The sequence below is a fragment of the Carassius auratus genome, unplaced genomic scaffold (assembly GCF_003368295.1).
Source record: "Carassius auratus strain Wakin unplaced genomic scaffold, ASM336829v1 scaf_tig00216838, whole genome shotgun sequence".
NCBI lineage: Eukaryota > Metazoa > Chordata > Actinopteri > Cypriniformes > Cyprinidae > Carassius > Carassius auratus.
In genome coordinates this window covers 158,328-230,416 of record NW_020528759.1, presented here as the reverse complement: position 1 = coordinate 230,416, position 72,089 = coordinate 158,328, and the positions used below count along the sequence as shown (strand labels likewise).

The 72,089-nt window shown below is 40.8% G+C and overlaps 2 protein-coding genes across 3 annotated transcripts; one reads left to right on the top strand and one right to left on the bottom strand.

Moving 5' to 3' along the window:
• Positions 1 to 22,925: 22,925 nt before the first annotated feature.
• LOC113099029 (GTPase IMAP family member 7-like) lies at positions 22,926 to 71,445 on the bottom strand. Its single transcript, XM_026264080.1, has 5 exons — positions 71,104 to 71,445; positions 34,165 to 34,756; positions 29,056 to 30,313; positions 24,964 to 25,023; positions 22,926 to 23,730 (listed from the first exon to the last, which is right to left on the bottom strand). Exons 2-3 carry the CDS (start codon positions 34,733 to 34,735, stop codon positions 29,325 to 29,327), a joined length of 1,560 nt encoding a protein of 519 aa, XP_026119865.1. The 5' UTR covers positions 34,736 to 34,756; positions 71,104 to 71,445; the 3' UTR covers positions 22,926 to 23,730; positions 24,964 to 25,023; positions 29,056 to 29,324.
• LOC113099028 (uncharacterized) lies at positions 40,181 to 58,445 on the top strand. 2 transcript variants are annotated; one of them, XM_026264078.1, is made up of 7 exons: positions 40,181 to 40,889; positions 41,619 to 41,825; positions 46,784 to 48,719; positions 48,827 to 49,372; positions 54,767 to 54,841; positions 56,710 to 56,802; positions 57,360 to 58,445. In XM_026264078.1, exons 1-4 carry the CDS (start codon positions 40,629 to 40,631, stop codon positions 48,904 to 48,906), a joined length of 2,484 nt encoding a protein of 827 aa, XP_026119863.1. In that variant the 5' UTR covers positions 40,181 to 40,628; the 3' UTR covers positions 48,907 to 49,372; positions 54,767 to 54,841; positions 56,710 to 56,802; positions 57,360 to 58,445. The 2 variants fall into 2 exon arrangements, with proteins under 2 accessions (XP_026119863.1, XP_026119864.1); XM_026264079.1 differs by lacking the exon at positions 57,360 to 58,445 and having other exon boundaries at positions 56,710 to 56,803.
• Positions 71,446 to 72,089: the final 644 nt, after the last annotated feature.

Genomic DNA, 72,089 nt, shown 5'->3' with positions numbered 1-72,089 from the left:
GGATCGTCAACCAGAGACTGTCAAAGCGTACTACCAGCAACTGCTACAGACTTTGATTCTTGAATTCTCTGATCCAAACTCAGATCATGGGCTCCTTATTGCTATGGACCTCAAACAGGGCCGATTTGAAAACCCACAGACTTTCTGTAGTCAGCTACGAAACACCTACTTCGGAGCATGCAACGAACCAGGTATGGAACAGGATTTCAACTTAAAAACTCTGTTCCTCCCAAACCTACATTACAGTTGGAGTTTTCATCTCAGAGTCCCAGCGTGTCCCCGTAACAGGACTACACAAGAGTTACGGAACTTAGCCCACAAAGCTTGCACCAAGCAAAAGACTATTTGTGAAAAGACTGTGAAATACCCCAAAGTCTCTGTCTCTGAGCACTGCTTGGAGTTAACCCTAGATGGCGCCCTACAACACCACAGTCACAGACATTTTTACAGAGAGTCAATACCGTTCCAAGCCAGCAGAGGGCAACACAGTGCAGCCACGTCTGAGACAGCAGAGATCCTGAGGGTGCTGAAAGTGCTTCTTCACATGAAAACTCACAAGGAAGATGAGCCAAGCACCCAGAACACTGCCCGTCATCTACAGACCACAGAGCTAACTGTCACAGCACAAGGTGACAGCAACACCCAAGCTCCACAGTCAACAGCTGCACACCCTGAACGAGACAGCACAGGTCCTCACACCAGGTACCACAAACACAAGGTACCAGAAAATGCTGTTTTGACTACCTGCCTTCGCAGCGAGCTACACAAGACCGGTCCTCACCACCCACCGATCGTCCCACCTGCCCTGATGCCAACATTCCTGGGCAGCCCTGTCAAAAAGGGGGTGGGCCGAAAAGGAGTCAACAGGGAAGACCTGATCGACACAGGATTAAACCCGACGGGGATCTCATCTCACCTTTTCAAAAGACTCCAATTTGAAGCTAAGAGACAAGATCGAACTCTTACACCTCAAACTTATGAACTGAATGTACAGGTGTACAGACAGGATGACATCCAGTTTGAACAGGTTGTTTCCATTCACCTGACATTCGTTCCGATGAGTCTAATACATCCCATGTATGTCCCACCAATGAACACTCATACATTGCTCATCGACAAAGACCTGCTAGAACACTTTGACCCTTTTCTGAACTTCAAACAGCTAAAAGACTTTGCTCAAGTGCGAGAACCTCTGTCTCTCCAGCCACACAGGTTGCTAGAGCCAGACTGTCAGGTCGCAGAGGTCATGGGAACTCCCACAGAGCCAGACGGTCAGGTCACAGAGGTCACGGGAACCCCAGCAGCCAGCCATGAGTACAACGCCCTAACAACAGGCCCAAGTTCAAGCCTCTGTACCTTAGTCAACAAACAGGGTACGGTGGTACCAGCTTACACCAAAGGGGTCGCTGTTCGGCTCAACCTGCAAGGTGGTCAAACCTTACACCACACGCTGGGTTTCTTCCAATCCTCACCTGAATGTGTGGAACTCGGACTCACACTTGCAAACAACAAGCATGTCAAACACCAACACCTGTTCCAGCAATGTGATAACATCACAAAAACACACAATGTGATCGTGTACTGGAAGAAGGTAAAAGGACACTCGAAGTTACCAAGTCTAGACGAGGACTTTAAAGATCACACTGACACCCTTGCCAAAACTGGCACACTAAACAACATTCTGTGGTCACTCCCAACCCACCCACCCACATTCAAGGTTGAAGTGATTATACACAGCATAAGAACTTGACTAGTTTATGGATTGCATAAAATGGTTAATCCTTGTTATGTGAAGAGTATAAGTTGCAAGCTCATACTTTAGGAAATGTCTCTCCTCACTTTAACCTCCACAAAGAGAGCCACGTTTCTGCAACCCCCATCTTTGCAGGTCATAAAACTTTACGACCACACTGGAGAGGAGAGAAGCCAAATCTTCTCCCCAATGCATTCTATGGAATGAATTCGTTACCTGTTAGTTTTTATGTTGTATAAATGTATTACGTATTCCCTTTTGGTACATTTAGATGTTTCCCAACATCTGCAGTGTTATCATGTTTTAAGCAAATCTTTAAATGTTTATTTCTACATTTGAATGTAACTTCATGTTTTGATCACATATATCTATTATGTTTAGTCTTGTTCTAATCGTCATGCTCTGACAGACCCATTTATCTAGAGCAAAGTAATGAAATATGTATGTTACCTGAATTACAAACTTGCTAGAATAATCCCTGGAATTTGGACAAGCCCTAGATCTCCAGGGGGGGGGGGCTGTCTTCACAGAGACAAAGGAACTTTTCCCTCCGTTTCAGATCGCGGACTTTCATTGGCTGTTTACGCGAAAAAGGGGCGTGAACCATTTCAAGCCATAAGAACGACCGAACAAGGTCCGCCTCTCTCTTCTTCCTCTTCTTCCTCTTCTTGGTTCTCGGACACGCTGCTCTCCTGTGCGACCCTCCGCGCGGCCTCGTGCCGCGCTCATAGCGCAAACCCCCTCAGCACAGGGGCAGAGAGAAAAAGCCATTTTAATGGCTCCTTTAGAAGCTTTCATTTCGTTCGTTTTCTTTTCTTTTCTTTACTAAGTTATTCAACTATTCGCCTCTCCACGCAAGGAAGACGAATTCTGGAACAATGTTTGTTGAACCTTTCAAATACCGCGCGAGGACAGAACAAAGGACCACGTGCTCCACGCTCACGCCAAGAGCCAGCGCAGCGTGCACGCGCGTCACATGGCCTCCGGCACACGCCTGCTGTTTTCAAAAGGACAAGCGCACAAAGCTTCACAAAAAGACCACGCTCACGCGCTGGGCCATGCAAGTGTCACTTTTCTATGGAGATTTAAATGCTGGTTTAAAGTGTTGTTATGATCTGATTTGTTGTTGGCTTCCAAAAGTTACTGACTATGATTTTCATACCTGAGCTCCTTATGTGATCTCATTCCATTTTCTCTCTCTCTCTCTCTCTCTCTCTCTCTCTTTTATTCGGATTCGTTATGTATTGTATAAAGCTTACTGTTTGTATTGTCGTACGCATATTTACTCTGTGTGATTTGTAGTTTGATGTATTACTAGTTTAATTATTAAAAACCCATATACTGACGATTGGCTTGGACTCCACCCCACTCACATTACGAGTCACTGAGATGTTTGACCTATAGCTACAAGCTCTAAATTTAGAAACTAAATTTATCATAAGGATAGGATAATATTTTCATGGCCAGAGAATACTTTTCCTTGAATTATAAGGCGTGATAACTTTATTGAAAATTGATAGGTCTACAGTGGTTTGCTGGACATACCACGGTTTGATTTGCAGTAATTTACAGTAAGAGATATCACAATAATTGATATGAAGAATGTAATATTGACATATTAATGAGTAAGTTACAGTGCCCTGTGATTATTTATTGTTATAGGCAATTGAGCTATTTTTCATAATCAATCAAATTTAATGTAACTGTCATCTGAGATTTAAATTAATCATATTCCTGATTAATTATTCAAATTCCCTATATATCATTTGAGTTAATTACTATGTAAAACTCATTGTTGTTACATTATGGTGGAGGAAACGCGGGCATTTCAAACTTCGTTTTGTGAGCAATCAATCTATGTATATGGTTTTTAATAATTTCTGCACGTGCGCTATGAAATTATGTAATGTTACTTGTGAGATAAGTCGCAAGACACGAACTCACTCAACTGACTGAGGCAAAAAGCTGGTCAGTCAGCGCGCTAGATATTTGTAGAAACTTAACAGTATAGTCACTGTTATTTTTGATGAAAGTAAACTGCAGTATAATGTTAAAAGTATCCTGTTAAGAAAGACCAAAATCTTTTTACAGTGAAAACATTTTAATATGAATAATTAAAAGATAAAGAAATCTTTTATAGTTGCAAAATGTAAATCTGAACCTGAGCGATGTTCCTCTGATTCAGTTAAAAAGGCCTTATTAAATATCGTTATTGAATTCATGGTAAACCACATGATATTCAAAAAAAAATAAACGATAAAAATTCCTGGTCTAAAATTGGCTTAGCTACCCGATTTTTAAACCTAAAACATTTCAATCATAAGTGCTATTTTGATAAATGTTTATTGGAGTCAACAGTTGGAAAATTCCTGTTTTTATTACAGTTGTGTTTTGGAAGTGAACGGATCCTTCTTCAACCTATGTTAATATAGCACCTCAGAGATTAAAACCTTTGGTTTGTTACTTGTGATTTTTGATGCAGAAAATCAGCCTGACAAACGATCAGATAATTTCTAAGTCATATTGAAATTGTAGTTCCGCTATCTAAACACCAGAGGGAACGTGTGGGTTAGAAATTTCAGGGTACACCCTGCTTTCTGATTCCAGCTTGCATGAGTGCAAAGCTGCCAACCTGTGGCCATTTCAGATAATGCGCTCTGATTGCTAATTTATAATCCCCTGTGATGTATATTTGAATTGGATGTCTAAATTCTCGATAATTATTTGCATTTACAGCTTTGCTCGTGTGAATATTATTACAGGGAAACAAAAGAATGTTCCCTGCCTTTGACTGTTTACATTTACTTTGAGTTTGGTTCAAACATGATTTGAATTAAAATGTAATTGTTAATAGTGGAAATCTAGATGTGTCAGGTCAACAACCACTGATTGACCCACTTAGAAGGTAAGCCATCTAGTGGCAGTCTCCTGTTAAATCGACTAACAGACCTCTGTCTTTTCCATTCTGTTTTGAATTGAATGTCCACTTTTACCCTCTTTGATTAATCTCACACTGTTTGATTAATTTCATGATCATTAATGATAACTTACAAGCTATCAATGGTTATTATAGGATATTATTCAGATTTTCCTTTTAATTCTTACATGCTTACTTTAAATTTTGATTTAAACCAGTTTTGAATTTTTAATTTGAATTAAGTTTTCTGCTCAGCAGGTTAAAGACAGAGAAGCAGTACTCCCCCCCCCCCCCCCCCCTTGTGGTGAAAACCAGCTACTCCTTCTCTCTTGTTTCATTCCTGTTTTTTGTTTTGTTTTTTGACCTCTCCTCTCTACATATATAGTTACTCAATTGATGTTAAACAAACCAAACCTTAATTAACTTTAAGTTTCCTTTGTTCATCCTTTGTGTATTTGATTGTAGAACTCCCTCGGTGATTGGACAGTCATCTCAGGTTTCCAGTGAGCAAGGCTGCCCGACCGGTGTTCCTCTTGTCTCAAGAGACATCAGCAATTTTGGCACTCCAAAGGTTGTGCTAAAAGTCACAAGCCGTTCGAGACGGCGCCACGCCAGAGTAACGGAGGACCGGGGACACTGCGGTTCAGTGTTTGGGGAGCAATGGGGAGGTTGACCAAGCCACTGGTTCCCACCTGAATGACTTCAATTCAACCAGGTGAACCAAAAGTGATAAAACCTATCCACTTATTATAAGCCACAGAATATTAGATATTCCCCCGGATATATTTTAAGTGTTCTGACCCTTTTGCTTCTTTAAGCCACACCATATTTCTAGGTTTCCTACCCAGATAGCCCACTCACCTGTTGGCCCTATCTTAAAACCTAGCAGTAGGCTTAGGCCTCCTTATTCCCACTAACACATTGTGTTTCTATTGTTTTCATCTCATTTCAAGTGTTGTTTCACTTTGATCTTTTCTACCCTCTGTTCTGTTGTGATTTGTTTCTTTCATTTCACATAGAGACAGTAACCTGGGAGCCACCAACGAAGTTAAATAGTAGAGCGACAACCAGCAGCCGGTGTCATCACACGACCCGCTAGGCTACTGCCTGTCAAATCTCCATTTCAGGTCCTTCGTTGACCCAAGTTAATTGGCTACTTAACTGTCTGACTGTTTGCATCAGTCAGCCCCAAAATTCTCATAAACGGCACAGCCCGTATGAATATAGCTCGTTAAACGTAGAACGAACTTGCATTGGTCTTTTTGTGTGTGTGTGCTGTGCTTCTCTCGCCGACAGAGAATCAGGATGTTCCAGGCATCCAGTCCAGCAGTCCACGGGGGCCACCTCTCGACATGGTTGAAAGCAGTGACGACCCCCTTCCTGCCCAAGGACGCCAGTAACCTGCAGCACCCAGAGCAACTAGACACCGAGCTAGATGAACTGATGGCACGCGATCCAAACCAAAGCGACTACTACAGAGAACTCGCCAGGATCTTCGGAAGCCTAGTTCACATTCTCGTCGCCCAGGCACGGCTCAGTGAACGGAGCAACATCGCGGAGGAGGCCTGGAAGGACCAGGCCCCAACCCAGAGTCATCTTGATCAGCTTCTCCTCGAGACCCAGAACCAGCGCGAGAAAGAGGACGACACAGATCCAGAGCTACAGACAGGAGTTGAAAGACTTCACAATGCCCTGCAAGATCTTCGCCTCGACACGGATCAAAGAGAACAGCTGGAGAGAGAAGCCAGAAAAGACCTCACCAAAAAACTCCAGCAAGGTGACGCTCTCCTAAAAAGAGCAGAGACTGAATTGAAAGAAAGAGACTATAAAACCTGGGCCTGCAAAACACACTTGCAAGCGACCCGAGCTAAATTCAACAAGCTTACTCTGCAGAGAGACAAGCTCCAAGATGAACTTGACACTGTTCACACAGAACTGAGACAATCTCACAGATTACAGAGTGGCTGGATCGGAGAAACGCACACCACAAAGTTTCTCCCGGGCCGCCACTCCAACCCTTTCAGCCAAGAACCCAGAGCTGGAAAAGGAGATGTAAGCTCACTTCTAAGGAAATCACCAGCCAGCTTACAAGAACATCTGTCAACAACGGAGGGGACAGAACCCTTCCAGAGAACGCATGTCACTAAATCCTGTACTGCTCACAGAGAACTGCACAAGCTAGCCAGAAGCATCTCTACATTCAATCCAGATCCTGCAGGAGGACATGACATTCATGCTTCTTTACAAGCCATTGACTTTCATTTGCAAACTGTCGCTAACGTGACAGATGTGAACACATTGTACCTGTTAAAAATCACGTCCAGCCGTGATGTGCATTGCTTTCTGGATCGTCAACCAGAGACTGTCAAAGCGTACTACCAGCAACTGCTACAGACTTTGATTCTTGAATTCTCTGATCCAAACTCAGATCATGGGCTCCTTATTGCTATGGACCTCAAACAGGGCCGATTTGAAAACCCACAGACTTTCTGTAGTCAGCTACGAAACACCTACTTCGGAGCATGCAACGAACCAGGTATGGAACAGGATTTCAACTTAAAAACTCTGTTCCTCCCAAACCTACATTACAGTTGGAGTTTTCATCTCAGAGTCCCAGCGTGTCCCCGTAACAGGACTACACAAGAGTTACGGAACTTAGCCCACAAAGCTTGCACCAAGCAAAAGACTATTTGTGAAAAGACTGTGAAATACCCCAAAGTCTCTGTCTCTGAGCACTGCTTGGAGTTAACCCTAGATGGCGCCCTACAACACCACAGTCACAGACATTTTTACAGAGAGTCAATACCGTTCCAAGCCAGCAGAGGGCAACACAGTGCAGCCACGTCTGAGACAGCAGAGATCCTGAGGGTGCTGAAAGTGCTTCTTCACATGAAAACTCACAAGGAAGATGAGCCAAGCACCCAGAACACTGCCCGTCATCTACAGACCACAGAGCTAACTGTCACAGCACAAGGTGACAGCAACACCCAAGCTCCACAGTCAACAGCTGCACACCCTGAACGAGACAGCACAGGTCCTCACACCAGGTACCACAAACACAAGGTACCAGAAAATGCTGTTTTGACTACCTGCCTTCGCAGCGAGCTACACAAGACCGGTCCTCACCACCCACCGATCGTCCCACCTGCCCTGATGCCAACATTCCTGGGCAGCCCTGTCAAAAAGGGGGTGGGCCGAAAAGGAGTCAACAGGGAAGACCTGATCGACACAGGATTAAACCCGACGGGGATCTCATCTCACCTTTTCAAAAGACTCCAATTTGAAGCTAAGAGACAAGATCGAACTCTTACACCTCAAACTTATGAACTGAATGTACAGGTGTACAGACAGGATGACATCCAGTTTGAACAGGTTGTTTCCATTCACCTGACATTCGTTCCGATGAGTCTAATACATCCCATGTATGTCCCACCAATGAACACTCATACATTGCTCATCGACAAAGACCTGCTAGAACACTTTGACCCTTTTCTGAACTTCAAACAGCTAAAAGACTTTGCTCAAGTGCGAGAACCTCTGTCTCTCCAGCCACACAGGTTGCTAGAGCCAGACTGTCAGGTCGCAGAGGTCATGGGAACTCCCACAGAGCCAGACGGTCAGGTCACAGAGGTCACGGGAACCCCAGCAGCCAGCCATGAGTACAACGCCCTAACAACAGGCCCAAGTTCAAGCCTCTGTACCTTAGTCAACAAACAGGGTACGGTGGTACCAGCTTACACCAAAGGGGTCGCTGTTCGGCTCAACCTGCAAGGTGGTCAAACCTTACACCACACGCTGGGTTTCTTCCAATCCTCACCTGAATGTGTGGAACTCGGACTCACACTTGCAAACAACAAGCATGTCAAACACCAACACCTGTTCCAGCAATGTGATAACATCACAAAAACACACAATGTGATCGTGTACTGGAAGAAGGTAAAAGGACACTCGAAGTTACCAAGTCTAGATGAGGACTTTAAAGATCACACTGACACCCTTGCCAAAACTGGCACACTAAACAACATTCTGTGGTCACTCCCAACCCACCCACCCACATTCAAGGTTGAAGTGATTATACACAGCATAAGAACTTTACTAGCTAAACTGCCTACATCAGAATCGCTTACGCTGGCTCCGTTGTCTACACAGACCAACATAGCGGACATGCGGGCTTCTGAAACCTTGATAATGACTTTGTTTTACCACCTCTCAGACCCCTCCATCCACCCTGGCAACCAGTCTACAGTCACTGACAACCAAAGCCCCAGACCACTGCATGATACACAAACCATGCTGCGTGCACAGAACAATATTGTGGGTTGTGCACCGTCTGACATCACAATGCCAGGGCTTGTAATGCCACGGAGCAAAAGGGGGATAATGCCAATATATTTCCATGACGCAGCATGTGCTGCACCACGCAGCACCAGAGCCACTGACAAAACACTGAAGCAAGCATCATGCCAGCAGCAAGATGTGGCAAAACATGGGCGAGGGCGAGCTAAACCCAGCCGCCGCCCACGAAGCAAAGAGACTGTCCTGTCCAACCAAAGACAGGCCTTGTTTGTTTCTTTCTCCCCTTTCTCTCTCTCTCTCCCTATTATCTGTACCAGGATGATGCTGTGGTTTGCCGTGCCGTGCTGTCAGCCAAAGAGAGGACAGCTGCCACCGAGAAAACCGCTGAGACTCCGGACTACCGATGACAGGGGCACACTACCCCAGCACTGTAACCGAATACAGCTGTACAAGGTTCCGATGGAGAGAGGACTCCCTCACTCACACTGAGGCTGATGTCAAACACCTGTTCAGCCAACATGAGAAAGTGACGGTTACACAAATGGAGTTAGGTGGACACCACCACCGCTCCAAACAGTTCCCGGGAGCTTTGCTTAGAGCCGCTGCTGTCGCCAGAATGTTTAACATTGTTATGTCCAGTGTCAATGCAGCGAACCAGACTGTAAACTCCTTGAAACCACTGTTTACTGTCTTCCAGAAGAACTTTACCCAGACTCAGCTGCTTACAGCGTTAACAACAGACATGCTGTGGGAGGTTAGCTCCTCCAATGACAGCCTAACCACGAGTAAAACCCCACCATACATGATACCCTTAAGCCTTGTGTTAACTGTGTTGTCTTACACCATCACCATGCCAGCTGACCTGCTACGAATGCACCTGGCCAACTCTCTGGATAGCGCCTTCCTACGGCACGCAAACCCCAAACAGAGAGAAGTGAACGTGCTCCTGAACCAACCCATCAGCGAGTCAAGCCAAGCCTCGTACACAAGTCAGAGAAACGCAAGCAGAGATTGTGGGTAACAGAGGGCTCGTCAACACTCCTGTGCGCTCAGCTACGCTGACCTACGACCAGCATGACACTGCCACCCGTGCCAACCTGCTGGACCAAGTACTGAAAGGTACCACCCAACACATTGACAGTACTCCTGTCGACACAGCCCTCCAAGCACTGTCTCGACAGCCCATTCTGAACCAGTCATCTGCGGTCCGAGCCTGGACTGCTCCCGACACTGCACGGTGCATCTCCACCGTCATTGGTCCCGCCCTGACTCTTGGCGTGACCTTCATCCTATACAGGATACTCAACGGATGCAAACCTCTACAGCCAAACTCATGACAACTGTGGCTGGAGGTCTCCGATGGAATCCCCGGAAAAGGGACGCAAAGTCAAAGACAATACCGAACCTCACCAAGCTGAATCCTCAGCTTCAGGAACCACCTGTCATCATGACCCACCTGCTGCATGACCATCACAATTCACTTGTCATCTGCCCATCCTGATGATTGCCGTCCGATGATGTCCACACAGGGACTTCATCTGAGGGAAGGGGGATGTGTAACAGATATGCAGATCATCGATTCATGTGTTTAATTCAGATTTTCCAAATGAAACTCTTTTTGCACCAAGTGCCTGGCCTGGCGCCAGCCTGGCTGGACTTAAATTATTTACGATGCCCATGCGAGCTTCAAAGAAGAAATGAAAACCCCCCAACCACATTCCAACACTGGAGACAAAGGAACTTTTCGTATAAGTTCCTTACTTTCATTTTATTATTAATATGTATTTTAATTATGTTTATGGATTGCATAAAATGGTTAATCCTTGTTATGTGAAGAGTATAAGTTGCAAGCTCATACTTTAGGAAATGTCTCTCCTCACTTTAACCTCCTCAAAGAGAGCCACGTTTCTGCAACCCCCATCTTTGCAGGTCGTAAAACTTTACGACCACACTGGAGAGGAGAGAAGCCAAATCTTCTCCCCAATGCATTCTATGGAATGAATTCGTTACCTGTTAGTTTTTATGTTGTATAAATGTATTACGTATTCCCTTTTGGTACATTTAGATGTTTCCCAACATCTGCAGTGTTATCATGTTTTAAGCAAATCTTTAAATGTTTAATTCTACATTTGAATGTAACTTCATGTTTTGATCACATATATCTATTATGTTTAGTCTTGTTCTAATCGTCATGCTCTGACAGACCCATTTATCTAGAGCAAAGTAATGAAATATGTATGTTACCTGAATTACAAACTTGCTAGAATAATCCCTGGAATTTGGAAAAGCCCTAGATCTCCAGGGGGGGGGGGGGCTGTCTTCACAGAGACAAAGGAACTTTTCCCTCCGTTTCAGATCGCGGACTTTCATTGGCTGTTTACGCGAAAAAGGGGCGTGAACCATTTCAAGCCATAAGAACGACCGAACAAGGTCCGCCTCTCTCTTCTTCCTCTTCTTCCTCTTCTTGGTTCTCGGACACGCTGCTCTCCTGTGCGACCCTCCGCGCGGCCTCGTGCCGCGCTCATAGCGCAAACCCCCTCAGCACAGGGGCAGAGAGAAAAAGCCATTTTAATGGCTCCTTTAGAAGCTTTCATTTCGTTCGTTTTCTTTTCTTTTCTTTACTAAGTTTATTCAACTATTCGCCTCTCCACGCAAGGAAGACGAATTCTGGAACAATGTTTGTTGAACCTTTCAAATACCGCGCGAGGACAGAACAAAGGACCACGTGCTCCACGCTCACGCCAAGAGCCAGCGCAGCGTGCACGCGCGTCACATGGCCTCCGGCACACGCCTGCTGTTTTCAAAAGGACAAGCGCACAAAGCTTCACAAAAAGACCACGCTCACGCGCTGGGCCATGCAAGTATCACTTTTCTATGGAGATTTAAATGCTGGTTTAAAGTGTTGTTATGATCTGATTTGTTGTTGGCTTCCAAAAGTTACTGACTATGATTTTCATACCTGAGCTCCTTATGTGATCTCATTCTATTTTCTCTCTCTCTCTCTCTCTCTCTCTCTCTCTCTCTCTCTCTTTTATTCGGATTCGTTATGTATTGTATAAAGCTTACTGTTTGTATTGTCGTACGCATATTTACTCTGTGTGATTTGTAGTTTGATGTATTACTAGTTTAATTATTAAAAACCCATATACTGACGATTGGCTTGGACTCCACCCCACTCACATTACGAGTCACTGAGATGTTTGACCTATAGCTACAAGCTCTAAATTTAGAAACTAAATTTATCATAAGGATAGGATAATATTTTCATGGCCAGAGAATACTTTTCCTTGAATTATAAGGCGTGATAACTTTATTGAAAATTGATAGGTCTACAGTGGTTTGCTGGACATACCACGGTTTGATTTGCAGTAATTTACAGTAAGAGATATCACAATAATTGATATGAAGAATGTAATATTGACATATTAATGAGTAAGTTACAGTGCCCTGTGATTATTTATTGTTATAGGCAATTGAGCTATTTTTCATAATCAATCAAATTTAATGTAACTGTCATCTGAGATTTAAATTAATCATATTCCTGATTAATTATTCAAATTCCCTATATATCATGAGTTATATCATGAGTTAATTACTATGTAAAACTCATTGTTGTTACATTATGGTGGAGGAAACGCGGGCATTTCAAACTTCGTTTTGTGAGCAATCAATCTATGTATATGGTTTTTAATAATTTCTGCACGTGCGCTATGAAATTATGTAATGTTACTTGTGAGATAAGTCGCAAGACACGAACTCACTCAACTGACTGAGGCAAAAAGCTGGTCAGTCAGCGCGCTAGATATTTGTAGAAACTTAACAGTATAGTCACTGTTATTTTTGATGAAAGTAAACTGCAGTATAATGTTAAAAGTATCCTGTTAAGAAAGACCAAAATCTTTTTACAGTGAAAACATTTTAATATGAATAATTAAAAGATAAAGAAATCTTTTATAGTTGCAAAATGTAAATCTGAACCTGAGCGATGTTCCTCTGATTCAGTTAAAAAGGCCTTATTAAATATCGTTATTGAATTCATGGTAAACCACATGATATTCAAAAAAAAAATAAACGATAAAAATTCCTGGTCTAAAATTGGCTTAGCTACCCGATTTTTAAACCTAAAACATTTAAATCATAAGTGCTATTTTGATAAATGTTTATTGGAGTCAACAGTTGGAAAATTCCTGTTTTTATTACAGTTGTGTTTTGGAAGTGAACGGATCCTTCTTCAACCTATGTTAATATAGCACCTCAGAGATTAAAACCTTTGGTTTGTTACTTGTGATTTTTGATGCAGAAAATCAGCCTGACAAACGATCAGATAATTTCTAAGTCATATTGAAATTGTAGTTCCGCTATCTAAACACCAGAGGGAACGTGTGGGTTAGAAATTTCAGGGTACACCCTGCTTTCTGATTCCAGCTTGCATGAGTGCAAAGCTGCCAACCTGTGGCCATTTCAGATAATGCGCTCTGATTGCTAATTTATAATCCCCTGTGATGTATATTTGAATTGGATGTCTAAATTCTCGATAATTATTTGCATTTACAGCTTTGCTCGTGTGAATATTATTACAGGGAAACAAAAGAATGTTCCCTGCCTTTGACTGTTTACATTTACTTTGAGTTTGGTTCAAACATGATTTGAATTAAAATGTAATTGTTAATAGTGGAAATCTAGATGTGTCAGGTCAACCACTGATTGACCCACTTAGAAGGTAAGCCATCTAGTGGCAGTCTCCTGTTAAATCGACTAACAGACCTCTGTCTTTTCCATTCTGTTTTGAATTGAATGTCCACTTTTACCCTCTTTGATTAATCTCACACTGTTTGATTAATTTCATGATCATTAATGATAACTTACAAGCTATCAATGGTTATTATAGGATATTATTCAGATTTTCCTTTTAATTCTTACATGCTTATTTTAAATTTTGATTTAAACCAGTTTTGAATTTTTAATTTGAATTAAGTTTTCTGCTCAGCAGGTTAAAGACAGAGAAGCAGTACTTCCCCCCCCCTTGTGGTGAAAACCAGCTACTCCTTCTCTCTTGTTTCATTCCTGTTTTTTGTTTTGTTTTTTTTATTTGATGTTTATTATTTTGCTTCTCTCTTTTGACTTAGGTTATTTTGATAATTACCATTATTATCATAATTCCTTTGTTTTGTTTTATCATGATTAGGTAAAGCTGTTACCTCTCCTCTCTACATATATAGTTACTCAATTGATGTTAAACAAACCAAACCTTAATTAACTTTAAGTTTCCTTTGTTCATCCTTTGTGTATTTGATTGTAGAACTCCCTCGGTGATTGGACAGTCATCTCAGGTTTCCAGTGAGCAAGGCTGCCCGACCGGTGTTCCTCTTGTCTCAAGAGACATCAGCAATTTTGGCACTCCAAAGGTTGTGCTAAAAGTCACAAGCCGTTCGAGACGGCGCCACGCCAGAGTAACGGAGGACCGGGGACACTGCGGTTCAGTGTTTGGGGAGCAATGGGGAGGTTGACCAAGCCACTGGTTCCCACCTGAATGACTTCAATTCAACCAGGTGAACCAAAAGTGATAAAACCTATCCACTTATTATAAGCCACAGAATATTAGATATTCCCCCGGATATATTTTAAGTGTTCTGACCCTTTTGCTTCTTTAAGCCACACCATATTTCTAGGTTTCCTACCCAGATAGCCCACTCACCTGTTGGCCCTATCTTAAAACCTAGCAGTAGGCTTAGGCCTCCTTATTCCCACTAACACATTGTGTTTCTATTGTTTTCATCTCATTTCAAGTGTTGTTTCACTTTGATCTTTTCTACCCTCTGTTCTGTTGTGATTTGTTTCTTTCATTTCACATAGAGACAGTAACCTGGGAGCCACCAACGAAGTTAAATAGTAGAGCGACAACCAGCAGCCGGTGTCATCACACGACCCGCTAGGCTACTGCCTGTCAAATCTCCATTTCAGGTCCTTCGTTGACCCAAGTTAATTGGCTACTTAACTGTCTGACTGTTTGCATCAGTCAGCCCCAAAATTCTCATAAACGGCACAGCCCGTATGAATATAGCTCGTTAAACGTAGAACGAACTTGCATTGGTCTTTTTGTGTGTGTGTGCTGTGCTTCTCTCGCCGACAGAGAATCAGGATGTTCCAGGCATCCAGTCCAGCAGTCCACGGGGGCCACCTCTCGACATGGTTGAAAGCAGTGACGACCCCCTTCCTGCCCAAGGACGCCAGTAACCTGCAGCACCCAGAGCAACTAGACACCGAGCTAGATGAACTGATGGCACGCGATCCAAACCAAAGCGACTACTACAGAGAACTCGCCAGGATCTTCGGAAGCCTAGTTCACATTCTCGTCGCCCAGGCACGGCTCAGTGAACGGATCAACATCGCGGAGGAGGCCTGGAAGGACCAGGCCCCAACCCAGAGTCATCTTGATCAGCTTCTCCTCGAGACCCAGAACCAGCGCGAGAAAGAGGACGACACAGATCCAGAGCTACAGACAGGAGTTGAAAGACTTCACAATGCCCTGCAAGATCTTCGCCTCGACACGGATCAAAGAGAACAGCTGGAGAGAGAAGCCAGAAAAGACCTCACCAAAAAACTCCAGCAAGGTGACGCTCTCCTAAAAAGAGCAGAGACTGAATTGAAAGAAAGAGACTATAAAACCTGGGCCTGCAAAACACACTTGCAAGCGGCCCGAGCTAAATTCAACAAGCTTACTCTGCAGAGAGACAAGCTCCAAGATGAACTTGACACTGTTCACACAGAACTGAGACAATCTCACAGATTACAGAGTGGCTGGATCGGAGAAACGCACACCACAAAATTTCTCCCGGGCCGCCACTCCAACCCTTTCAGCCAAGAACCCAGAGCTGGAAAAGGAGATGTAAGCTCACTTCTAAGGAAATCACCAGCCAGCTTACAAGAACATCTGTCAACAACGGAGGGGACAGAACCCTTCCAGAGAACGCATGTCACTAAATCCTGTACTGCTCACAGAGAACTGCACAAGCTAGCCAGAAGCATCTCTACATTCAATCCAGATCCTGCAGGAGGACATGACATTCATGCTTCTTTACAAGCCATTGACTTTCATTTGCAAACTGTCGCTAACGTGACAGATGTGAACACATTGTACCTGTTAAAAATCACGTCCAGCCGTGATGTGCATTGCTTTCTGGATCGTCAACCAGAGACTGTCAAAGCGTACTACCAGCAACTGCTACAGACTTTGATTCTTGAATTCTCTGATCCAAACTCAGATCATGGGCTCCTTATTGCTATGGACCTCAAACAGGGCCGATTTGAAAACCCACAGACTTTCTGTAGTCAGCTACGAAACACCTACTTCGGAGCATGCAACGAACCAGGTATGGAACAGGATTTCAACTTAAAAACTCTGTTCCTCCCAAACCTACATGCCAGTTGGAGTTTTCATCTCAGAGTCCCAGCGTGTCCCCGTAACAGGACTACACAAGAGTTACGGAACTTAGCCCACAAAGCTTGCACCAAGCAAAAGACTATTTGTGAAAAGACTGTGAAATACCCCAAAGTCTCTGTCTCTGAGCACTGCTTGGAGTTAACCCTAGATGGCGCCCTACAACACCACAGTCACAGACATTTTTACAGAGAGTCAATACCGTTCCAAGCCAGCAGAGGGCAACACAGTGCAGCCACGTCTGAGACAGCAGAGATCCTGAGGGTGCTGAAAGTGCTTCTTCACATGAAAACTCACAAGGAAGATGAGCCAAGCACCCAGAACACTGCCCGTCATCTACAGACCACAGAGCTAACTGTCACAGCACAAGGTGACAGCAACACCCAAGCTCCACAGTCAACAGCTGCACACCCTGAACGAGACAGCACAGGTCCTCACACCAGGTACCACAAACACAAGGTACCAGAAAATGCTGTTTTGACTACCTGCCTTCGCAGCGAGCTACACAAGACCGGTCCTCACCACCCACCGATCGTCACACCTGCCCTGATGCCAACATTCTTGGGCAGTCTTGTCAAAAAGGGGGTGGGCCGAAAAGGAGTCAACAGGGAAGACCTGATCGACACAGGATTAAACCCGACGGGGATCTCATCTCACCTTTTCAAAAGACTCCAATTTGAAGCTAAGAGACAAGATCGAACTCTTACACCTCAAACTTATGAACTGAATGTACAGGTGTACAGACAGGATGACATCCAGTTTGAACAGGTTGTTTCCATTCACCTGACATTCGTTCCGATGAGTCTAATACATCCCATGTATGTCCCACCAATGAACACTCATACATTGCTCATCGACAAAGACCTGCTAGAACACTTTGACCCTTTTCTGAACTTCAAACAGCTAAAAGACTTTGCTCAAGTGCGAGAACCTCTGTCTCTCCAGCCACACAGGTTGCTAGAGCCAGACTGTCAGGTCGCAGAGGTCATGGGAACTCCCACAGAGCCAGACGGTCAGGTCACAGAGGTCACGGGAACCCCAGCAGCCAGCCATGAGTACAACGCCCTAACAACAGGCCCAAGTTCAAGCCTCTGTACCTTAGTCAACAAACAGGGTACGGTGGTACCAGCTTACACCAAAGGGGTCGCTGTTCGGCTCAACCTGCAAGGTGGTCAAACCTTACACCACACGCTGGGTTTCTTCCAATCCTCACCTGAATGTGTGGAACTCGGACTCACACTTGCAAACAACAAGCATGTCAAACACCAACACCTGTTCCAGCAATGTGATAACATCACAAAAACACACAATGTGATCGTGTACTGGAAGAAGGTAAAAGGACACTCGAAGTTACCAAGTCTAGACGAGGACTTTAAAGATCACACTGACACCCTTGCCAAAACTGGCACACTAAACAACATTCTGTGGTCACTCCCAACCCACCCACCCACATTCAAGGTTGAAGTGATTATACACAGCATAAGAACTTTACTAGCTAAACTGCCTACATCAGAATCGCTTACGCTGGCTCCGTTGTCTACACAGACCAACATAGCGGACATGCGGGCTTCTGAAACCTTGATAATGACTTTGCTTTACCACCTCTCAGACCCCTCCATCCACCCTGGCAACCAGTCTACAGTCACTGACAACCAAAGCCCCAGACCACTGCATGATACACAAACCATGCTGCGTGCACAGAACAATATTGTGGGTTGTGCACCGTCTGACATCACAATGCCAGGGCTTGTAATGCCACGGAGCAAAAGGGGGATAATGCCAATATATTTCCATGACGCAGCATGTGCTGCACCACGCAGCACCAGAGCCACTGACAAAACACTGAAGCAAGCATCATGCCAGCAGCAAGATGTGGCAAAACATGGGCGAGGGCGAGCTAAACCCAGCCGCCGCCCACGAAGCAAAGAGACTGTCCTGTCCAACCAAAGACAGGCCTTGTTTGTTTCTTTCTCCCCTTTCTCTCTCTCTCTCCCTATTATCTGTACCAGGATGATGCTGTGGTTTGCCGTGCCGTGCTGTCAGCCAAAGAGAGGACAGCTGCCACCGAGAAAACCGCTGAGACTCCGGACTACCGATGACAGGGGCACACTACCCCAGCACTGTAACCGAATACAGCTGTACAAGGTTCCGATGGAGAGAGGACTCCCTCACTCACACTGAGGCTGATGTCAAACACCTGTTCAGCCAACATGAGAAAGTGACGGTTACACAAATGGAGTTAGGTGGACACCACCACCGCTCCAAACAGTTCCCGGGAGCTTTGCTTAGAGCCGCTGCTGTCGCCAGAATGTTTAACATTGTTATGTCCAGTGTCAATGCAGCGAACCAGACTGTAAACTCCTTGAAACCACTGTTTACTGTCTTCCAGAAGAACTTTACCCAGACTCAGCTGCTTACAGCGTTAACAACAGACATGCTGTGGGAGGTTAGCTCCTCCAATGACAGCCTAACCACGAGTAAAACCCCACCATACATGATACCCTTAAGCCTTGTGTTAACTGTGTTGTCTTACACCATCACCATGCCAGCTGACCTGCTACGAATGCACCTGGCCAACTCTCTGGATAGCGCCTTCCTACGGCACGCAAACCCCAAACAGAGAGAAGTGAACGTGCTCCTGAACCAACCCATCAGCGAGTCAAGCCAAGCCTCGTACACAAGTCAGAGAAACGCAAGCAGAGATTGTGGGTAACAGAGGGCTCGTCAACACTCCTGTGCGCTCAGCTACGCTGACCTACGACCAGCATGACACTGCCACCCGTGCCAACCTGCTGGACCAAGTACTGAAAGGTACCACCCAACACATTGACAGTACTCCTGTCGACACAGCCCTCCAAGCACTGTCTCGACAGCCCATTCTGAACCAGTCATCTGCGGTCCGAGCCTGGACTGCTCCCGACACTGCACGGTGCATCTCCACCGTCATTGGTCCCGCCCTGACTCTTGGCGTGACCTTCATCCTATACAGGATACTCAACGGATGCAAACCTCTACAGCCAAACTCATGACAACTGTGGCTGGAGGTCTCCGATGGAATCCCCGGAAAAGGGACGCAAAGTCAAAGACAATACCGAACCTCACCAAGCTGAATCCTCAGCTTCAGGAACCACCTGTCATCATGACCCACCTGCTGCATGACCATCACAATTCACTTGTCATCTGCCCATCCTGATGATTGCCGTCCGATGATGTCCACACAGGGACTTCATCTGAGGGAAGGGGGATGTGTAACAGATATGCAGATCATCGAATCATGTGTTTAATTCAGATTTTCCAAATGAAACTCTTTTTGCACCAAGTGCCTGGCCTGGCGCCAGCCTGGCTGGACTTAAATTATTTACGATGCCCATGCGAGCTTCAAAGAAGAAATGAAAACCCCCCAACCACATTCCAACACTGGAGACAAAGGAACTTTTCGTATAAGTTCCTTACTTTCATTTTATTATTAATATGTATTTTAATTATGTTTATGGATTGCATAAAATGGTTAATCCTTGTTATGTGAAGAGTATAAGTTGCAAGCTCATACTTTAGGAAATGTCTCTCCTCACTTTAACCTCCTCAAAGAGAGCCACGTTTCTGCAACCCCCATCTTTGCAGGTCGTAAAACTTTACGACCACACTGGAGAGGAGAGAAGCCAAATCTTCTCCCCAATGCATTCTATGGAATGAATTCGTTACCTGTTAGTTTTTATGTTGTATAAATGTATTACGTATTCCCTTTTGGTACATTTAGATGTTTCCCAACATCTGCAGTGTTATCATGTTTTAAGCAAATCTTTAAATGTTTAATTCTACATTTGAATGTAACTTCATGTTTTGATCACATATATCTATTATGTTTAGTCTTGTTCTAATCGTCATGCTCTGACAGACCCATTTATCTAGAGCAAAGTAATGAAATATGTATGTTACCTGAATTACAAACTTGCTAGAATAATCCCTGGAATTTGGACAAGCCCTAGATCTCCAGGGGGGGGGGGGCTGTCTTCACAGAGACAAAGGAACTTTTCCCTCCATTTCAGATCGCGGACTTTCATTGGCTGTTTACGCGAAAAAGGGGCGTGAACCATTTCAAGCCATAAGAACGACCGAACAAGGTCCGCCTCTCTCTTCTTCCTCTTCTTCCTCTTCTTGGTTCTCGGACACGCTGCTCTCCTGTGCGACCCTCCGCGCGGCCTCGTGCCGCGCTCATAGCGCAAACCCCCTCAGCACAGGGGCAGAGAGAAAAAGCCATTTTAATGGCTCCTTTAGAAGCTTTCATTTCGTTCGTTTTCTTTTCTTTTCTTTACTAAGTTTATTCAACTATTCGCCTCTCCACGCAAGGAAGACGAATTCTGGAACAATGTTTGTTGAACCTTTCAAATACCGCGCGAGGACAGAACAAAGGACCACGTGCTCCACGCTCACGCCAAGAGCCAGCGCAGCGTGCACGCGCGTCACATGGCCTCCGGCACACGCCTGCTGTTTTCAAAAGGACAAGCGCACAAAGCTTCACAAAAAGACCACGCTCATGCGCTGGGCCATGCAAGTATCACTTTTCTATGGAGATTTAAATGCTGGTTTAAAGTGTTGTTATGATCTGATTTGTTGTTGGCTTCCAAAAGTTACTGACTATGATTTTCATACCTGAGCTCCTTATGTGATCTCATTCTATTTTCTCTCTCTCTCTCTCTCTCTCTCTCTCTCTTATTCGGATTCGTTATGTATTGTATAAAGCTTACTGTTTGTATTGTCGTACGCATATTTACTCTGTGTGATTTGTAGTTTGATGTATTACTAGTTTAATTATTAAAAACCCATATACTGACGATTGGCTTGGACTCCACCCCACTCACATTACCAGTCACTGAGATGTTTGACCTATAGCTACAAGCTCTAAATTTAGAAACTAAATTTATCATAAGGATAGGATAATATTTTCATGGCCAGAGAATACTTTTCCTTGAATTATAAGGCGTGATAACTTTATTGAAAATTGATAGGTCTACAGTGGTTTGCTGGACATACCACGGTTTGATTTGCAGTAATTTACAGTAAGAGATATCACAATAATTGATATGAAGAATGTAATATTGACATATTAATGAGTAAGTTACAGTGCCCTGTGATTATTTATTGTTATAGGCAATTGAGCTATTTTTCATAATCAATCAAATTTAATGTAACTGTCATCTGAGATTTAAATTAATCATATTCCTGATTAATTATTCAAATTCCCTATATATCATTTGAGTTAATTACTATGTAAAACTCATTGTTGTTACAACTAGGTGGAGGTAACACTAGGTGGAGGTAACACTATGTGGAGGTATACACCAGGTGGAGGTAACACTAGGTGGAGGTAACACTAGGTGGAGGTAACACTAGGTGGTAACACTAGGTGGAGGTAACACTAGGTGGAGGTATACACTAGGTGGAGGTAACACTATGTGGAGGTATACACCAGGTGGAGGTAACACTAGGTGGAGGTAACACTAGGTGGAGGTAACACTAGGTGGTAACACTAGGTGGAGGTAACACTAGGTGGAGGTATACACTAGGTGGAGGTAACACTAGGTGGAGGTATACACTAGGTGGAGGTAACACTAGGTGGAGGTAACACTAGGTGGAGGTAACACTAGGTGGAGGTATACACTAGGTGGAGGTAACATTATGTGGAGGTAACACTAGGTGGAGGTAACATTATGTGGAGGTAACACTAGGTGGAGGTGGTGTGCAAGAACAGAAGCTGTAGGACAAAGGAAAACAAAAACAGTTAACTCTTGCAGCAAGGCTTGCTAGATTAGTCGTATAGTATACATGCAAAATTGCAACAAAATCAAGGTAGTTGTGATGCTGTTATTGCACAATGAATATTTACCATGAAAACCGCATGAATGAACAGGTGATCAGAATTCATTATTGTTCAGACTGCAAGCTTATGACACTTTAAATAGGACTGCATACCAGAACAGAAAGTACTGGACGCAGAGAAGGGATTTAACTTTAATGCGTGTGCATACAAGGAATTTGTTTTCGTGACAGAATCTCCGCAGTGCAACAGAATGACAGAGACAGAACAAAAAACTAATAATAAAAGAATAAAATAAATAAAAAATACAAATAAGTAGGTAAGGAATGACAATATACAAATTGACAATTGTATGGCAGGTATATTACGATGAGCAGTTATGCATGTACAGGTATATTATATGCAAAGATTTAAGTGTTAGATAAATAAGTGTATGTGTATATAAATATAAAGGTGTAGTGTTCGCAGTTATTATCAGCTGTTCATAAGATGGATTGCCTGAGGGAAGAAACTGGTCCTGTGTCTGGTCGTTCTAGTGCTCAGTGCTCTGTAGCGTCGACCAGATGGCAACAGTTCAAAGAGGGAGTGTGCTGGATGTGAGGGGTCCAGAGTGATTTTAACAGCCCTTTTTCTCACTCTGGATAAGTACAGTTCTTGAATAGAAGGGAGAGTTGAACCGATGATTCGCTCAGCAGTCCGGACTACTCTCTGTAGTCTTCTGAGGTCAGATTTAGAAGCTGAGCTGAACCAGACAGTTACTGAAGTGCAGAGGATGGATTCAGTGATGGTGGAGTAGAACTGTTTCTGCAAGCAGCGCTGAGGTAAATAAATAACTGTAATATTGTATATAAGATTTCGATTACAGGGCAAATCAGAAAAACTGTGACTATTCATTCAGTGAGGCACTTTATTTCCAGACAGCCTTTCCCACAACATGTGCTGTGAATGATTACATCAGGCGATGCTCCAACCTCAGGAAATGATGGATTTATGATAAATCCACATTGCTCCACTTTTAAACTTGTGTGTTGAGGTGCTGCCAGTGTGACATAGGCTTTGCTGTTCCTTCATTGTCTATCCCCATCTGATAGCTGTTTTTAGCACACTGTTGACACCGTTGATGTGGCTGGTTTCTCAACACTAGCGGACTCAACGGCATGCATATTTGAAGCTGTTATTCTTCCTGCTCTTGATGTGTACCAGACAGATGATGGATGTTGCAGTCTCGTCTGAGCTTCAACTGCAGCTGCCTGTATCTCTGTTACTGCCACCTCTGCTTGGACCTTATCAACATTAGCGTGCATCATCCAGTAGGCTGGAACATCAGTGACAGTCTTGGTCACCCGTATCCGGACTGATACTTTGATTTTAAAAAGGAGAGCCCCAACATATGTGCAAGACTCTGCTATGCCAGCCATGCATGTGCAGTGTGCACGCTCTACTTGGCCACTGGAGCGGAGGATCACCCATGGGTTGAGCGGAGGTTCATTAAGGCATTGAGAGTGCAAAACCTATGATATATAGAAAACATTATGGTAAGTATGAGAAATTAATTATTAATAACACAAATATCTCTAATCATGTTATATGACACACACACCATGAACACACCCACCAGGGCTGTGCAATTAATCGCATGTGATTATCATGCACATCTCATCAGTAAAGCCGGTTTTGTGATTAGTAGTAAATCTCCATCGCCTGCTTTCAGAGGGAGCAGCATTTACTACACAGAGCCACAGTTCACTGACAATTTGTGCGAACAACCATTTTCTGCTCATTGATGAGGAAAATCTGAAGGCCCGGCACCCATCAATTTGTAAATTGCAGATGGGCCTCGAGAGATTAATAATTTTTTCATTGCTCAAATGTGTATGCACTGACACTACAAACAAGGTAAAAAAAACAGATCGGGGAAGGTTACGTGCAGCAGTTCGTTAAGATCATCTGACTGCTCTTTGTGTTTGTACGGATTGAGTTTATTGATTGTCTTAAATTTAAAATTAAAGTACCGTAACTTTGATTCCTTGTTGAGGTTTTTCTTTATATGTAATCTTACACTTGATTATTGTTTGGTCTATTGTTATTCCTGTTTATTACTGATGTATACTAATATGACGACTGACGAGCATGCCCCAAACATAGCTGCGACTACCCAGAATGCAATGCACAGTGACTTAGTTTCCCAAGCTCTATTCAGGATTTATTAAATAACCACACTCGAAGAATGAAATATATGTCTTAAATTATGACCCAATCAGGCAGTGACTGGCTAATTCTGAGGTTGTGTCCAGGCACTGACCTGTCTGTAGCCTAACATGTGATGTTATATTGCTAAAGTTATAATAAAGACCTAATATGAACACAACAATCATGCTTACCTTGCACAGAATTTTTTTTGAGAAAGCACTAAATAATTTCTTTTTGGTCCATATAGTTGTTGGCATTTAGAAAATGATTGCCCTTGCTGGTACTATTTGTCACAGTGTCTGGTCTGTGTTTCCCTAGGTGTCCACTAGTAGTCTCACTTCCCCTAAGGCACCTCACCGCAGACACTACATTTCTCACATAGCTTTGTCCCTTCATCACAGTTAATTGCACACCTGTTATTGCACTCAACTGTCTCCACTTCCTTCGTTATCCTGTCTATTTAAACCGGTCTGTTTTACTATGGGGCTCAATGGGGACCAGAAACTGTTGGGTGGCTGAACTCTCTAAGTAGATCATAAAGATCTATTACAAACCTGCATCTTTTTTCAGCTTGAGATCTGTTTCCTTTCACCTTCTGCACACTTGAGTTCTACCTGAAAATAAATGAGAGATGAAGGTCAAACAGACGTCTGAAGGCATGGAAGTTGATAAATATTGCTGGAGAACATTTTTACTGCTTAACAACAGCAGAAAATCAATGAGAACAGTAAGAATGCATCCAAAAAACACTGAGAATTGTGTTTAAATGTGTAAAATAGTTCTGATAGTGACTGGTAAAGACCTGCGGACACAGATTACAGTGAATGACTGTAAGGAACACGTTAAATAGAGCCAGACTGAAATTGGTTTTTTGATGCCAATACTGATATTAGGGAGTAAAAAAAAAAAGGCAGATATCTCTATACCGTTCAATATTCTTTGTGTATATTATAATACAGTACCAGTGAGTCCAAACATTTGACTGGTACTTCTTTTGCAATGATCAACATGGTTGTTTAAGAAATTAAATTCTACACACTGCTAATATACCTCTATATATAAATACAGTTTAAATTGCGCAATGTAATGTCCTTTGAATGTAATGTGTATATTGCCTTGGAACTGGAATCATGACGGAACTTCATGTGAAGTCCACTTCGCAGGGCACTTAAGGTTGAATAAGACAACGCTTGAATAGTGCCTGAACAAGAGACCTCCTTACTGAAGGGAAAGTGTTGACTGGTGTCACTATCTCGTGAACGTTGATGTGGATATATCGGCAACAGGCTCATATCAGCCAATAAAATCAGCAAAACGTTATATTGGCCGTGCTCTTATGTTAAATGAAGTATTAGTTTAACAGGGTTCGTACAGAAACTGCAAAATGAAATTCCAGGATTTTTTCATTTTCAAGGACTAATATCAGACATCACAATATCATTAATTTTCAAATTCTAATAAATACTAATAAAACTAAATGTTACAAATAAAGTGCAGCACATTCAAAGCCACGAGGATGTGGCAACTTCAAAAGATACTATGACAAAGATAACGCTTTCCCTATTCAAAATGATTCTTTAATGAATTTATGATTAACCTGAAGAATAAAAGCAAGTCAAGTCGTCATCTTTATTTATATAGCGCTTTAAACAAAACAGATTGTCAAATCAACTGAACAACATTAATTAGGAAAATAGTGTGTCAATAATGCAAAATGATAGGTAAAGGCAGTTCATCATTGAATACAGTGATGTCATCTCAGTTCAGTTAAATAGTGTCTGTGCATTTATTTGCTATACCATTCAGGGCTTTATAAGTAATAAGCAATATTTTAAAATCTATACAATGTTTGATAGGGAGCCAGTGCAGTGTGGACAGGACCGGGCTAATATGGTCATACTTCCTGGTTCTAGTAAGAACTCTTGCTTCTGCATTTTGGACTAGCTGTAGTTTGTTTACTAAGCGTGCAGAACAACCACCCAATAAAGAATTACAATAATCTAACCTTGAGGTCATAAATGCATGGATTAACATTTCTGCATTTGACATTGAGAGCATAGGCTGTAATTTAGATATATTTTTGAGATGGAAAAATGCAGTTTTACAAATGCTAGAAACGTGGCTTTCTAAGGAAAGATTGCGATCAAGTAGCACACCTAGGTTCCTAACTGATGACGAAGAATTGACAGAGCAACCATCAAGTCTTAGACAGTGTTCTAGGTTATTACAAGTAGAGTTTTTAGGCCCTATGATTAACACCTCTGTTTTTTCTGAATTTAGCAGTAAGAAATTACTCGTCATCCAATTTTTTATATCGACTATGCATTCCATTAGTTTTTCAAATTGGTGTGTTTCACCAGGCTGCGAGGAAATATAGAGCTGCGTATCATCAGCATAACAGTGAAAGCTAACACCATGTTTCCTGATGATATCTCCCAAGGGTAACATATAAAGCGTGAAGAGTAACGGCCCTAGTACTGAGCCTTGAGGTACTCCATACTGCACTTGTGATCGATATGATACATCTTCATTCACTGCTACGAACTGATGGCAGTCATATAAGTAAGATTTAAACCATGCTAATGCACTTCCACTGATGCCAACAAAGTGTTCAAGTCTATGCAAAAGAATGTTGTGGTCAATTGTGTCAAACGCAGCACTAAGATCCAATAAAACTAATAGAGAGATACACCCACGATCAGATGATAAGAGCAGACCATTTGTAACTCTAAGGAGAGCAGTCTCAGTACTATGATACGGTCTAAATCCTGACTGGTTAATCCTTTAAAGGACTTTTATGCTGCATTGAATAGGAAAACCAGAACCAGGAACACATCCCATAACACCCTATATACTTTCTACATCGTTAGAAGAATGGCATCTACGCTAATATTAGTCTGTTTCTCTCTTGTTCCGAGGTCACCGTGGCCACGAGATCCAGTCTGTGTCCAGATCAGAGGGTCACTGCAGTCACCCGGATCCAGTACGTATCCAGACCAGATGGTGGATCAGCACCTAGAAAGGACCTCTACTGCCCTGAAAGACAGCGGAGACCAGGACAACTAGAGCCCCAGATACAGATCCCCTGTAAAGACCTTGTCTCAGAGGAGCACCAGGACAAGACCACAGGAAACAGATGATTCTTCTGCACAATCTGACTTTGCTGCAGCCTGGAATTGAACTACTGGTTTCGTCTGGTCAGAGGAGAACTGGCCCCCCAACTGAGCCTGGTTTCTCCCAAGGTTTTTTTCTCCATTCTGTCACCGATGGAGTTTCGTTTCCTTGCCGCTGTCACCTCTGGCTTGCTTAGTTGGGGTCACTTCATCTACAGCGATATCATTGACTTGATTGCAAATAAATGCACAGACACTGTTTAACTAAACAGAGATGACATAACTGAATTCAATGATGAACTGCCTTTAACTATCATTCTGCATTATTGACACACTGTTTTCCTAATGAATGTTGTTCAGTGCTTTGACGCAATGTATTTTGTTTAAAGAGCTATATAAATAAAGGTGACTTGACTAGAAATTGTCATAGATACCATTTTTCTCTAAGAAGGAATATAATTGTGAGGATACCACCTTTTCTAGTATCTTGGACAGAAAAGGGAGATTCGAGATTGGTCTATAATTAACTAGTTCTCTGGGGTCAAGTTGTGGCTTTTTTATGAGGGGCTTAATAACAGCCAGTTTGAAGGGTTTGGGGACATATCCTAATGACAATGAGGAATTAATAATAGTCAGAAGAGGACCTATGACTTCTGGAAGCACCTCTTTTAGGAGCTTAGATGGCATCATACACATTTTTTTTTAGCTATATCATGCTCATAGACACTAGGGGTTTGACAATACATTTAGCTCATGAGAGGAGACAAAATACAGATACTTGGTTTACTAGAATGAGACAATTTTAATACGTCTTTTAAACCAAAAAAGCAAAACAACAATTGTATTTTTAAACATTTAAATAATCTAGAGACATAATTAATGATTATCTTGGTAATCTAAAACTACTGATCATTTTTGAAACTGATTATTTTTTAAACTTTATATCTATCTATTTAACTATTAGACAATAATTACTTTATTTTTATATTTAATTTGAACCAGTCATGACACGGATTTATTGAAAATCACTGTTATAATATATAATATGTCTATAAATAATATAAACATTAGTACATTAAATACTTAAGTACATTTTGTATTATAACAAATAACTGCAGAGGGCGCCTTCGGCCTCGTGATGTTTCACTTTAAAGCTTGATTCAAGGACATTTAAATGTTATTTTAATATATGGCCACCTGCAAACTCAGAGCTAGGTTTTTAACTTTTATTTTGAAATCATGAAATACAACAAATCATACAGGCTTAACAGAACTATATGAATGTATTATCCTGTATTTGCATAGTTTTATAAATATTTACATTGACACAAAGGGTTTATGAATGTTAAGCAACCCAAACACTTATTTAATATATACTGCCTTTTAAACATTCAAGTACATTTCAAGTACCTTTTCAAAAATATGTCAGTTTCCAAGGGTTTTCAAGGACTTAAATTTCCAAAAGTCAAATTCAAGTACTTGAAACACTTCCTCTGGACCCTTGTATAATACATAGAGTCTGCGTGTTCTTACCGGACTGCCTCTGATCTCGTGTGTCTCATCCGCTGGATGAAGCGGTTCGTTTCCAGCTGTTCTGCTGCATGACACACGAGCAGCTCTCTTACTGCTCCTCCGTTCATCTCTCTCTCTCTCCTGGTCTTCATTCTTCATCTCTCTGTCTCCAGTGTGAAAGATAAAGCTCTGCTCCTGTCGTTCTCTGCTATGGCTTCCTCTTCGGTCTCTTCTTTCAGTCATTCATCCATCAGCTTTTATTGGAAGTGCTGAAGAAGCCAGGAGTATCATCAACTACAGACACAGTTCTCTTTTTGTTTCTCCCCCTTTCTTCTCTTCTCTTCATCTCTCTGTCTCACTGCTCGAAGTCTTTCTTGTTCAGATCTCTCAGCTTCATACTCTGCTCTGAATCTCTCCTCCATCTCTTTTCTCACCCTCTCCATCTCCTCTTGTATTTGTTTCTCTTCTCTTCTTCTCTTCTCCTCATCTCTCTGTCGCCCTGCTCTAAGTCTTTCTTGTTCAGATCTATTAGCTTCATACTCTGCTCTGACTTTCTCTTCCATCTCTTTTCTCACTCTCTCCATCTCATGTATTTGTTTCTCCTCTCTTCTTCTATTCTCTTCATATCTCAGTCTCTGCTTTTCTTCTTCTTGTCTGAATTTCTGAGCGTCTTTGTACATCTGGTTAATGTAGTGTCCTCTATTCCGTGCTATCATTGAGTCAATCATCTGCAGGAGATCATTCACCTGCTCTCTGTTACTCATACTTCTATTGTTGAAGATATGATATCTGCCTCCACACCGATCGACTAGATCTCTTAATCTACAGTTCTCCTCAACGAGATCCACTACTGACCGTCCTTCCAGCAGATCTCCATGAGTGAAGAGAATGATGGAGTACTTTAACACATCCTGTCCCAACATCATCTCAATCATCTGAGGAATCTTCTGCTCCTGTTCAGTGAATCTGTCTATTACTCTCAACACAATGAGAAAAGCGTGAGGTCCAGGACTGGATAGATACACACTTCTGGCTATCTCTGTGACTAACTCTTCAGGTCTCATCTGTGTGTCAAAGAATGGAGGAGTATCTACTACAGACACAGATCTGCCTGAAACAGTGGCGTGACCCTCTGAACATACACGGATAACTGAACTCATACTCTGTACAGATATGAACTCTCTCCGTCCCAGGATTGTGTTTCCAGCTGCACTCTTCCCAACTCCACTTTTACCCAGAAGAACAATCCGTCGGGATGAGAGACGGTCAGCAGGAGCGTCTGGTTCAGGACAAAACCAAGTAAAGAAATGTGAATAAACTCTAAAGATCAATAATTCACTAACTATATGGTAATAACTTACTGCTATTTTCACTTCTGTTTCAGTTTTCATAACCATTTCTTACTATGTGTTAGTAAGTTTGTTTTTAAGCATTTGTGTTTGGCAGTGTTATTTTTTTAAGATTACTGATAAATGAATGTAGTTTGATTTGTACTAGTTAGGTATTTGATGTTGAATTATGCCTGAATAGGTCTTTTAGTAAGTTTACTAATATACACACACATACATACACATATATACATACATATATACACACACACACACACACACACACACATATATATATATATATATATATATATATATATATATATTATATATTATATATATATATATATATATATATATATATATATATATATATATATATATATATATATATATATATATATATATACACAGTCATGCCCACAAATATTGGCACCCTTGGCAAATATGATCAAATAAGGCTGTGAAAATTAATCTGCATTGTTAATCCTTTTGATTTTTTATTTAAAAAATTCACAAAAATGTATCCTTACATTGAATAATAAGAATTTAAAACGGAGGGGAAATATCATTATGAAATTAATGTTTTTCTCAAATATTCGTTGGACACAATTATTGGCACCCCTAGAAATTCTTATGAGTAAAATATCTCTGAAGTATATTAACATTCATATTCACAATTTTGAGCACTCCAGCATGATTATAAACATGAAATTATCCAGCCATTGCTTCCTGTTTCACAGAAATATAAAGTGGAGGGAAAACAAAGCCCAAATGCCCTTAATCATCCATCACAATCAGAAAAACCAAAGAATATATTTCTGATGTGCAGAAAAAGATGATTGAGCTTCACAAATTGGTGAAGTGGCTTTAAGAAAAGAGCTAGAGCAGTGACAATTCCCATTTCCACCATCAGGACAATAATTAAGAGTTTCCAATCAACAGAAAATGTTATGAATCTGCCTGGAAGAGGACGTGTGTCTATATCGTCCTAATGCATGGTGAGGAGGTCAGTTTGAGTGGCTAAAGACTCTCCAAGGATCACAGCTGGAGAACTGCAGCAAATAGTTGAGTTTCTGGTTCAGAAAACCTTTAAAAAAAATTGTCAAACAGAACCTACATCAACATGTTGTTTGGGAGGGTTTCGAGGAAAATTCTCCTAGCTCATCCAGAAACAAACTAAAGCATATTCAGTTATCAGACACGACTGGAACTTAAAATGGGACTGGCTTCTATGATCAGATGAAACTAAAAATGAGCTTTTTAGCAGTAAACACTCAAGATGGGTTTGGTGAAAACAGGGATAAAAAGCACCCCATGTGTACAGTGAAATATACAGCTGTATTTTTGATGTCGTGGGCCTATATTTCTGCTGGAGGTCCTGGACATCTTGTTTAGACACATGGCATCATGGATTCTATCAAATACCAACAGATAAAAAATCAAAAAGTGACTGACTCTGTTAGAAATCTTATAATGGGCCATGTTTGGATCATTTAACCGTACAATAATCCAAACACAAACCTCAAAAACAACACCGAAATGGGTCACTGAGCTCAAAACCATGCTTCTGCTACAGCCATTCCAGTCCTCTGACCTGAACCTTACAGAACATGAGAGGAGTGAACTGAAGAGGAGAAGCTGGGAATCTGAAGGGTCCGGAGTGATTCTGGATGAAAGAATGGTCTCTGATCTCTTGTCAGGTGTTCTCTAACCTCATCAGGTGTTATAGGAGACAGTTTTGAGCTGTCAAACTGGCAAATTGAGGTTTCAAAAAGTATTCAATAAAAGGGTGCCAATAATTGTGTCCAACGAGTATTAGAGAAAAACATTTATTTCATAATGATATTTCCCCCCATTTTAAATTCTTATTATCCAATGAAAAGTTAGATTCTTGTGAATTTTTTTAATAAAAAATCAGAAGGATTAACAATGCAGATTAATTTTCACAGCCTTTTTTGATCATATTTACCAAGGGTGCCAATATTTTTGGCCATGACTGTAATATATATATCGGTATGCGGTACGCATTATGTACCGAACGGTTCGTTGGACTAATTAATTATATATTTTTTTTAAAAACTGAGAAATATAATGATATGCATTCAACAAGGTAGCCCAATAACCCAAACGACGTAACAGGCAACGCCCCTGACACCCCCGAAGAAGAAAAAAACACCAACTTATATGTTTATGTTAGGCTACTCAGTCAGGCGCTCGCTCACTCAGTACGCACTGAGTGAGCGAGCAGTTCATGCACGGTACGCGGTGGCCAATGCGTTTAAAAGACCAGAAATAGAAGATCCTCCAATAACCAACAGGTCTGGTGTTTGGGTGCACTTTGGATTCCCTGTAAGCTATAATGGTGATGACAAGAGAGTGGTGGATAAAAAAAACAACGGTATGTCGCATCTGCAACATGACAGGGTACACCAGCGGGAATAAAAAAAAACAAAAAAGATAAACACCAGCGGGAATACTTGAAACATGTCAACTCATTTACTCCGACATCACCTTAGTGTGTCAGTATCTGGGGAAAGACGAAAAAAAGGAGAAACCTACATGCAACAAACCCCGCAGCATTTAGACAGACATTTCCAACGGATTCAAACAGGGCAAAAGACTACATTTACGTTACATTTACGTTATAGCCGCGGATATGAGACCTTACTATTTACCATTCATTCTATCATCACCATTATAGCTTACAGGGAATCCAAAGTGCACCCAAACACCAGACCTGTTGGTTACTGGAGGATCTTCTATTTCTGGTCTGTTAAATGCATTAGACATTTTGCAACGAGCCTTCAGCGCGTGCTGAGTGAGCGAGCGCCTTATATACATATACATATATGAACATATATGTTCTCGTCATGATGAATCTATCAACATCTGTCGGATTACAATAGGTTAATGTGAGCAAAAGTTATTACAAATTTTCTACATTTAATGCTAAAGGATACAATAGGTGACACCTTCAGTGCTTGGCCCCTAAATTATATGCCAACACATGCATACAAAAGCAGATAATAATGAATGTAATCCACTATTTACCTAAATGGTCTCTGAAACATTTTAATAGGGTACAAAGGGGCTAACCTTAAAGTTTAAAACTTTAAAAAATTAAAGTGCTATTCACTGCACCTAAAATATATATTTGCAGAAAAAAGATATACATTCAAATGCAGTATAAGTTAAAATAATGGGTTTAAAAAGATAATCTCTAAGTGAATACTTACCACTTTAGCATGGTTTGTACATTACACAGTTTTTTTTTCTTATTTAGAAAAATATAATACAATTTTGTTCTATATATATATATATATATATATATATATATATGTGTGTGTGTGTGTGTGTGTGTGTGTGTGTGTGTGTGTGTGTGTGTGTGTTTGTACTTTCATTAAAATGTTAATATAAAAAATACATTTTAAAATACAGAAACACAATGTTTTAATAAGTAAATATTCTGAAAGTTTTTTAATGTTTTTCTCTAATATGAACACCCAAAATAATATATATTTACCATCTGAATCGAACCATGTCATGTCAACAAATTTTTGCGATTCTCCTTTGCTACTTAAATCTACAACATTTTTTAAACATCATAAAATATTAGATCAAGCAAGCACAGAATCAACTTTGCACTGGGTGCAACTGTGTCTAGGATCAGACAAAAATACATGTGCATCTTGAAAAGAGAATGTTTTGGAAAGTACTACGCCACATTTTTGTACCACCTAGTGGTTTCGAGGAAAATAATATCAAAGACACCTTTAGCCTCTCATTTAATAACACTCACCTTTTATGCTCTGGGTACATTTTTCAAGTAGCTGTCTAGCTTGTACACTTGGTCGTTTCGTCTTGTTGTTGAACACATGGTATCTCTGATCATATTTCTGAACGACTTTCCTCAGTGGCTCAGACTGATTCATATATTCTTCTATTGTCATGTTTTCTTCCTCCAGTTTGTCTCCTCTGGTGAAGAGAATCCAGGTTTTCTTCAGACGCTCGTCTCCCAGCAGCTTCTCAATCTTTTCCACAGCTTCTCTCTCTTTTCCTGTGAATCTGTCGACTTTGATAACTAGCAGAAACACACAGGAATCTGATTCACTTTCCTGAAAAGTCTTTAGAAATTTCCTCTGAATCTCATGATCACTCTCTGTGCCAAACAATCCTGGTGTGTCATAAACAGTGACCCATCGTCCACAGACCGTCCCAGATTCCACAGCTACGTCTCGTGTGACTGAAGAAGAGCTTTTCTTTGATTTGAAAGCTTCTTTTCCCAGGATTGTGTTTCCTGAAGCACTTTTCCCAATCCCTGATCTTCCCAGTAACACCAAATTCAAACCTCTGATCTTTTCTGCCATCATGGATAGGTGGCATTTAACATGCTGCAAGACAAAAATGTTCACATAATAATGTCAGTCAGCAGATGAATCTTACTGTTTACCTGTTAAAGGGCTGTCAATATCTACAAGTGTGGAATAAGGAAATGTTTTTATTTTGGACAAGTGTACATCTCATATGACTAAATTCTGACCATAATATTATTCATCTGTTCCTGCCAATCTAGTAAACCATTAATTAGGTTTAAGGATGCCCCCCTAACAGTCGACCAACCATTAGCGGTCAAGAAGAGGCTTAGGTGACCAGAATTGCATTAGTTAATTAGTCAGAGATTCAACAATAAAACACTACACAGGATGTGGTGGAATAACACAGTCAATGACTGACAAACTGTTACCAGCATGTCTTCATGGTCTTCTAGTGCTCAGCAGATATATCGGCCAATATTTGGTATTTTTCAAATATCGGCATTAGCCAATAAGTTTTTCTGCTTGGCCGATGTGTCAGAGGCAGGACTTTTATTTTGACGGATTAAGTCGGCCTAATAATCAGATAGAACTGTTAAACAAAGGAACTAATGTATACAAAAAGTATTTTATCGATTGCTTTTGTATTATTAGTAATAGAAAGGCAAACATTATAATACTTTCACGTTTGTCGTCAGCATTAAGCAAATACACATTTACATCACTTAAACAAATCTTTGAATGAGAAACCTTGCAACTTCGAATCCAGCTGTGGGATCTTGTATAGTGTGCATGTGTGAGATCCAATGATCACTCTAGAAAACGCTTCAAATTTGTTCATTTTATTAACTTAATTATTTGGATTATTCGCTGGTCTTACAGCAGATCTTAGCATTCTCTGCTAAACTAACATTCTCTGTCTGCTATTCCAGTAGCTACTAGTCCAGCCAGTTTTATCCTTAACTCCAGATTTTTCTACCAGGGTTTACTGTGCATGCACACATCAATATTGCATCCCTTTTCTCATGCTAAACAACGATATTTAATGTATTTGCATTATGGTAAGAGTAGGTTTAAGGTTAGGGAAGGTGTAGACTTTAATAAAACGCAATCTAACAGGTAGAAACAATTGTTTATTGTTGGTTTCCTGAAGCTGTATCCTTTCTGGCTGTAAATACGAATGTAACGGATGAGCAGTTCATTGATTCATTGGTTCTGAACTAATGATGTATTTTGATCCTGTTTTGCGAGGATTATAATTTGCTGACTTGTAAATTGGAAATGTTTTTGGAATTAATGTTCTCAAATAGAGTCATGAGTTTGTAACCCTACCCCTGACCAGGTCATAAAACTTTATGACCCAACTCGGAGCAACAGGAAAGTCCAGCTCACTGGAATTCTTGTAAAAAAGAGAAAAGTACCTTTTCTCCAGGTATTCTAAATGTATTGAGTATTGCCTTTTTGTGCATTAGATGTTTTCCCATATCAAATTGGAGTATCTGCAATTTTATCGTGTGTTAATCAAACTTTAAATGTGTGTAATTCTGCATATGAAGGTAACTTCATGTTTCTATCATTTATATACGTCACTTTTGGTGTAAAAAAAAATCATCACGCTTTGACGGACTCACTTATGCATAGGAAATTACAGTAAAATGTATTAATCTGGAATTATCAACTTGCTAGAATATAATAGTTCCCGCTCCAGATCGCGGACGTTCATTGGTTGTTCGTGCAAACAGAGGCGTGAACCAGTCGATGAATAAGAGAACTGAGCAAGGAAGTGCTCTGCGCTTCTCTTCTCTTATTCTCTGCACTTCCGTCGGGTAGTTGATCTCAGCACTGTGGCTGAGAGAACAGCCTATTCTCATGGCTCCTTAAGAGAGCTTTCATCTCTGTTATTTATATTTACTCTGTCAGAATCATAGTTTGATGTAGCATTAGTTCAATTATTAAAATCCGATATATATTCATGATTGCTTCCGTCTAAAATGCTCACATCACGAGTCAATGAAATGTTTGATCTTAGCTACAAGCTTATTGTTACTTTTCAGTAACCTAAATTTTGTGGTCACTGCTCCGGATGTGTGTTCACTGTGTGTGTGTGTGTGTGTGTTCACTGCTCCGGGTGTGTGTTCACTGTGTGTGTGTTCACTGCTCCGGGTGTGTGTTCACAGTGTGTGTGTGTGTGTTCACTGCTCCGGGTGTGTGTTCACTGTGTGTGTTCACTGTGTGTGTTCATTGCTCCGGGTGTGTGTTCACAGTGTGTGTGTGTGTGTTCACTGCTCCGGGTGTGTGTTCACTGTGTGTGTTCACTGTGTGTGTTCATTGCTCCGGGTGTGTGTTCACAGTGTGTGTGTGTGTGTTCACTGCTCCGGGTGTGTGTTCACTGTGTGTGTTCACTGCTCCGGGTGTGTGTTCACAGTGTGTGTGTGTGTGTTCACTGCTCCGGGTGTGTGTTCACTGTGTGTGTTCACTGCTCCGGGTGTGTGTTCACAGTGTGTGTGTGTGTGTTCACTGCTCCGGGTGTGTGTTCACTGTGTGTGTTCACTGCTCCGGGTGTGTGTTCACAGTGTGTGTGTGTGTGTTCACTGCTCCGGGTGTGTGTTCACTGTGTGTGTTCACTGCTCCGGGTGTGTGTTCACTGTGTGTGTTCACTGCTCCGGGTGTGTGTTCACTGTGTGAGTTCACTGCTCCGGGTGTGTGTTCACTGTGTGTGTTCACTGCTCCGGGTGTGTGTTCACGGTGTGTGTGTGTTCACTGCTCTGGGTGTGTGTTCACTGTGTGTTTGTTCACTGCTCCGGGTGCGTGTTCACTGTGTGTTTGTTCACTGCTCCGGGTGTGTGTTCACTGTGTGTGTTCACTGCTCCGGGTGTGTGTTCACGGTGTGTGTGTGTTCACTGCTCCGGGTGTGTGTTCACTGTGTGTTTGTTCACTGCTCCGGGTGTGTGTTCACTGTGTGTTTGTTCACTGCTCCGGGTGTGTGTTCACTGTGTGTGTTCACTGCTCCGGGTGTGTGTTCACGGTGTGTGTGAGTTCACTGCTCTGGGTGTGTGTTCACTGTGTGTTTGTTCACTGCTCCGGGTGTGTGTTCACTGTGTGAGTTCACTGCTCCGGGTGTGTGTTCACTGTGTGTTTGTTCACTGCTCCGGGTGTGTGTTCACTGTGTGTGTGTGTTCACTGCTCCAGGTGTGTGTTCACTGTGTGTGTGTGTGTGTGTGTTCACTGCTCCGGGTGTGTGTTCACTGTGTGTGTGTGTTCACTGCTCCGGGTGTGTGTGTGTGTTCACTGCTCCATGTGTGTGTGTGTGTTCACTGCTCCGTGTGTGTGTGTGTGTGTTCACTGCTCCGGGTGTGTGTTCACTGTGTGTGTGTTCACTGCTCCGGGTGTGTGTTCACAGTGTGTGTGTGTGTGTTCACTGCTCCGGGTGTGTGTTCACTGTGTGTGTTCACTGTGTGTGTTCATTGCTCCGGGTGTGTGTTCACAGTGTGTGTGTGTGTGTTCACTGCTCCGGGTGTGTGTTCACTGTGTGTGTTCACTGTGTGTGTTCATTGCTCCGGGTGTGTGTTCACAGTGTGTGTGTGTGTGTTCACTGCTCCGGGTGTGTGTTCACTGTGTGTGTTCACTGCTCCGGGTGTGTGTTCACAGTGTGTGTGTGTGTGTTCACTGCTCCGGGTGTGTGTTCACTGTGTGTGTTCACTGTGTGTGTTCATTGCTCCGGGTGTGTGTTCACAGTGTGTGTGTGTGTGTTCACTGCTCCGGGTGTGTGTTCACTGTGTGTGTTCACTGCTCCGGGTGTGTGTTCACAGTGTGTGTGTGTGTGTTCACTGCTCCGGGTGTGTGTTCACTGTGTGTGTTCACTGCTCCGGGTGTGTGTTCACAGTGTGTGTGTGTGTGTTCACTGCTCCGGGTGTGTGTTCACTGTGTGTGTTCACTGCTCCGGGTGTGTGTTCACAGTGTGTGTGTGTGTGTTCACTGCTCCGGGTGTGTGTTCACTGTGTGTGTTCACTGCTCCGGGTGTGTGTTCACTGTGTGTGTTCACTGCTCCGGGTGTGTGTTCACTGTGTGAGTTCACTGCTCCGGGTGTGTGTTCACTGTGTGTGTTCACTGCTCCGGGTGTGTGTTCACGGTGTGTGTGTGTTCACTGCTCCGGGTGTGTGTTCACTGTGTGTTTGTTCACTGCTCCGGGTGCGTGTTCACTGTGTGTTTGTTCACTGCTCCGGGTGTGTGTTCACTGTGTGTGTTCACTGCTCCGGGTGTGTGTTCACGGTGTGTGTGTGTTCACTGCTCCGGGTGTGTGTTCACTGTGTGTGTTCACTGCTCCGGGTGTGTGTTCACAGTGTGTGTGTGTGTGTTCACTGCTCCGGGTGTGTGTTCACTGTGTGTGTTCACTGCTCCGGGTGTGTGTTCACAGTGTGTGTGTGTGTGTTCACTGCTCCGGGTGTGTGTTCACTGTGTGTGTTCACTGCTCCGGGTGTGTGTTCACTGTGTGTGTTCACTGCTCCGGGTGTGTGTTCACTGTGTGAGTTCACTGCTCCGGGTGTGTGTTCACTGTGTGTGTTCACTGCTCCGGGTGTGTGTTCACGGTGTGTGTGTGTTCACTGCTCCGGGTGTGTGTTCACTGTGTGTTTGTTCACTGCTCCGGGTGCGTGTTCACTGTGTGTTTGTTCACTGCTCCGGGTGTGTGTTCACTGTGTGTGTTCACTGCTCCGGGTGTGTGTTCACGGTGTGTGTGTGTTCACTGCTCCGGGTGTGTGTTCACTGTGTGTTTGTTCACTGCTCCGGGTGTGTGTTCACTGTGTGTTTGTTCACTGCTCCGGGTGTGTGTTCACTGTGTGTGTTCACTGCTCCGGGTGTGTGTTCACGGTGTGTGTGAGTTCACTGCTCTGGGTGTGTGTTCACTGTGTGTTTGTTCACTGCTCCGGGTGTGTGTTCACTGTGTGAGTTCACTGCTCCGGGTGTGTGTTCACTGTGTGTTTGTTCACTGCTCCGGGTGTGTGTTCACTGTGTGTGTGTGTTCACTGCTCCAGGTGTGTGTTCACTGTGTGTGTGTGTGTGTGTGTTCACTGCTCCGGGTGTGTGTTCACTGTGTGTGTGTGTTCACTGCTCCGGGTGTGTGTGTGTGTTCACTGCTCCATGTGTGTGTGTGTGTTCACTGCTCCGTGTGTGTGTGTGTGTGTTCACTGCTCCGGGTGTGTGTTCACTGTGTGTGTGTGTGTGTGTGTGTGTTCACTGCTCCGGGTGTGTGTGTTCACTGCTCCGGGTGTGTGTTCACGGTGTGTGTGTGTGTGTGTGTGTGTTCACTGCTCCGGGTGTGTGTTCACTTTGTGTGTGTGTGTGTGTGTGTGTGTGTGTTCACTGCTCCGGGTGTGTGTTCACGGTGTGTGTGTGTGTGTTCACTGCTCCGGGTGTGTGTGTGTGTTCACTGCTCCGTGTGTGTGTGTGTGTGTGTTCACTGCTCCGGGTGTGTGTTCACGGTGTGTGTGTGTGTGTTCACTGCTCCGGGTGTGTGTGTGTGTTCACTGCTCCGTGTTTGTATTGCTATATTAGTGAGGACCAAAATGTGACAAAACACCTTTTAAGTGAGGACCTTTTGGTAAAGTGAGGACAAAATCGTGGTCCTCACTTTATTTTGCTCAGTTTAGCCCCCGTGGGGGTGGGGCATTGTGCTGTGCAAATCTCTCAAATGTCCTTACTTCAATAGCAGATCATGACAGAACTGTGTTTCCTTCATTCTCCTGCGCTCCCTCTAAAGGATAGAGACGTGAACTGCAGCCAATTTATCATTGGCTGGAAGAGAACGGCTCCGATTTTTTGATTGGTTGGCTTGGTGATTTTTGTGATTGGTCGGCCAGTGAACGTACATATCTGTACATAAACTGTATTTCTTTCTTTATTTCTTAAATATCACAATTACTTTCCCAAATAAGGAGTACATAAAATAGGATGTATGCTTTTCAGCAACAACTGCCTCACAAATGCAATTGTTTTTCATCGAGCTGCATTTAATGGCGATCATTATGCACGGCTTTTTGGCGCCAGCATTACGTCACGTGGAGTACGTGAATCGAGCTCGCGTTCCGCGAAACGTGACAGTGATGCGTATGAACGGAGAGAAATGACGGAGCGGTTTAACCGGAGACTGAGGCGGCTGCGGGAGCACCACGTGATCTGTGAGCAGAGACACCGGAGAAACAGCGCGAAGGACGGAGTAAGTACTGTTCTAACACAGTAAATATCAACTGTCGATTTATTTTAACTTTTGTATCCGTGTTATTTCATTATTCAATTAAGTGTTCATGGTTTTATGTAGATAGAGAGTGGGGGAGGGAGAGAGGTACAACCACCAGTTGATATGTTTTGCATAGATTAGTTTTAATTAATGATTTTAATGAGGAAAATGGCAAGAGCTGACTGCCAAAATCGCCCCCTTCTTAAATAAGTATTTTTAATAGGTATACTGTACATATTTATATCTGTATACGTGATGTAGAACAATTCTATAAGAGAAGCAGTGTAAAAAAAACGAAACAAGTAATGTTTAAAGAATGAAATATAAACTGGATTTATTAATCAGTGTATCGGTGTTGTGTGGAGATTAAAGATGAAAGATTAATAATGCTGCACGCGATGTGTGATCTGCGCCCCTCCCCCACACGAGCCGAGCGGAGCGGAGGCCCAGAGCAGAGAGCGAAGCTGAGAGTGAGCGCTGAGCAGAGAGCGAGGGGGTGGGGGAGGGGCGGCTGGTTTCTGTTATAGTTGATTTTACTAATGAGATGGAATCTGCCTCACTTTTAACATTAAACAAGGCGCATGGACACAAACTGTACAAGAATATGAAGAAAGAATCATACACCACTTATGATGAAGAGGACTTTAATACTTTAAAATGTTGTTTTTGAAATGACTGTAAGTTAACTTAAAATTTTTTTGATTATAGATGAAAACTTCACATCAAGATGGACAGAAGAGGGATGAGGAGGATCTGGATGGACAGAAGAGGGATGAGGAGGATCTGGATGGACAGAAGAGGGATGAGGAGGATCTGGATGGACAGAAGAGGGATGAGGAAGATCTGGATGGACAGAAGAGGGATGAGGAGGACCAAGACGGACAAAATGACTTCATCCAGGAAATTTGTATAGAGGTAAGTCATAGTTAAGGGTTTTTTGTTTATATTATTCAATTTAAACAGATCATTGGATATATTTTTATTATACATACATTCACAAACAGCTAAATATATTTTCATCTGAAAATTAGCTTTTTGTCTCGTACTCCCTCATATAGATTTAAACCTGTATCATATTCTGTGGAACACAAAATAATATTTTTTGATTTTCTTTTTCTTCTGTTTATTGCAAGTCGATTCTTCAGTAGGGTTGGGAATCATTAGAAATTTTCCAGTTCTGCCTTATGGTTCCGTTTTCAATTCCAGTTCCATTAAAATCATTAAACAACTATAAAAATAAAAATAGTGTTAAGGAAAACTTAACAATATTCAACTACTCAGTGCTTAATACTGTTTATTACTTACTGTCAACTTAATTTAAAGGTTGGCAATGTCAAAATGCAACATATATTATGCTATACAAATTTTCTGGTTCCATTTAAATAAACTATTATGTTTTTTACCATTTAACCTTCATTGAATGTAGTGTTGCTTGAAGGTATAAGTAATGCTGAGTAATGCTAGTACCAGTCCCTCCAGAAAAACGCGATTATACGATCGCCTGATTTAATGCATAATCAGCCAAAGGCCGCACATTTATGCGGGGTCGCATTTTTTCAAATACGCCGCTCTTTTGCCGCATAAATTGCCGATTTCAGAAAGCAAAATATGCGGGGCTAGCATAATTTCATAATCCCTGTATTTTCGTTGCAAAAAACTCACATATATATATATTAGCAGAAAGCTGAAAAATGTTGCGTTTACTTCACACAAGTAAAGCACCATTTTCCCCTATTGCCATGGGAACCTTATGAAGTGACGTAATTACGTGACGTGAACATCATCTGCAAACCCCACGGTGAAACCAGGGTGAAACTTGAAGCGCGCAAATCATTCTTATTTGCCAACACAAATAAGCGTAAAAGAACGCACAAAGCAGTTTCCCGATTGGTTACATGACAGTGGAGACAAATTATATTGCGACAACTTGCGAAAACTGCGGTTTGATGAAAAAGAGAAAAAAAGGTGATTCCCCCAACACCCTCTTCTCACTAGGCTACTAACACTGTTGTAGTTTCATTCAGAAGTTGATGCAACTTTACAGTTGTAAGATTGCACTTTTCTGTTACAGAACAGTACCAAAAACTTAGTTGTAATTATATTAGTAGTATGTAAAATAACTTACGTTCCAGTAAGAGATTGCAACTTAAATATTCTGTGATTTAGTATGCTCGCTTATCATGGGAAGTAATAAGAAATTACTCTTTACATTAAGGTAGTATCCTAGTGAGAAAAAGGTGTTGGGGGAATCACCTTTTTTTCTCTTTTTCATCAAACCGCAGTTTTTGCAAGTTCACGCAAATTCATCGGATAAAATTGCAAAAATATCCCGCATATTCCATCGCATTTTTTAAGAAAACGTGCCGCAAAATCAAGGATTTTTGCCCGCAACAATCACAAAAAAAATCCGCGTTTTTCTGGAGGGACTGTAGTACATCAATAACATTTAGCTTTTCAAGCAGGAAAAAGCTGATTGGCCAAATAGTCCCTTGAGAGCTGAGACACTTGTTATTCTCCTCAAATTAATGAACTGTTATACTTATAACCATGTATACACACTCTCCATAAAGCTCCTATTTCATAGTGGTCAACAGATATGTGTTTCTTGACTGCAGATATCTTAGAAAGCAGGGGGCCGATAGCTGATATAAAGCCAATATTACTTTTTTTTTTATTATTATTAATATTTAAGAAGTTTAAAATCACTTGACAATGGATTAAAAAGTAAATGTGGAAAAGAAACATGCTTATGCTGCATTCACAGCAGACGCAAATAGAGCGTCTGACATCAGTGATTTCAATGTTAAGAAAATACAAAGACGGGAATAGACAACCTGTGAAGTCCAGCCGATGTCATTTTTGTTCAGGCTAGTTACATCTATTTTGAGCTACCAAAAGCTGTAGTATGCCTGCCCAAAGGGCTAACAGGGATTTTGGAATTTAGCGAGCCCTAAAGTCAAGAATAAAGAACAGTCACTGATAGTTAGGGTTAGGGTTAGGGTTAGGGTTGGACCAAACCAGACTAACCCTAAAAACCCTAACCCTAACAACATTTATAAAACTATTACACTGTGTCAACATTTTAACATAATATTAGTAATATAGTAATATTAGTATCAAATTGACAACATTATAGTTTACAGAAAAACCAATACAATTCCCATTATAACCCTGAAAACCATTCTTTGTGTTTTGGGGAGGAGTTTTATATTTATGTTTATTTTATTGTTCAGCAGGGAAGATTATAACTGTATAACTACTTTTACATAATTAATTTAATTGATGAATTTCACTGGAAAGATTTTATTTTTTTATTTTATATAAATAACTATTTCTTTAGTCAATTTGTAAAGTATTACATATCTTACATTGTATTTGGGATTGGTGGAAAAGGTGCTGAATGTTTTATTTCATCCAAGTGAAATTAGAAAGCAGTTAGACTGAACTTACATTGGTATTAAGCGCGGAGCCAGGTGCGAGTCGATGCAGGTTGTGAGCGTGTGTTGAGCCTCATCATACTGCCAGATGCGCTCGTGAAGAGGTGCAGGGCGAGCAAATATAACCCAGTGTTACGAAACAGGTTGCGTGAATACAGCGAGTGTGAATGTCTCGTCCGTGACTCGAGATTCGTGCCGTGTGGAGAAGATAGGAGCGAGTATGAGAAGCATTCAGAGACACAGTCAGTGTGCGGTATTTTGAATTGAGAATACCGAACATGCATTATAAACTTATTTCAAATTAATCTGTTGGGGAGATAAAATGTGTAAGACAACATTCATGTACTAACAAAACATCTAATGCTGTGTTCACACCAAATGCGAATAGAGTGTCTGGCGCGAATGATTTCAATGTTTAGTCGATGCAAAGGCACATTTATGCGCGTCTGGAGGTCTCGCGGTGCGAATGAGGCATTTAGCGTGGCGCAGAAGACACGAATTCGCCTCATTCACGCGTCTAGTTCGCGCGAATTGAGCGTTGCGCACAAATGATGCGAATTGACACGCTAATTGAGCGTATCGTGCGTTAAGCGCGAATGATGCTTTTTGTGCATTTAGCGTTTGACGCGAATTCGCGTCTGCCACCGGAGTTGAAAAATTTAAACTTTGCCGTCAATTCGTGCCGCGCTAACCAATCAGGAGCCTGCTACGAGTCACTCATTCAACATGGAGGAACGAATGATGTTGCCAGTGAGCAGTCAACTGGAGCTATATGACAAAAGTTCATATTTGTATAGAAACAGGAATAAAGAGGACTTGTGTATATATATATATATAAAACATATTAATAGATTAATTGAATAAAGGCCAAAGATAAGAAATGTTTAGTTTTACCCCAAACTAATTATGTTTTATCTTGAACCACTAAAGAGACATCAGAGCCAGCAGGAAATGTCAGAAGGTCTAGCCGAGCTGAGGCTGCTGGCGGCGGATACATGATGACGGAGCTCCTGCTGATCATGTGGAGCTCACGTCTCCGAGATCGGCGAAACAAATTTTTTAAATAGACGCTGTCTTTATAAATAAACCGCATATCTGAGTTTAAACCAACTACATTCTGAAATACTTTTAAAACTACATTTCATGACACGATAACCGTAATATTTTGAAAATTATCAGAATAAAAATGGCGATTGAAAATGCTGCGTGAACTCATCTGGCAGAAGCCCCCCCAATTCGTGTCTGTTGTGAAGTTAATTTCATGCGCGAATGATCTCAAAATGTTCAAGCGGCAAACTAGACGCAGTAGACGCGAATTTGACGCTCTATTCGCGTTTGGTGTGAACACAGCATAAGAATGTATCTTTTATCCTCCAGTACTGAAAACAGAACCGATAAGGGAGCTCTTGATCGTTAATTCTTGTATTGTGACGCAGCTCTTGCAAATTACCTTTTTTGATCATTGACTGTATTTTTGAGGTTTAAGTTACATAATGTTTTTCTTTAGTTTTAATTTGCCTAACTATTGATCTGACCCTGTAGACGCCATAATCCCACTCTGTCTCTCTCCCGCTTTCCTTTCCTATTTTTTTTTTTTTTTGTAATGGTGGGCGTTTAATAAGTTGATTAGAGCAGAGCTGATTGGGGAGAATGGAGGTGTGCTCACTATATTGGTTAGTAAGACTGCACTTACTACACAGAGCTGTAGTTCGCTGACAAGCTACGCAATATTGTGTTCATAACCAAATGTAATTCATCTGCGATTATGATGCGATATTGTGTAACTTGTCAGCGAACTACAGCTCTGTGTAGTAAGTGCAGCTCCATTTGAAAGCAGCTGATGGACATTTACCACTAATCACAGAACCAGCTTTACTGACGAGACACGCATTACAATCACATGCGATTAATCCTGCAGCACTAGTCCTATTTGAACTTATTTGCCACGTCATTGTTTGATACAAATTATTCAGTCTTCGTTGATATCAGCTGTGTATAACAGCAAAACAGAATATCAACGCTGCACTTCAATATTATAAAGTCATCCTTAAAATGAGGCTGCTTGGTTTTTTTGCTTGCTGGCAGAACAGCTTTGGATGATTGTGTCATTGTTCCCATAGTTCGTTCATGGTATTTTGGCACATATGTGCACATATGTGATCACACCTTAAAGAGAATGAATGTTTTGAGTTTTGAAAATTACTTTGTTTCAAAAATAGAGACAATTTAAAGAATTTTATTATCTATTAAAGAACAATTTGACCTCTCAGTGCATGACCCCATTTCATTCTTCTTTGGGTTGATAGTGTTTTGTCTTTGGGGAAACATATAAACTATGCAGTGATTTTATTATTTTTTAACCAATATATATTTTTAACTATTGTGATCTTTCCTAAATAACTGTATTGTGAATGTCTTAATTGTGTTTGTTAACAGGAGCAATCGAACCAGGGCAACAAGGACTGGAGTGATCTGGATGAGAGCGAAGGCTCAGTCTTTGTTCCTTCAGTGGAGGAGTCTACTGATGAAGAAGACCTCGATTCAGAAGAGTCCCCGATTGAAAAGACCATTCGAAAGACTGTAAAAGACACAATATTTAATACATCTGAAGAAGTCAAGAAGGCAAAGCAAAAAACTCCAAGAAAGAAGGCTAAGCAAAAAAGTCCAAGAAAAATGACAATCAAAACAAGTCAGCGAGATCCTAAAGGCAAACGAACGTGGAACAAAAAACAGTACTGTGTCTTCTGTGAAAAGGCACAAAGCAAGCTTGCTAGACATCTTGAAAGAAGTCATTCCAATGAAACAGAAGTTGCTAAAGCCTTTAGTTTTCCCAAACGTTCAAAGGAACGCAGGATTCTTCTGGAACAGCTCCGGAACCAGGGTAATTATTATCATAACATCAAAGTCTTGGAGACCGGACGTGGAGAGATCATTACCTGGAGACAACCGACTGAAGATGCAGACATTTCTGAGTTCCTTCCCTGCCCGGATTGTCTGGCGTTCTTCATGAAGAAAGACCTGTGGAAACACTCTAAGACGTGTCGAGGACAGCGGGATGTGAAGAGAAGCAGAGGAGAGCGAGTGAGATCAGCTGCAGTCTGTCTGATACCAACACCTGCACAGTGCTCTGCTGGCATCAGCTCTCTCCTACAAGCTATGAGACAAGATGAAATCTCAGAAACAATCATGAAGGACAGTTTGATCTGTCTCTACGGTGAATCACTTTATACAAAGTGTGGTCATGATAAGTCACAGCATCAGTATATCATTCAAAAGATGAGAGAGCTGGCCAGGTTTATGATCGAAGTGAAGTCCAGATCCAGAGAAGTGAGTAACCTTACACAGCTCTGTAACCCTGAGAACTTTCTCCTAGCCATCGCCGCTTGTAAAGAAGTCAGCAGCTATCAACCAGATTTAAATACGTTTAAAACCCCGTCCCTCGCTCTGAAGATCGGATACTCGCTGAAGAAAGCCTGTCAGCTCAGTTTGGGACAGAGTTTAATGGCAGGGGACAGAGACACTGAGAAGAAGCTGAAAAACTTCATCAAGCTCATTGACAGTCATTGGCGTACCAACATTTCGAGTCAAGCCCTCAACACCTTGCAGCAGAGCAAGTGGAACAAGGGAGACACCATCCCTCTCACAGAAGATGTTGTGGCTCTACAAAAGCATCTCAAGAGTGTGGAGCAGGTCTCAAAAGACAAACTCAAAGAGAACGTGAATGGCGCCGAGTGGAAAATCTTGGCTGAGACGTTACTCTGTCAAATCATTCTTTTTAATCGGAGACGTGAAGGTGAGGCATCCAAACTGCTCCTTGCATCATATGTGAATCGAAACGTGAAGCCTCCTAATGAAGATGTGGTCAAATCTCTGACTAAATTAGGGCGGGAGCTGTGCAATGAGCTGACTCGATTAGAGATCCGAGGGAAGAGAGGTAAGAAAGTGCCTGTCCTGCTGACCAAGGACATGCTGGAGTCCATGGACCTGCTGAATGAAAGCAGGAGCACAGTGGGCATCAGCGAAGCCAATCCGTACGTTTTTGCAAGACTGGGGGCTTTAACGCACATCCGCGGATCAGACTGTTTGAGAAAGTTTTCCAAAACGTGTGGCGCAAAAGACCCCAAGAGCCTTACGTCGACCAAATTAAGGAAACAAATAGCTATTCTGAGTCAGATCATGAATTTAAAAAACAATGAACTCGACCAATTGGCCAAATTCCTGGGACACGACATTAGAGTGCACCGCGAGTATTACAGACTGTCCGAGAATACAATCCAACTCGCTAAAGTTAGCAAGCTGCTTTTGTCTCTAGAAAAGGGATCTGACTGTTACAAAGGAAGATCTTTGGAAGAGATTACATTTAGTACAGAGGGTGAGTAAAACTTATCTGGATTTTTACACTTCAGTGATTATACTAAATGTATTACATCTGTTTTTATGTTGTTTTGTATTTGACATCTTTAATCATGTGCTTCACAGAGACTGAAAATGAAAGAAGCCCTGCTTCCGGAGGCCTGCGAGAGCATGAATGCAGAACCACAGAAGAAGGTCAGCACTGAAGGGTCTGTTGGTTAGCTTAGAGGCCATATTCAACCGGTCGCTGATTTAAAATCTGCAAGAAACAGTCCACAACCATAGAGTCCTGGAGTAAAACATATTCGACTTCATAGTCTTAACTTCAAAGTGATCGTTCAACCAAAAATGTAAATTCTGCTGTCATGTCCTTGCCCTCGAGTCCCAAACCTGCATGAATTTCTTTGTTCAGTGGAACACTAAATATTTTAAAGAATGTTTGTAACCAAACCATTTTGGGGAACCACTGAATAAATAGGAGAATAAATACAACGGAAGTTGTGGAAAATTCTTTTAAAAAAACCCTCTAAAGTCCAGGTAATTCATATTCACCAATAGACTATTATTACCTGTAACTCCCTACAGAAGTCAATGGTTTGGTTACCATTGAAGATGAAGAACTCTCTACCTCAGTAAAGACAGTCAAGCGCAAGCGTCGCGTCACAGAAACTGGTAAGCAGTCAGTATATCGGTTAGACACGTGATTTTAGGGTTGGGTACCATTTAAATGTTAACCGGTATGTTACCGGTATCTGTGCCTGAGATTTGGTGCCGGTGTGGTGAGAAATCCAGTCCCCCCGCGAAATCGAGTCCGCTTAGGACCAAGGCGGTAGCTGTTTTAAATGCCTGATCAAAAGTTGTTATCGCGATAACTTGTATGACTAATCGGAGCTGCGGTAGCTTGTTGTTTCAAGCTAAAATAATTTAATAAAAGCAACATACAGAATGTAATCGATCAAAATGTTTTTTAAATGTCATAAAACTAGCAACATCTCATAAATAATGCATTGTAATTAGGTTTAATATTCGGTTACTAGAACGCCTCAGCACAGCTTTTGAATATATTTTCCAGTTCTAAAATAATAATAATAATTCAGTTGTGATGAATAAAACACGTGGGATAGTAGAAAGATAATTATTAATAAAACAAACCTACGTACAATATTATATATATATATATATATATATATATATATATATATATATATATATATATATATATATATATACACACACACTTTGATTATTTATTGTGACTTACTACCTAATTCATGTAATTTTTTACATTATTTTCAATATTTTAATAAGTACTTATGTTGTTATATATGGTTTTGCTTACAAGCAGTTCATGTATTGCAATTGCTGATTGTATATTATTTAAGAAACTATTGTTTTCAAAGAAAATCATACAGCAATTATCACACTACATAAATTCATTATGATGACAGAAATTACAATTGTAATTGACTTTAACTCATATAACACAGTACATAAAATAGTACAACAGTTACGTGTACTATTACAAATCAGTAATTGTAAGTGAATAATGGCTGTTTGTGCACTGAAAGTAACTAAAAATACAGCTAGTTTATAATTGTTAATTATAAGTTGCAATTATAATATAATTTTACACATTTTCTTTTTACATATAAATGTTCAAGCAATATGAACACTATCAATGTAAGACATTTATACATTTTTCAAAATGCATAACATTTTCAAAGAATCTTTACAGAAAGACATACTGTTGTGTCTATATGGTCAAAAACACCCTCACTGTTTTAATAGTTGGTGTTAAATGCATTAGTCGTCATACATACAGCAAGCAAGCCAAAGGCAACGGTGGTTAATAAAGAAATATCTGTAAGATGTCGATACTGGAGTAAAAAAACACTGGGGACCAGTTCTCCTCTGTATATTCAGTCATTTGGTAAAATATCATTGGTAGTTAACAGTGTTACTGCATTGATTCAGCTGTAAGGTTAGAGGTTAATTGTGCCATGTACGAGCAGCAACATTGTTTTCTCTGTGGCCCAGGTGAGGCATGCAGTGGCAATGAAGAGTGCTAAGGTGCAGTCATCCATTCATAAATTCTTGCTTTTTTGCTGAAACTGGAAACAGTTCATCCTATGTGAAGTCCATTGTGGAAGATTGGGGAATCATCAATCTCAACGTAACTCGAGAGCGTCTCGGGACAGGGCTTCTGTGGTAAAGAAAAATATAAAAATGTTTAGGAACTGTAGTATAATAACAATTTTTTTCCTCTCTGCCTTTGTAATATACAGTATGCTGGAAGACTTTCTTGACATCATACAGAACGGGTTCAGAATACAACAGAAGCAGGAAACATCAAAAATCACTGTTAACCGTAGAGCATCGGTTTACAATTCTTGCAAAAATCAAGTTATGATTTATGTGTATGTTGTTATGAAAACAACCAAACAGACGTAAATGTAATCTGTTAAACTCAGTCTATTTTGCATTCAAACATTGCTTTAAATAAAGAGACAGGTGATTTATTTGAGCAGAGCTTGTTTTCTGCCCCCACTATTTGGAAAGGCTAAATATATATATATATATATATATATATATATATATATATATATATATATATCCTATTTGCTATTAAACAAAAAACTGCTGCAATTTACTATTAATTTCATTCATAATTATTCACTTACTGAACGCTATTATAATAGTATATGTGTTTGTTTATGTTAAATAAAAGATAAACATGAGAAAAGAGTCGTATTTTCACTTAAAATTGCATCTTGAACAATCGGGTCCCACCTAGCGAGGACCCCTAAGATGGCGGCCGTCGCGATGCCTGTGCGCAAGTCGCAACGGAGGCAGTTGTCCCGCACGAAGGACACGAGACAAGTTATTAATGTTCACTAAAAATTTATATTATTAACGTATTAACTACCTGCAAAATCCGTTCATATGTGGAAAAAATAGCAGATGGAGTTGATAAAACGCCTGAACAATGAATACAGACCTCATCGACAAAGATCGCAAGAAAAAAGGCTTGAACAATCGGGTCCCACCTAGCGAAAACCCCTAAGATGATTCATTATTATTATCACTACTAACGTTACTACTATTATTTGTGTGTGTATTGTCAGTGTCGTATTACTGTACAAGGACAGTGGATAATATTAGTTGTTAATAAGAAAATCAAATCATTAATCGCCCCTCCCCTCCACACCCAAATGCCTGCGTGTGCAGGACGGGTTTAAGCACTCCTCTAGTTCTGTCATACTCGTCCACAAATCACACGAAGATTTTTAGTGTGAATTACTACCTGTCTTGTGTCCTTCGTGACAACTGCCTCCGTTGCGACTTGCGCACAGGCATCGCGACGGCCGCCATCTTAGGGGTCCTCGCTAGGTGGGACCCGATTGTTCAAGATGCAATTTTAAGTGAAAATACGACTCTTTTCTCATGTTTATCTTTTATTTAACATAAACAAACACATATACTATTATAATAGCGTTCAGTAAGTGAATAATTATGAATGAAATTAATAGTAAATTGCAGCAGTTTTTTGTTTAATAGCAAATAGGATATATATATATATATATATATATATATATATATATATATATATATATTTAGCCTTTCCAAATAGTGGGGGCAGAAAACAAGCTCTGCTCAAATAAATCACCTGTCTCTTTATTTAAAGCAATGTTTGAATGCAAAATAGACTGAGTTTAACAGATTACATTTACGTCTGTTTGGTTGTTTTCATAACAACATACACATAAATCATAACTTGATTTTTGCAAGAATTGTAAACCGATGCTCTACGGTTAACAGTGATTTTTGATGTTTCCTGCTTCTGTTGTATTCTGAACCCGTTCTGTATGATGTCAAGAAAGTCTTCCAGCATACTGTATATTACAAAGGCAGAGAGGAAATTCTTTTTAAAATTATATTACAGTTCCTAAACAATTTTTATATTTTTCTTTACCACAGAAGCCCTGTCCCGAGACGCTCTCGAGTTACGTTGAGATTGATGATTCCCCAATCTTCCACAATGGACTTCACATAGGATGAACTGTTTCCAGTTTCAGCAAAAAAGCAAGAATTTATGAATGGATGACTGCACCTTAGCACTCTTCATTGCCACTGCATGCCTCACCTGGGCCACAGAGAAAACAATGTTGCTGCTCGTACATGGCACAATTAACCTCTAACCTTACAGCTGAATCAATGCAGTAACACTGTTAACTACCAATGATATTTTACCAAATGACTGAATATACAGAGGAGAACTGGTCCCCAGTGTTTTTTTACTCCAGTATCGACATCTTACAGATATTTCTTTATTAACCACCATTGCCTTTGGCTTGCTTGCTGTATGTATGACGACTAATGCATTTAACACCAACTATTAAAACAGTGAGGGTGTTTTTGACCATATAGACACAACAGTATGTCTTTCTGTAAAGATTCTTTGAAAATGTTATGCATTTTGAAAAATGTATAAATGTGTTACATTGATAGTGTTCATATTGCTTGAACATTTATATGTAAAAAAAACAAACAACAACAGTAGAATCATTATATTATAATTGCAAGTTATAATTATATAGCAATTATTGCTATCTATATAAACTATCTAGCTGTATTTTTAGTTACTTTCAGTGCACAAACAACCATTATTCACTTACTATACTAAATGGTATATTATTATTATTATTACTCTTTATTTCAGACTCATGGTCCATATGAAAAGAAGAAAGAATGAAGAGGAAAATACACACAGAGAATTTAAAAGACATACAAACTTGCATTCCAATGATTCCGCAAACTGGAAAAATACCTTGTATCACTATATAAATATAATAGGCATACTGACATATTTCATGTAAAATTAATATGACATTCGTTTACATAAAATAATATATCTGTATATAATACAACAATAGCACGGTTCTGCACAAGCAATTGCGATATTATATCATTTAGATTAACAATATAAATTCACACACACATCGAGTAAGCTGTATGCTATACTGATACGCGAGTAACAAAAAAAAAAAAAAAAAACGAGAAATGTTTGATTTCACAACATATAGCTCGTCGGCTATATACTAGCCTATGAAACATGTAATTTAAAGTACATAAATGGTCATTATAGCAAAGTTCAAACGACAAAAATAAAAACGCGATTTAGCAGGAATTGTAATCAGGCGCTAAAAAATAATACCCATTAAATGTTCGTTGAGCCAATGGGATCACTCGGGGTCCTAAGCGGACTCGATTTCTCGGGCGGACTCGATTTCTCATGACACCGGTACTTAACAGTAGCTTTTTACACTATTTTACTCTCTGTGTAATAACAAAAACATTTATTTCAGGGGAAAAAAGCCCAAAAACAGTTTATTTCATTTGAGTTTTCCCTCTTTTCCTCGCTTCTCTATTAAATAACTTGTAAAATTTCTTTTTTTACTTTCAAATTAGAAGCAATTTGCTGTAGATTCAGTTTTATTACAAAATACAGCGCCAAACTCATAGAACTTTTATTAACAAAACTAATAAAAATAAACCATGCTATATGCCTTATATAAATGAACAAATTATTTAGGCTTATGCAACGTTTACTGGGTAGGTGTTGGGCTGTGATGGTGGTTGTCAGGTTTGGGGGGGGCTTAGTTTCTGTAATCTGGCCAAATACAATTTACTGTCTGGGATTTGTGTAGCGTCGTGCTGTATCCAGTGTAGCAGCACACATTGATTATAACGATCATCTGGGTCTGCGCTGGGTTGTGTTTGAACGAGTAGCAGGAGTGACATCACACCACAGAGTCTCTCTCTCTCTCTCTCTCTCTCTCTCTCTGTCTCTGTATCTTATGAACAGATGTGATCTTAGTTACCAAGATTCGGCACAGATTGATTTAATGTGAATCTGTAATCAGTAGTACCGACGCAAATTGGTCCGTACCCTTAAAAGTACAGAATTTGGTACCCAACCTTAGTTATTATAGACTCAGCATTTTCATTTATCACTCAGTTCTGACATGTTTTTTTATTTATTTTTTTAACTGTTGTGATCTCCAGTCGCCTCAGAGAAAGATGAACAACCCTCTTCCTCAGTAAAGACAGTCAAGCGCAAGCGTCGCGTCACAGAAACTGGTAAGTACAGGTGCATCTCAATAATCAGAAGTTAATTTATTTCAGTAATTCAACTCAAATTGTGAAACTCATATTAAATTAAGTCAATGCACACAGACTGAAGTAGTTTAAGTCTTTTGTTCTTTTAATTGTGATGATTTTGGCTCACATTTAACAAAAACCCACCAATTCACTATCTTAAATTAGAATACTTCATAAGACCAATACAAAAACATTTTTAGTCAATTGTTGGCCTTCTGGAAAGTATGTTCATGTACTGTACATGTACTCAGTACTCGGTAGGGGCTCCTTTTGCTTTAATTACTGCCTCAGCTCTGCGTGTCATGGAGGTGATCAGTTTGTGGCACTGCTGAGGTGGTCTGGAAGCACAGGTTTCTCTGACAGTGGCCTTCAGCTCATCTGCATTGTTTGGTCTCTTGTTTCTCATCTTCTTCTTGACAATACCCCATAGATTCCCCTGGGGTTCAGGTCTGGTGAGTTTGCTGGTGAGTAAAGCACACCAACAACTAGATCATTTAACCAACTTTTGGTGCTTTTGGCAGTGTGGGCTGGTGCCAAATCCTGCTGGAAAATGAAATCAGCATCTTCAAAAAGCTGGTCAGCAGAAGGAAGCATGAAGTGCTCTGAGATTTCTTGGTAAACGGGGGGAGGGACTTTGGTTTTCAAAAAACACAATGGACCAACACCAACAGATGACATTGCACCCCAAATCATCACAGACTGTGGAAATTTAACACTGGACTTCAAGCAGCTTGGGCTATGAGCTTCTCCACACTTCCTCGAGACTCTAGGAGCTTGGTTTCCAAATGAAATACAAAACTTGCTCTCATCTGAAAAGAGGACTTTGGACCACTGAGCAACAGTCCAGTTCTTCTCTTAGCCCAGGTAAGACGCCTCTGAGGTTGTCTGTGATTCAGTAAATCTCTTGACACGTCTGTGTGTAGTGGTTCTTGGTGCCTTGACCCCAGCCTCAGTCCATTCCTTGTGAAGTTCACTCAAATTCTTGAATCGATTTAGCTTGACAATCCTCATAAGTCTGCGGTTCTCTTGGTTGGTTGTGCATCTTTTTCTTCCACACTTTTTCCTTCCAGTCAACTCTCATTAAACATGCTTGGATACAGCACTCTGTGAACAGCTTCTTTGGCAATGAATGTTTGTGGCTTACCCTCCTTGTGAAGGATGTCAATGATTGTCTTCTGGACAACTGTCAGATCAGCAGTCTTCCCCATGATTGTGTATCCTTTGCAGGTGTTTTGAGTTGATTAACTGATGTAGGGCTGCTCCGATCACGAATGGCTGATCATTAATGCGCATCTCGTCAGTAAAGCCGGTTCTCTAATCAGCGGTTAATTCCATCAGGTGCTGATTTCACATAGAGTACCTGTTACTACACAGAGCCGTTGTTAACTGAGAAGATGCGCAAATAAACGCTGAAAAAGAACGTGGATTTGCGCAGCTTCTCAGTTAATAACAGCTCTGTGTAGTAACAGCTGCTCTATGTGAAATCACACACCTGATGGAATTAACCGCTGATTAGAGAACCGGCTTTACTGACGAGATGCGCATAACAACGGTTGATTGTGATCGGAGCAGCCATATTGGTATGTTACCATATTCTAATTTGTTGAGAGAATTGGTGGGTTTTTTAATTTGAGCCAAAATCATAATTAAAATAACCAAAGACTTAAACTACTTCACTTTGTGTGCATTGAATTTATTTAATACACGAGTTTCACAATTTGAGTTAATTTAAGTACATGAACATTTCCAAGACAGTCTAATTGATTGAGTAGTCAGTAGATCAGTTTGACATGTTATTGTAGAATATGTCTGTTTATTAACATCTGTTTGACTGTTGTGATCTCCAGACGCTTCAGAGAATGATGATCAACCCTCTACCTCAGGAAAGACAGTCAAGCGCTCTCCTCCAGACAATCAACACATTATAGAGATGTTCTCAGGTGATCAGATCGCTCAGCTGCTCTTCTGCACAACTTATTCAGCCTGCTTAATATCTGTCTGTAGCCAAGTTTCCATCCAGTTTTGTTATCCACAGAATCAAAACTAGCTGTCTCCATCCAGTTGGCCTTTTACTGCAGCTCATTTTGTATTGTCACGCATGCAACATTTAAGGGTTTATAAACATGATTGGTCAAGTCCCCTTTATTTATATAGTGCTTTTAACAGTAGAGATTTTGTCAAACCACTTTACAGTATTAAATGTGAAAATAATGTGTCAATAATAGAGAAAGACCATAGTAAACACACAATTTGAGAATTGAGGCAGTTCATCATTGAATTCAGTGATTTTGCAGTAGAGCACTCATCAAGTCTTTCCAAATTTCTAAATGCTTGCTATGATGGGGCAAAATGTGTAGCTTTTTTTTTTTGCAAAACAACCATTGGATGTAAACCTGGCTAGTGATGAAACCTGTGATAATAGAGTGAGGCTTCTTTACACATTTAGCAGCAGGTTTTGGAGGTTGTTGTTTAGTTGGATCTTTGTTCTGTGTTTCAGGAAAGAAAGCTCCTAAGAGACCATGGAGCAGTGAAGAGCAGAGCGCTGTGAAGAGGACTCTCACAACATGCTTTTCCTTAAGGAAGCTTCCTGGAAAAGCCGAATGTCCATCATGTCTAGATGCTAATCCAGTACTGAGCTCAAGATCATGGCTTGATGTTAAAAACTTTGTCCATAACAATCTTCAGGCTATGAAAAGGAAACTTGCTTCTTGCAGGAATGCTGTCTAATTTCCTTCCAGAGTATCAGTCTATCAGTTTTTTCTCTCGGTTGAGTACTTCATGCACGTTTCTCTTTTCAGAGTAAGCACTTTACCGTTTTCTTTTGTTGGAGAAATATAAATCTTTTGGATTTTGTATAAACTCAAGGCACTTTACTTATATTTCCTTTCTGAAAGGAAGCATGCACTTTATATTACTTTGATTTTATTCAAAATATAAAATATTTCAATTTCTCCAATAGTGCATTTCATTCCTTCATTGGAAGTAAGCACTTTATTAAGTCTCTATATATTGACTGCTAATCATTTCTTTTTTTTTTTTCTTTTTTTCATAAGTATACGCACTTTATTTACAGTTTTTTAGAAGTCATTTTTTCATTTTGAAGATCTGCACAGTGGTCAGTGCACTCTTTCGTTGTGTCATTCGTTTGTGTTAAGTCTGCCTGAGTTCTGTTGAGTTTCTGTGGTTCTGTTGAGTTACTCTGTCTGTATCTGGTGTAGTTCACCGTCTGGTCTCTGTGACTGAGGCTTGTGTTCAATCCCATCATGCTCTTACTCAACCTCCGAGTGTGTGATGGTTACCAAATAAAGGGCTGCTTTTCTCTTGCAGAATCAAAACTGTTGTTCTTGTATACACAGATCTACACAAATTTCAATAGCATTTTTTAAATCTCACAGGAACTGAGGTAATCCTGTAGGAATGAACCCTTTATTATAGGGTAGTCGAAGTCTTAAATTAAACCCAAACTTTCTTATTTTCTCTACAGTCCAAAGCAGTTTATGTGATGAAAAGATGCTGAAAATGCATCTTTAATCAAAGCAATAAATAACATTTTACTGTACATTATTCAATTTAAGATTAGTAATATTCACAATATTTCTTATTCCTGTCAAGTTGGAACAGAATCTGCACTAAACGAGAGTATTTTACCATTACTGGTTGCCATTATCATATAAACTCTTATAAGGATTTACCAATAATAGAAATTTATAAAAAAAAAAAAAAAAATATATATATATATATATATAATTACATATGCGATTTAAATAAATCTATACTGTTTGAAATTTTTGGTAAAAGAAACGTTTTTATTATTTTTATTCACTGTTAGTAATTTACTAACAGAAACGGATCAATGTCAGTTTTTGTATCCATGGCAACGTAATTTAAAAACTACACTTCTGTGACGTCATTCAGTGCGGAGCCGTTTAAATCTGCGCTCGGTAAGATTCAAACAATCGTTCTCCTTTACCATTAAAACTTTTATTATCAGCATCAAATACCGTTATTCATATGTGATTACATATTTTATACTTATAAAACGTTTGGATAATTAATATTTAGAGTCTTGTATGATATTCGCATTTAAAATGTGCGTTGCTATCCACATAGCAACAGCTTGACCTCACAAGTGTAGCGGATTTTCAAACGTGTGTTAAGTTTTTCATCGTTGGCGTGTTTTCTGTATCTGAAATGATTTAGCTGCGTCTAGAGCCACCTAATGGTGATCTGTGGTATTCGTTTGTCTCTAGTGCCTTTAGAAAACCTGGTCCTCAGTACTGATCAGGTCTGTCAAGGTCCTCACTAATATAGCAAAACCAGTATGTGTGTGTGTGTGTGTGTGTGTTCACTGCTCCGGGTGTGTGTTCACAGTGTGTGTGTGTGTGTGTGTGTGTTCACTGCTCCGTGTGTGTGTGTGTGTGTTCACTGCTCCGTGTGTGTGTGTGTGTGTTCACTGCTCCGGGTGTGTGTGTTCACTGCTCCGGGTGTGTGTGTTCACTGTGTGTGTGTGTGTGTGTGTGTGTTCACTGCTCCGGGTGTGTGTTCACTTTGTGTGTGTGTGTGTGTGTTCACGGTGTGTGTGTGTGTGTGTTCACTGCTCCGGGTGTGTGTTCACGGTGTGTGTGTGTGTGTGTTCACTGCTCCGGGTGTGTGTGTGTGTTCACTGCTCCGTGTGTGTGTGTGTGTTCACTGCTCCGGGTGTGTGTTCACAGTGTGTGTGTGTGTGTGTGTTCACTGTAATGCAAGTGCAGCTGCAGTCCAGCCGTCTACTTCCCAATCTACCAGTGTTCGTTCTACCCCTTCACAGAGGCGCACCAGCACACAAGCCCTAATGAACGTTTTATTGTATATTTACAATAAAACAAAATAGGATATAAAATACCACTGCCTCCTTTCGTTTTCATTTAAACATAATAACAGCTGTAGAAATGTACTTAGTTCAGGGATATGTGTAACGTTATATACAGCCATTGCAATGAAACGAAATATTATATAGACTTGCCTTTTTATTTTCATTTTTACATATAGATAAATTGAATACAGACCAAAGAAAACCTGTTAGATTTACCCCGCAGCTGAATTATATTTTATGTTTAACCACTAAAGAGACACCAGCGGCACTTATCAGAAGGTCTATCCCAGGAGAGGCTGCTCTCTGCGGATACATGAGGACTGAGCTCCCGCTGATCGAGTGGAGCTTACCGTCTCTGAGATCGGCGAAACACATTTTTAAATAGGCGCTGTCTTTATAAATAAACCACAGATTTGAGTTTTAAACAACTACATTCTCGCCTGAAATACTTTTAAAATTACATTTCATGACACAATAACAGTAATATTTTGAAAATGATCCGAATAAATGGTGGTTGAACTCAACCAATGCTGCGTGAACTCAACCAATCAGAATGTTTAGCGCCAAAGTCCCGCCCCCGAAAGTTCCGGAACTTTGAAACAGCACCACCTCGCCAGCAGGGACTTTCTGAGGGGCATTTTTTTACCCGGAACTTTATTTAGTTCCTGGTTCCTGCGATGGAAACACACCAAGTACCAGGCCAAAGTCCCTAGTTCCTGGGTAAAGCTCCTGCGGTGGAAACGCGGCTAAAGTTGCCCAAACATCTTTTATCTAAATTTTGATAAATGTCCAAATTTTAATATGTGGGCCCACATGGAAGATTACGCCCACTACAATAATAAACATGGGGGTACTTGGATTGTTGTTGTGGCAGGAAGAAGAAAAAAACAATGCCACCCTCTCAAAGTCACCCGGATCCAGTACGTATCCAGACCAGATGGTGGATCAGCACCTAGAAAGGACCTCTACATCCCTGAAAGACAGCGGAGACCAGGACAACTAGAGCCCCAGATACAGATCCCCTGTAAAGACCTTGTCTCAGAGGAGCACCAGGACAAGACCACAGGAAACAGATGATTCTTCTGCACAATCTGACTTTGCTGCAGCCTGGAATTGAACTACTGGTTTCGTCTGGTCAGAGGAGAACTGACCCCCAACTGAGCCTGGTTTCTCCCAAGGTTTTTTTCTCCATTCTGTCACCGATGGAGTTTCGGTTCCTTGCCGCTGTTACCTCTGGCTTGCTTAGTTGGGGTCACTTCATCTACAGTGATATCGTTGACTTGATTGCAAATAAATGCACAGACACTGTTTAACTAAACAGAGATGACATAACTGAATTCAATGATGAACTGCCTTTAACTATCATTCTGCATTATTGAGACACTGTTTTCCTAATGAATGTTGTTCAGTGCTTTGGCGCAATGTATTTTGTTTAAAGCACTATATAAATAAAGGTGATTGATTGATTGATTGATTGAACTGCATGGAAAAGCAGATCAAACACGCCTAATATAATTTTATTTTCGGGCACATCAAGATGAAACTGATAATTGTCAAATGTATAAAATGTTGGTATGTAACTGTAAACTTGAGCAAAAATTAGCTGAATGCTTTCCAGATGCCTAAGAAATTATATGTTGATTGGTTGAAAGTGAAAACATAATTTTCATAAAAAAAATGCAAATCAAAAATGAAATGAAAACCCCCTGTAAGGAACCAGGACAGCTTTCAGCCCACATATTCTCCAAGAAGGAGAGTGGGTCAGATGAGGGAATGCGGTCACTAACAAAAATAGTTTAGGTCTCATTCACAGGTGACAAGGTCTTAAAGGGACAATACGCCTATTAAACATGCAGCCTACTGTCATTACTGTCAAAGGATAGATCACCCTAAAATTTCATTTCCCTCATTATTTACTCAGTGTCACGTTGTCCCAAACCTGTATTCATTTCTTTCTTGTGCTGAACACTAAAGAAGAATGTGGGTAACTAAACAGTTGATGGTCCACATTGAATTTGATAGTAGCAGAAAATACTCTGGAAGTCACTGTGGACCAGCAACAGTTTGGTTTTCACCGTTCCTTAGAATAGCATTTATGTTCAGAGGAAGAAAGAAACTCATTCAGGTTTAAACCACTTTTGAATGGGGGCTTCCAGTAGAGATGTTCCGATACCCTTTTTCTCTTCCCGATACCTGGGCTCAGGGTATCGGCCGATACCGAGTACTGATCCGATACCTGGGTGTGTATCTGTATATACAGCTGTATATACTACTAGCCCTGTGTAAATTGCTAGAATTATTTTATGGTGTGCTTCAGACTGATCCCTTAATAAAACATGAACAAATACATGGTGAACTAATGTATTTATTACAGTATTTTTATTATCTGACATGAATTTGACAGTAATATTATTTATTTTCTTAAGCCAAAAAGAACTTCAAATGCAGCCAAAAATCCAACACCACAAACTAAAAAAGGTATTTTAGTTTTATAATATAACTGTATAAAAAAACTGCAACAAATAAGTCTAGGAATATAAAAAATGATATATTAATCAGATAATCTCTTTACAACAAAACAAGTAAAACACAAGCAACCGTCTAGGCATAATTATTATTATTAATAAATACGTATTATTATTACTACATAGAGACATAGCTAAATCTACTGTAGGCTACAACAGTAGCTTAATACATTGTCAATTTATATATTAATATATTGACAGTATTCTCAAATGAAACGGTAAATTCTCTTGAAGTGACGGTTTATGCGTTCGTGTCCTCATGACACACAGCAGAGACTACAAAACAGCGAGCTCCCGCGCATCTGCGCCCGTCTCCCACCGAGATGTAGAATTTGCAGGAATAATATTTAAATGATATTTTGCAGTTTAATATTCACAGACACTAGTATATATATATATTCGGCTACTGTCTGGAGCCCTGCGCTTTGAAAAACACGGAAGTGAACGCAGCTGAGGGTACCGAATATACTCGGGAGTCGGTAACTACCGGTACTACAGAGACATACTGCTAACCACTGATCTATAATATAGTAGCGGCTTCACTGTCTTTTGGCAGTTTAGAATGTGATGAGTGATCCAGTCATATATAGATAAGGGCTGCTAACGCGTTTTCATTTCTTCTTCGCTGCTCTAAACGGGGGTTGCTTGTGGCACACAGCACAACTTCCTGTGTTTTCAATGCATTCTGAGCAGTGAAGAAGAACCGTGCAGCGGTTAGGCAAAGCTAGCGGCCATAACTAGGTCTTGTTTAAGAAAATGGTATCGGATCGGTATATGAGTTCATGTACTCGCCGATGCAGGTGGCAGAATTTGTTGTGGTATCGGAGATATTTCCGATACTAGTATCGGAATCAGAACAACTCTAGCTTCCAGTATGGTGTCAGGATGAGTGGAAGGTTAAGAGTGAGAGCTTCCAGAAAAACATGTTATTCTCCCTGAATTTAGTTAATTATACTCTTTTAAATTAACTAGCAAACATGGAAGGGGAGAAGTAACCTAAAGGCTAGAAGCAAAGCATCCCCAAAACAAAAGAAAAATGATAAACAAACAGCAGATAATGAAGACAACACTTTTCAACACTTTTTTTTTTCATACTTTTCAAAGTAGTATCGGCGCCATATACACTGTATAATTCATACATTTGTATAATATCTGATCAGACATAAATACGGAGTTAAACAGTTTTCATGAGATTCTTTTCAGAGACTGGAAAACTGATTGGCCAAACGTCAGAACAGAAATCAACCTGAAACTGAACGAAATCACCACTGATTTGAAAGACACGATAGGTAGAATGGAGGATTTTGAAGAATTCAACAACAAAACTAAAAAATGCTGTGTCAAAAAATGACTGATCTCGAAGAAACAATATACAAATGTATGGAATTCCGGAGGACACTGAAGGGAACAACAAACAGAAGTTTGTTGAAAGTTTCATCAGGACGGAATTAGCCCTCCCTGAACTTGGGATACAGTGCTGTCACACAGCGCTCTGCCCCAAACCACCGCTTCATTTATTTTTGCCCTCTTTGGCCTAAATATCTGTCATTCCTTTTTTGTAACCTTAAAATACTTTCATAATAGGGAAATTAGTTTGGAGGTGATGCTCAGACAACTTGCACAATAAAAGTGCTGTGATAAAATCTTGAATCATGAGATTGCTTAAAAAAAACATAAGTTTTTTTTTTTCATATCGCCACCCCTAAGTGGAAAAAAATAAAAAGATACAATTGTGGCGGACAATAAAGTAAAGAACAAAGCCAACATGAAAGCTCAGACACAGAGAGTAAAAGGAAACAAAGACAGCAGCAGCCTAAGAAGAAGACTGGTCTAAAGGTCCCAGGGGAACGAGTATATCTGAGAGTATTCAGGAAAAAGTGGAGTGAACCAGGAGAGAGACCTACAGAGTACTGACACCTATTGAAACTAGGCCTGTCAAAATTGCTCAAAAATGACGTTCGAATATTCCCTCTAAAAATACACTAATATTCAAACTATTCGAACATCTGGTGGCGCATGTTGTGAATGACGCGCATTACGTCAATAACAGGGCAAAATAATACAAAGAGACATAACTACTTGTATGGGTAGTCTATTTAAGTTAAAACGTATTTGACAACGTATTACCTACACAAAAACAATGAAATCAACTAATGGCCAAGACTGCAGACCTCACGCTCTCTCACCCTCACGTTCTCTGCGCATAATGGTTTAAATGAACAAACACATTTTTCAGTGCTGATTAAGAGTTTTGTGAAAGCAATTTAAGGTCGCAAATTCTGTCCCAAATATAGCAGGCTTTATTCAGTGATTGAAACAAATATTATTAATATTAATTGAAGTTTTACAGCATATAGAACTGACATTAAATGCTCCGAGCGAGCTGTGCTGTGGTAAACTTTTCCTTGACATGAAACGATAAATAATCAAACCTCGGATCCATTGCTTGACAGAACTCCCCGAAGCCTGCCCCATCCATGATACTGATCGGTCTCATGTCCTTACAAATGAACGAAACAAATTTATCCGTTATGGCCTCTTGTCGTGTTGCAGACAAAGAGCTTGCGGCGGGCGATGCAAAGTAACGTTAAGTGTCAAGACGTGACTGTTCAGCTGGAGTTCCACACATTATGCCATGCTCATTTGGGTGCACATTTTTGAGATGTGACCTCATGTTGCTAGTGGTCGAATGGTATGCTAACTGTATCTTAAATAGCTTGCATAAAATGTTATCTCTATTTTTACCTCATTTTCTCTGCTGTGGTCGAGTTGGGCTCTGCATTTGCTGCCATCTTCCATGAAGACGCGTCAACTTTCAGCAGTGATGCTGTGCCAGACAGTGTGACTCCTGTGACCTGTCCCTGAACCATCAGCCGCGCTAGCAAAGCAGACAACCACGCCTCTACTACCGCGGGCATTTTTTCCCACATTTTTTTTTATTCGAATATTAATTTTCACCTTCAAAATTCGTTTTTTAAAAACTATTCGAATACATATTCGAATTTAGAATATTCGTTGACAGCCCTAATTGAAACAGAAGTTCAAGTTAAAGAAAACACCCCTGCTGTTATTATAATCAGTGCCCGAAAGTACCCTCAGTAAAGAAGTAGTACAGAGAGCAACACTTGAAACAATACAGAAGAAGAGGAGAATGAGAGAGAGAGAGCACAGTACTAAACACTGGGCAGGGAGCTAGACCAAAGTAAAGAGACCCACCAAAATTAGACAAATGAACAAAACAACATGGACATTGACCATCATATGCTTAGAGCACTAAATAATGAAGGTCCAAACCTGATTTCCCTTCAGTTAACTCTTCAGACCTTTAACAAAACTGACTCAGCAGAACCAAAGATGACTGATATCATGGAAACATTGACTTTGATACCCAAGATGATCAAGAAATGAGTCAAGATGATGAATTATGGGAAAGAGCACAAAATAATGAGTGCTATAGATGGGCCACCGATGTCAATTTCAAACTAATAAAAGAAAATAATATAAATAAATAAAAACTCAAGCTCACTGGAGATACATAAACGGTCAGAGATGAAATAAGAACAAGAAATTAATCCCAAGCAACAGGACAAAAACTACAATAAATAAGACATATATTGTGTAAATTGTATTGTTTTTGTATTGTTTATTATTTGTATAGCACTTTTAAAAGCAACTCATGTTGGCCAAAGCGCTTTCCAATAAAACAACATTTAACCAAAACTAAAACAACATGAACATAAAATAGCATGACTTAAACAGAGAAGACCATCAGATATACAGCAGCTATCTCACATCAAATGCCCTGGCAGTACGTGCCCTCTTAAGAGGGTTTTAAAATGACCTAATGATGTACAACATCTCATTTCCACTGGCAGGTCATTCCAATCGAAAAGGCACAATCTCCTTTTGACTTTAAGCAGGACATTTATCAAACATTTCTGAGATAACCTCAATGGCTGTGTCGAAGAATAAAAATGAATGATGTCCAAAATATATTCAGGTGCTAGACCATGCAAGGCTTTAATAACATTAAGAAAAACCTTGAATTGAGCTTTAAAATTAACTGGCAGCCAATGCAACGAAGCTAGCACTGGGGAAACATTGACCTGTTTCTTGGTCCCAGTCAACAATCTGATTGCTGCGTTTTGTAATACTTGAAGACTATTCAACAGAACTGTGGGGATACCCAAATACAACGATTTACAGGAATCCAATCTTGAGATGATAAAAGCATTTATAACACCCTTCAAATCATCAAATGACAGAATAGGGCAAAACATTAGGCATTCGGTTTGAGCCTCATTTAACTGTAAAAAGTTCTGTGCCAACCATAACTTAATCTCATAGTAGCAAGTCATCAAATCACCTAGCTCATCACGATCACCTGCATTCAGTGGAAGATAGAGTTGTGCATCATCTGCATAAAAATGGTATGGTATACAACATTGTATTTCTGACAAATAGAACCAAGCGGAAGCATATATAAAGAAAATAAAATGGGCCCCAAAACTGATCCTTGGGGAACCCCACAAAAATCTGCTGCAGAATCAGAAAAGTAATTGCCCCACTGAACCGTAGAACTTCTATCCTTTAAATAAGAACAACACCATCTGAGAGCATCTCCCCAAATGCCCACCCATACAGCTCTGTTGTTTGTGTTTCAACGGCCTAGAATCAGTTGTTTTAAACTGCAGAGCTTAAAAACACATGCAAACATTAAGTGTTTGTGACCACGCGCACAGCAACATGACGTGAGTGCGCACATGATGATATTCACGTGTCTGCCTGCATCCCTGTGTATTAAGACCAGTGTTGTAGTCGAGACCAGCTCATTCGAGTCCGAGTCCAGATCGAGTCCAGAGAGGGTCGAGTCTGAGTCAAGACCGAGTCCAGAAAGGGTCGAGTCCGAGTCAAGACCGAGTCCAGAGAGGGTCGAGTCTGAGTCAAGACCGAGTTCAGAAAGGGTCGAGTCCGAGTCAAGACCGAGTCCAGAGAGGGTCGAGTCTGAGTCAAGACCGAGTTCAGAAAGGGTCGAGTCCGAGTCCAGATCGAGTCCAGAGAGGGTCGAGTCTGAGTCAAGACCGAGTTCAGAAAGGGTCGAGTCCGAGTCAAGACCGAGTTCAGAAAGGGTCGAGTCCGAGTCAAGACCGAGTTCAGAAAGGGTCGAGTCTGAGTCAAGACCGAGTTCAGAAAGGGTCGAGTCCGAGTCCAGATCGAGTCCAGAGAGGGTCGAGTCTGAGTCAAGACCGAGTTCAGAAAGGGTCGAGTCCGAGTCAAGACCGAGTTCAGAAAGGGTCGAGTCCGAGTCCAGATCGAGTCCCGAGAGGGTCGAGTCTGAGTCAAGACAGAGTTCAGAAAGGGTCGAGTCCGAGTCCAGATCGAGTCCAGAGAGGGTCGAGTCTGAGTCAAGACCGAGTCCAGAGAGGGTCGAGTCCGAGTCAAGACCGAGTTCAGAAAGGGTCGAGTCCGAGTCAAGACCGAGACCAGAGAGATTGGGTCTCAGACAAGACCTATAGAAATCTTCAAGAGTATGTAAAATGTTAGGTGGAAACAATAAAGGGTAAAAGGGCCACATAGTATGTGGTGTAAAGTTAATTTTATTAGTATTATGAATTGTTACTTGTCAATATTAAGTGCTCATTTTCACATAACATCGTTGTACCACTATACACATCCATATAACCTTTCTAGTACACATAATATTACTGTATGACTCTATATTGTAATTCTACATAACACTTCTAGTACAAGTAACATTACTGTACCACTATACCTGTAAATGTTCAACTGTAACAGCTTTTACATAACTTTTAACCTTGAAGCTTAACTAATGACTGCTAATATCCTTACAATGTCTTGGATTATGTTCACTTTAGATGTTGTGAAGATTACAGATGGGCAACTGTAGTATTACAACTACTTTTCAAAAAAATAAGTGAGGAGACCATCCTGCTACCCAACCAAGCACGATGTGGTCTCATGATCAATCCACCCTGACTAAAAACACTCTACTGGTGCAGAGGAAGCAGGGACCGACAACAGTTACCATTTCAACACTTTCTGTGACAGCAACGGATAATCTAATGCTAATTTCCCTGCATGGTGCGTTTTAATGTAGGCTAAAATACACACTAGTCAAAGTTTTTTTTAGTTACGGAGGGCATACACACAAGAGCCGACTGACTGTCCAGGAAAATTTCATGAAAAAGTGTGTATGTGCCAGGGGAAGAAAGCTGGATCAAATGCCATATAAGTTCAATGCATTCTGTCAGACATTTTTTTTGGGGGGGGGGTGTTTAGTGTTGAGACAGTCAGTCTGTGTCTGTATTCATTATATAATTTAATTAAACAAATTTTTTTTTTTTTTTTTTTTTTTTTTTCTGTTACCATTTTGTCCTACTTTGTAAAAATAACACAGTTGAGAGAAATAATGTAGCAATGTGGCTTCCTGGAAAGCGGGATCACTACAGGCGGATGGCAGGAGGGTAACTTAAGGCCGGTGACACACTGGCTGCGTGGCGTCTCTGCTGCGTGCCAGAAGCGTGGTGGCTGCTTCGCGTTTTCTGTGTCTTTACACACCAGAAGCGTGTCTGCATGCGGCGCTTGGTTCGCTGCTGCTGCTGTAGGTGACATAGAGAGAGGCCGCCGAAAAACCAGGCTCTTTATTTTTTTTATTACAATATCAAATTTATTTTTTTATTTTTTTACACACCTACTGATAGGACAAAATAGAGTATGTTTGACAGGTGCAATATTTGAAAATCGATCATTATTAATTTATTTTCTAAATTACATTTATATCTGAATTTATGCCAACCTATAGATTTTCAAATATCAAAATGTCATGAATTAATATGTATTTGTGTACAAAATGACATATCTTCCTAGTATATTTTGCCTGGAAACGCTTCTAACATGCGCGCGTGTCACTTTAAAAATAGGCGTCGGTTCTATTTCTAGCATGCACGGGTTTTCCGCGCGTCTCACGCAGGCAGTCTGCAAGATCTAACCTGTTAACATGGGAACCGAATTAAAAACAGACACGCCACGCAGCTGAGACGCTTGCGCCACACATCCAGTTTAAATAAACATTAACATACAGTAATAATCATGAAATATTTGGATTGGGACTCGAGTGGACTCGGGCATAAGTCCGATTCCTAATATGTTCGAGTCCGAGTCAATACCGAGTCAAAATGCACACGAGTCCATGACAAGACCGAGACCATTAAAATACGGTCTCGAGACCGAGTCCAAGACCGAGTCCGAGTCTCGAGTACACAACACTGATTAAGACCACCGTCATTCAAATAATGCTTCAGTGTATTTTGTGGCACCATGAAATAAACGAGAGCACAATATGAATCGATAGACTTTTAATTTCATCCATCCGATTTATATGGTCATATCGGCCATAATAACAAAAGTGAACTAATGATCATATGTGTAAGAAGTTAGGGAATCAGAATCTGCAACAGATCCAGTTGAGAAATGTGTGTGTGGTTCTGAGCCTGGCTGTTTAATCGAGTCTGTGTGACTTCATTCAGTCCCTGTGGTACTAGAGCTTCTGAAGCCTCAGAGCGCAGAGATGCAGAGGATTTTCAGTCATCTTCTTTCACTATCATACACGGAAATATGCCTGTTTGTAGGAAGAAACTATTCTACTATTATTATTAAAGAGACTGTGTGTGAGTAACTGTGTCAAAGGCTGCAGTAAAGAACAGTTTTTAACTATTAAAAGCTTGAAGACCCTGAATATAGGGAAATAATCTGTCCAAGACCAGAAATACATACATGACAGCTATCATTCTACACATGGTAGAAAACACCTGTCCTCAGGTAGATGTAAGTGGGGTGTGTGTAATGATGATTTCTGATCGTGGATGATGAAGTGTGTCCAGGATCTGCTTCTGAAGGAATATGGTAGTGCTACAGCACACATTCACTCATCTGTAGTTCTGGAGCCTCTGTCATACACTGAACAACACATCATTCACAGCAGTGTTCACTCAGCGCTAGAGTTACTCTCCCATTATTTACATGTTTCATTCACGTGATTACTTTAGTATAAAGATAGGTTAAAATATGATCCTGATTATTCCAGTGAGGTGACACGCGGAGCCGACCCTGCACTCACACAGACAGCATCAGGATCTGCTTTCTGTCGTCTGCTCTGTTGAGGGTCATGTGTTTACTTATGAAAGTTGAAGTAAATCTGAGTCACGTGACGTCATTTTCCACATACTGTACACTACTGAGTCACTGTGCATGTGACGTAGACGCGTGGGCGTGGCTACACGGGGAGTTTTAGGTGGGTGTTGACGAGTCTTAACTGTAATAAAGAATATATCTTTAGTCTTTGAGACTTCTGCGATTGTTATCTATGTACGAACAGCTCGTCATATGAGTCCTTTAATCTAAACCAGTTAGAGAGAGTCTAATGACACACAGTATGTTGTGAAGGACCTGGTGTCTGGATGCTCGGGATGAGCTGTAGTGTTTATTAAAACAGTGATATTTCAGCCAGACATCTTAACTGTTCCCAGTACACTGAGATCAGCTGTGTGTGTCCTCTCTCTTCCTCACACACACACACACACACACACACACACACACAATCCACTAACCCAAACTGGACACACACCCGTCTCCTGTCGAGTAAAAACGAACTGGATCCGAGCAAATGTGAACACTGTGTTCTAACAACAACTTTAGATCAATTACAATTATGTAAGTTATATAATCGGACTTGACAAAGTGAAAGTATCTTCCATGCTAGCGTATATTCAACATCGTGACTTTACCCTTATTAACACAAGTCAGAATAAGCCCTAGTGAAAAAAAAAACATGAGTTTAAACTTACCTTAGTGAAACTATCGTCTGAGGTGATGTCTGAATGTTTCTTCTCTGAACTTCAAGTTCACGCTTCAAGTGAAATAGTGCTAGGCGTAGCTCAAGTGGACATGAAGAAAATAAAGAAGGAGAAAGCGCTGGTCATCGTCCTCTTCTTCTTCTGATCATGATCTCACAGCTGCACTACCGCCCCCTCCCCACTGGAGAGACAGAACACACGAACTAAACTCTCTCTATTAGCCCTGGAGTGAGAGTTACTGACACGAAATCCACCGTGATTAAGACATACGCTGTGTGACCACCCAGACCATACGAATAAAAAACTCTAGACGGACAATTCATCATTCCTTTGACAAGTGATAGCCGTTCGAGGGAGGCTTTAGGACCATGCGGAATCCTCCGACGGATGCTCGCTCCCGCTCCACAGCCAGCACGAGCTGGACTCGCGCAGGGTTGCCAACAGTTTTGATGCTAAATTTAGCAATTTTCAGACTTCTCCAGCAACATCTTCCTCCAAGAGCGAAATTTGCATTTAATATATATTGAGGCATTTATTTTTGAAACATTTAGCAACTGACTCAAACAATAAAAAGGCACAATTTACCATTTAAATGACACAAAAAGAGGAAACCAACGATGTCTAGCAGTACACACCCCACAGGAATTAAGATAGCTGCTATTTGAAATTGTTCAATTTAATAGTAATAATAATAATAATAATTGAAGACTGTTATTGTAGTCTGAACTTCTAAACAGGTTTGGTTTTTACATCACTAAAGAAAGAAATCAATAGAAAATATCTTAATATTAAGACAGGACTATCACCGTGTGATAGTTGTTTTGGAGTTTCGGTTCCTTGCCGCTGTCGCCTCTGGCTTGCTTAGTTGGGGGACACTTCATCTACAGTGATATCATTGACTTGATTGCAAATAAATGCACAGACACTATTTAACTGAACAGAGATGTCATCACTGAATTCAATGATGAACTGCCTTT

Excerpts from the sequence above, each read along its gene's own strand:
- LOC113099029 (XM_026264080.1), bottom strand. The coding sequence starts at position 34,735 with ATGATGGCAGAAAAGATCAGAGGTTTGAATTTGGTGTTACTGGGAAGA. Across the intron at positions 30,314-34,164 it reads ATGTACCCAGAGCATAAAAG|ACGCTCCTGCTGACCGTCTC; the intron begins GTGAGTGTTATT and ends GTCCTGAACCAG.
- LOC113099028 (XM_026264078.1), top strand. The coding sequence starts at position 40,629 with ATGCTTTTCAGCAACAACTGCCTCACAAATGCAATTGTTTTTCATCGA. Across the intron at positions 41,826-46,783 it reads TCCAGGAAATTTGTATAGAG|GAGCAATCGAACCAGGGCAA; the intron begins GTAAGTCATAGT and ends GTTTGTTAACAG. Across the intron at positions 48,720-48,826 it reads GATTACATTTAGTACAGAGG|AGACTGAAAATGAAAGAAGC; the intron begins GTGAGTAAAACT and ends TGTGCTTCACAG.